This window comes from Hemitrygon akajei, chromosome 11 (assembly GCF_048418815.1).
Source record: "Hemitrygon akajei chromosome 11, sHemAka1.3, whole genome shotgun sequence".
Lineage (NCBI taxonomy): Eukaryota > Metazoa > Chordata > Chondrichthyes > Myliobatiformes > Dasyatidae > Hemitrygon > Hemitrygon akajei.
This window is the reverse complement of record NC_133134.1, coordinates 96,134,586-96,206,674: the sequence shown is the minus strand read 5'-3', so window position 1 is coordinate 96,206,674 and position 72,089 is coordinate 96,134,586. Positions and strand designations below refer to the sequence as shown.

Genomic DNA, 72,089 nt, shown 5'->3' with positions numbered 1-72,089 from the left:
ACAGGTAACTGGAGCGCCAATTTGTATGGCGAGGGGCTTTCCACAGAGTTGTCTTTAAAGCGGGACAATTTCGGCACCTTACTCTCATTTCTCTTCCCTTCCGAGCCCACGGATATCTGGGCAATCGTTCAGTGCAGACATCCCAGCAACAGCCACAATAGGTTTTATAACGGCCTGCATCCTAATCTATTTCCTTCTAAGTTAGTCTTTGCTGCTTCGAATTTCGTGCGCAATTTTGGAGCCAGATCAATGACATGATCACTTTAGGATAACGGTTCCCAACTTTTTATTTACCATGGACATCCACCATTAATCGATGGGTCCGTGGCCCCCAAGTGGGGAGACCCTGCCTTCGGGGAATATCGGTTCATGTGATATTATTCCGGGATAAACAAAGTGCAGCTTGCTCCATTTTTATCAGAGCCCGTCAAATCTTAAAAATACTCTCTTGATGTATATAAAACATCCCATGTTGACTTTTGGAACGAGGACAGAGGATTCACTTGGCTTCAGTGGCTCAGAGTTGTCCATCAATGAAGATCACTGAAACATTAATGGATGATAATTGCATTCCCGCCCCCTGCCTCCGCCAAGGACTTCAATATGCTACCGAATACCGCATGTTCTGACACAGTGACGTTAAAATGGCCTCCGTTGTTTGCAAAGGTCATCTCTGTTGTCTGACTCAGAGTCTCCCTCTGTTTATTTGTCTGCATCTCGGTTTATCAATCTGCCTATCCATCTCTCTCTCTCTCTCTCTCTCTCTCTCTCTCTCTCTCTCTCTCTCTCTCTCTCTCTCTCTCTCTCTCTCTCTCTCTCTCTCTCTCTCTCTCTCTCTCTCTCTCTCATTATCTATGTATATTTCTATCTCTCCTTCTCCATCGCTTTATCTTCCTCTCTATTGTTAATTGTTAAGATGTAAGCACAACAGACATACGGAATCCTAATATGTCAGTGATCGGACGCAGCATTTACACAGAGTCCGATTTATTTTCACAATAGATTTGGTCGAGGGTTGCCCTGCTAAAATCATGATGACTTTTTTGTTTCCCTTTCGCAGTTCTTAGCCCTCAGGACGTTTATACTCAAACGCCGTCGTCTCAGTTTCTTTCCATTGGACGTACTTTTGAGCTGCATTGCCTGTTTACTAAGTGCGAAGGTTAAATGAGATAAACCGCAGCACCAAGAACATTTACAGTACGTTTACTCAGTGACGGAGTACACACCTCCCGCTAGAAGATTATCGAGACAAGTTAACGGTGAAAGGACTATTTATTTCGTGATTGTTAATGGCATCCAGATGAATGATTAGCGGTGGTATTAATGTGCAGCCATAGCATTTATCATAAAAAAAAACCCGTCGTGTTAGGAAACGACTCCAAGATGGTAATTACAGGATAGCAATAGGTCGATTGTAATTATTTGCTCAACTTTAACCTTGTAACTGTAATTGCTTCGTCAGGGTTTCCGCTCAATCTTCTCTTAACACCAAAGCCGAGCAAAATTCATGAGGTGAAAACAGTCTAGCTGATCTGCTTAGAGAAGAAAGTGGCTGACGATCCCTAGCCAATACTCTGGGATGTTTCGGGACGTGCGTCGAGGGATGAGCAGATTGCGGAACAATCTACCGTGAGGGGACGCAAAGTTTTAGGAGTCAGATCGAAGTCCAGGTGGAGACTTGCCTCGAAGCAACGCGACTGGTAACTTCATCACTAACAGTGTCTTCGCTCGAAGAGGTAAGCCTGAGTGAGCGAGAATGGAGAACACAGTTAACTGAACACAAAATCATAAAACACTACAGCACAGAAACAGGTCTTTTGGCCTACTTGGTTCGTGCCGAACTGCTAATATGCCAAGTCTCATGGACCTGCACCCGGAGCATTGCCCTCCATACCCCTTCAAAGCATCCACCTACTCAAATTTCTCTTAAATTTTAAAATGAAACCGCGGTCCAGCAGTTCCGCTGGCAGCTCATTTCACACATCTCGCGACCGTCTAGGTGAAGATTTCACTCTTAAAAAAATAACCTTTCACCCTTAGCACATGGCCTCTTGTTATAGTCTCATCCAGATTCAATGGAAAATGCTTTAACGTCAATGTTTTGCTTAGAAATTGAACTTATTGGGGACTGGTCTCGAGATTTGATTACCAAATTGGGGGGGGGCAATGAATCGGGATAGAATTCCCTTATTTCCCTGGTTGCGAGGAAAACCAGAAAGGGAACCAGCAGAGATGGAGATCGAAAAATTTATAAAGGAACCAACTTCGGAGGCATCAGAGGATGCCAGAAAGTTGGAATTGTTGAGCATAGCGAGACGGTTAAATCTCTCGGCAGAGGGAAGAAAGGGAGAGAGAGAGGCAGTTTGAGCTGGAAAAAGAAAGGTTAAAGGCATCGAGGGGAGAGGACCAGGCAGCAGACCCAAACAAGGGTTTCAAGATTGGTCTAGAGATTAAGTTGGTACCCCCTTTTGAGGAGATGGATGTCGATAGGTACTTCCTCCATTTTGAGAAAGTTGCTATGAATCAGGACTGGCATAAGAGGAAATGAGCTGTTCTGGTACAGAGTGCACTTAGGGGGAAGGCTCAGCAAGCCTATTCGGCATTGTCTATGGAGTAGGCTAAAGATTATGATGAAGTAAAAAGGGCTATACTGAGGAGTTACAAGCTGTTTCCAGAGGCATACCGGCAGAAGTTCCGGAATTTGAGAAAGCCGTGGGACCTCACGTATCTAGAGTTTGCCCGTGAGATGCAAATGTATTGTGAGCGTTGGTGCGACTCGAAAGGGGTCACTGGAGATTATGACAAGCTGCTACAGCTAATGTTGATTGAGTAGTTCAAGGGTTGTGTCCCTGAAGGTATGCGGGCCTACCTAGATGAGAAGGAGGCAGAGATTCAGTCTGCGATTGCCATGTTAGCAGACGAGTATGCCTTAATCCACAAGACAAAATTTCCCACAAATTAGAGCTACCAGAGAGGTAGGGACAGTAGAGAAAGCCCGCCGGCTGTCAGAGAATAAGCCGGGGCCTACCGGAAAAGGCAAGGAGGAGGAAAAGCAGGCTGGCAAGAAGCTACCCAGCTTTACTTGTTATAATTGTGGGAAAGCTGATCACATAGCATCTAAGTGCTTTGCTCCGAAGAAGGAGTGAGGGGAAGGAAAGAGGACAACACCGACTGGTTGCATTCAGCCGGTCAGCAGACCGATGAGGAGGGCAAGGTTAGATAGAGCCCAAGAGGGGCGCGAGAAATTTATTTCGGAAGGGATGGTACCTGTGAAGGAAGGAGAAACCCCAGTTCCAGTGCAGATCTGGAGAGATACTCCGGCTGGTCAGTCATTGATCCGAAGGAAGGTGTTAGAATTCGGTGCTGAGAGCGAGACTGGGGAGGTAAATGTGATAAAAAGGTATCGGAAAAGGGACTGAGGCCGTACCTTTGCACACGATATTTCTGAAATGTGACCTGGTATCTGGACCAGTCGTAATAGGGGTGCGGTCTGAACTACCGATGGACGGTGTGGACGTCCTACTCGGTAATGATCTTGCAGGAGAGGATGTGCATTCAGCAGTGAAGCTGACGAGTAAAGCCTGTAAGTGCTGGGAACCCGCCCATAGATTCCAAGAATTATCCCGCCTGCGCAGTAACTCGCAGCATGTCCAGAAAGGCGGCTGAGACAGCAACCAGTTTAAATGAGTCCGGCGTTGAATTAGTTGAGACGTTTTTTCCAGCCTTGTTTCAGAAGGGGTTACCGGACGAGAAGAAAAAGTATAGTGGGGTTAAGGAAAGTAAAGGAGAGGAGATGGATTTACCATTAGCGAGGAAGGGATTAATAAAAGAGCAGAGACGTGATGAGGAGCTTGTGGCCCTGAAAGAGACTCCTCTCTCTGAAGCAAAGATTAACAAGGAACCAATGGGCTACGACCTGAAGGAGGGAGTGTTAATGAGAAAGTGGAGGTCGACCACGGGGCCACTAGATGAGGACTGGGCGGTGGTACACGAGGTGGTGGTTCCGAAGGTTTATCGGGATGAAATTTTGAACCTGGCCCATAAGATAGTCCTAGGTGAACATTTTGGAGTGAGGAAGGAGGTTATGGAGGCACAGAGCCAAGATGAGAATCAGATGCGGCAGCTAGAAGGTCCGGGATTGGACACTGGTGATTTATGTGGCTTGAAAGAGCTGGTTGTAGTTGAAGAATGTAAGGAGTGTGTTCTCGATAATATAAGGGTAATCCTAGATGAAAAGGCGTGCCGCTACCTTGAGGGAGTCTTCTGGGTTAGCAGACGGGGTTGCTTTAACCCGCAAGGTTGAGTTTACTACAGATGGGAGTTGCCCAGAGAGTAACTGGTGTTATGTAACCTCGTAACCAGGTAACTTACCAGCAAAGATAGCGGGATCAGCTGAGTCGGATGCTACTATTTTCAAACGTTTTATTCAAAAAGGGGCACAAACGTATGGTTAATACAAAACATTCAGATGATATACATCGTCAAAACTCAATCTAAAACAACGGTGTAATAATAATCAATCAGAAATAAGCTCTATAGTTGTCTAGGGGTTAATACTGAGTCCAATTGAAATATAAAGAGTCACTCAGAAGTTTGCAGGCTTTTCCCTTTTGGGAACCGCTGGGGTTTCACGTTGTGGAGAGAGAGAGATGGTTGAGAAAGGATAAACACTTGCCCGTTGTCTTTACAGAGCAAATCCTTGGAATCAGGGGAGCAGGCTTCCCCGTTGTTAGTTAAAAGCAGTCTTCCGTTGGTTCTAGCCACAGATTCAAAATTTGGAATCTGACGCACGTGGCTTCCTTCAAAATGCCTTCCCGCTCCCACGGGAATCGGTATCGTGCTTCCTTCGTGTCTCCTGGGTGCGTCTGAGGGTTTTCCTCCCCTCAGACCCTCCTTTATACTTCTTCACGGGATCGCAGGTGTCAATCAGGTTGCAGGTGATGCGATCTCTCTCTCAACCAGCCCACTTTGCCCGAGGGCTTTTCAGGTGGTCTCCATGAGACAATAGTCAATGTCGCCTTTATTCTGCTTCTCGGGAGAACGTGGTCTTCCGCACGTCTCTCTCTCTCTTGGGTCAGTTGATCCCCCCTTGACTAGGGCTCTTGCGATTCTCACAAAGGAGGGGGCCGAGGTCATAACACTGGGAGGATCAGGGGAACTTGGAATTTGAAAGGGGGACTGAAAGCCTGGGAGAGGCAGATGTCCCGTTTGCCTGTGTTCAGGTTGTGAAAGTACCTGTGGAGGCGCAGGGTACTGAAACTTGTGTTGAGACTCAGGAAAGGTCTGAGGTGCCTGACTTGGTTAAAGAGAAATGCAATTCTTTTGGGTCAGATTGATTTGGTTCAGTGAGAAAATGGTTAACCCTGGCACCGGTAGAAAGTGAGGATTCTCAGTCACTTGTGTTAACAGTTAGTGATGAGATGAAAGCTGGTGAGATGGATATTATTGAAGATATTGAGGGAAAAAAGTGTTACCGGACTTTTGAATAAAGAAAATTTAAAGTCGGGTTTAGTTCCAGGACTGTTGATCAAAGTGAAGGGACAGTTAACTAAACAATGGTTTGTTAACAAGGTGCCTGCTAGTCAATTATAGTTTGTTTTGAAATTTAGGGATATACGACTTGGTGATATTGTTCAAGTATGTGATTTGGAGAGGCAAAATTTGAAGTGTTATTTTGACCAAGAGGGATCACCTGCAGGTGTTAAACTGGAAAATAATGTACTCAAAGATCTTGAAGATAAAATTAATGACCTGCTTAAAATTAATGAGTGTTGTGGAAGTTCAGCAAATTGGCTTAGTTTGGAACACTTTGGTGATTCGCTGGCACCTGTGAAGGGGGTCTGTGAAGTCCTAATCTGGACTGGTGAGCCAGCTAACCACGTGAGAGTTAAGTGGAAAAGAGGCAAGGGTTGACCAAATGCCACTTTGAATAACAGGATCTGGTTTTGCGGGAAATTGTTTTTTTTTTAGATGAAGCTTGTGAAAGATAAAGACACTATCATAGTAGATTGACTGAATGTTAAGTTTAAAAGTAAAATAGAGATTAGTATTTGCACAAACTTCTGTAATGTACTACATTATAATCACACATGTATTGCTTCACACTTTGTAATATACACCTAAGCTAAAAATTACACCACTGTAGAAAAAGCGTTACTGGCACTTATCCTGGCGTTGCATCATTTTGTGGTCTACATTTGTTCGGCACAGGAACCATTGATAGTTTGTACTGATCACAACCCCTTGGTATTTTTGACTAACATGAAGAATAAAAATAGACGATTATTAAGTTGGAGTCTGTTGTTATAAGAATTCGATATTAAAGTACAACATGTAAAGAGGACTGACAATGTAATTGCAGATTGTTTGTCCAGGTGTTAATTTGAAATCATATCTGTGTTATTCTGTTGATTAATGACCACTTCTGTATTATATTAGATTCTGTAATGTGCCTTACTATTTAATTTTCACCCGGTGAAAATTCCTTGAAGGGTGGGAGTGTTATGTGTGCTGAACAAACCAGATGGAAATGGGGTCTAGAGCTACCCCCCTACCCCCCCCCCCCCCCCGGGAACTATGCTGCTAATGAGAGAGAGAGAGATGAAGAACAGAACTAGAGGCATCTGGCACAGATGAGAGAGAGAGAGAGAGAGAGAGAGAGAGAGAGAGAGAGAGAGAGAGAGAGAGAGAGAGAGAGAGAGAGAGAGAGAGAGAGAGAGAGAGAGAGAGAGAGAGAGATGGCTGATTTAGTATTATGGCTTCTTCACTGATGGAAAAGGTAAACAATATTTTGCTACGAGGACACTTCTTTGCTCGTTAACATTCTTGCTGAGGCAGCAGGGAGTGGACTAGTTTGATGGACATGGAGATATTAAGTTGATGGATGGCTGATACCCCGTCAGTGGGGATAAAAGACGGATCTGGGGAGACACCCTCAGACACACCAGTAGACACTGAAAGAGTGTTGTGCACCCACAGGAAGGTAGGGGCTTGGAGGACCGAATCAGGAGATCGGTCAGAAAGCTCACAGTGTGACGGCAGCGCCGGTGGGGGCTTGTGTGTGTGTCCACTCATGCCAGAGTGACGAGCCTACCACGGAAGAACGGTCTAGCCGAGAAAGGAGGGGTCATAACCGAATGACCACATCAGCACAACGGAACAAGAAGACAACGGAAGGTTTGCCTGCTGCAGCTGCTCATCTCTCGCTCACTCTCTATCTCTCTCCAACCTTGCAACACAACAACAGCGACCTCAGCACGAACTGAACTGAGCTCTATATTCTCCTATGACAATTCATTTACCCCTAGACTTTGATAGAGCTTGTTTTTTACTGTTGATTATTATTCTTAAACTTCTGTTTTTATTATTGCTAACCTGTTTTATATGTATATTTGCATTTTTATACTGTATTGTTTAGTTTACTAATAAACACCTTCAGTTACAGTACCAACAGACTCCAACGTATCCTTGCATTTCTGCTGGTCTGTTAACCCAGTTACGGGGTACATAACAGCAGATGTTGGTCTGTTCTATTCTAGTCTTTCTTTCTATATTTCTATCGCACATCTCACAATACTTAAGCATCCCGTTTTCTGAGAAGCGTTTCAAAGTATAATTTAGTTACGATGGAAAACATCAGTATTTGCTTGAAATTGCATTCCAAATCTAATTTATCACTTTCAAACCTGACATTTATTCGGGGTGACAGGATTACATTGAGTGTCAATATTCCTGCAGAGAGAGCAGTCAATTCAACCTTTTTGCTCACACCAGCGTGCAGGATCCAGCTGACCTTCTTTCTCCACTCTAACCTCAACTGATTTAGTCTTCCTTACGTTTTTACGTCCTCTGTGATCTAGCTTTCTCTTGGGTTCACTGCATAGAAGAAGGCCACTTGTCCATCCACGCCGCTTCTTTTCGTTATTATTCTTAATATTTCCCTGTGAGAGCGAATTCCTCATTCTAGTAGATCAAAAATAAGTAGTTCAATGTCCACTAGTGTATGCTATCTTCTAAACTCGCTTTCCCAGTCTAGAGTTTACACTGTTTTTCCAGAATGTATTCTTCTGGCGTAAAGTTCCCGTAATGACTATCTGGTCTGATGTTTTGTTTTCACAGAAATTTTGTAAAGGATTGTGTAATGTCACGTAACTTCAGCACAGACACTAAAGTTGACAGGCCGTCTTTTTATTGCTACCATTGAGGAGGAGATTCAGCAGTCTGAATATCACACAACATTTCAGGAACAGATTGTTCCTTCTGTTTTCAGATTTCTGAATGAACAACAAATCCATCAAACTACCTCAATATTTTTGCACGACTTATTTAATGTAATTCTTAGATCTACTTCTTATTGTAATATATAGTTTTTATTTTATATATTCCAATTTACAACTGCAGCAACTCAAAATATGGTAATGATATTAAACCTGCTTCTGATTCTGGGTTTAAAGACTCGGCCAATTCAGACTGTTAGCACGTTGCTTGAAATGACAAAGAGAGCTGTAAGGTGCGGAGGTGGAGGGGAACCCGCAACGAACAGCGGGGAAGGGAGAGAATGGACAAAGGGACGGAAGATGTATGAAACTACCATTATTAATAGCTTCAAGGTATTGGTATTCAATAGAAATGCGTTGGTGGTCACTTGCTCTGCTTACGAAGGCACAGAGTCAAAAGATTACACATTGAAAACATATTCAGCTAGAAAGACAAGAACCCCAGTTCGATTACAATCAGTCGACACGGTGCTTTAGATATTTGTCAGACTTATGTTAAGTTTGGGATTATTTACTTCATGTTCAAGTTCATTTACTGTCATTCAACCTTACACAAGTATGCAGCCAAAAGAGAAGTACATCCTCCGGGTCAAAATGCGTCACGATACAGTACATACAACTCACACTACTCATAAATAATCTTAACACAAATAAAATAACTTCGAGAAGATTGCTATTTTGTCAATCTACGCTTCATTATCAATTCCCAAAACGTTTCATGAAGTTGCTTCACTTCAGTTGAGGCTCGGTGTCGTGTTGCTGATGGGACAAGGGTATCCAGTCTGAAACAGAAAATTGAGGTATAGGGGAAATCGTAGCAGCTGAGCAGGTTTGTCCTAGTAGAACTAAGTTACGTGATGGGCGTAGGGACGCTGTTCGGACAGATCCGTTTGTCCCCTGATTCCCTTAATAGCCGCAGTTAATAAGAATATCGTTCTGCATCAGATTTTAAAGAAACAATAATTAAAACATTCTTTGCTATTTGCTCCAGAGAATTGTACATTTCCTCTTGCTTCTGACACAAATAATTCCATAACCTCACTCTTGAAATCTGGCTTTGTCTCCTCCTGTTCGAGTTTCCCTAACTATCGGTATCAGGGTCTTACTATTCCGCAACTAATATCTTGAAAATTAATTAAATAATTCGTTACTCTTCGAACTGCTGCGCTATTTTTAAAATGTTCAAGGACACCGGAAGGTGGTACAGAAAGTTCAAATCCAGATTAAATCCAGACTAAAGGCACATCCTCAGAATTAAGGGACGTCGACTTAGAATAGAGATAGGAGAAATGTCTTTAACCAGAGGTTAGTGAATCTGTGGAATTAATGGACCCGGAAGTCGTGGAGGCTAAGTTTTGAGTATATTCAAAGTGGAGTTTGACAGACTCTTGTTTGGCAAGTATGTCAAAGGTTACGGGAATGACAAAGGTTACAATGGCATTGAGAGGGATAGTAAAGCGGCAATTAGTCGGATGGCTTAATCTGATCCCATGTCATGTAGTCTTTTGGTTTATAGTATACAACGACACTGTATTCCATCTAACGTCAAAGACGTCTCGGCCAGTTGCGGGAGCAGAACTCCTCCAAATGCTCCGGGAGTTGTCCAAATAGTGATTTCTACAGCTTAAGATTCAACAGTCAACACTGTTTATTACCAATTTCTAGAACACTACTACTTAAATAGTATAAAATGTTTGTTACTCCGGATTCAACGCAGCATAAAAACACAATAGAGCATAAAGAAGACAAAACAAGCACAAAGCACAATAAATACAAAGTCAATCCTCATCAACCACAATGTATAATAAATTATTCAGCTGCAGCCTAAATTGAACCTCCAGGTGGAATCACCCTGAAACTGATCATTAATTAATGTAATACAGTTTTTTAAATCATATTGCAATATATTTAATGTTAACAAAGGGAAAAAAAACAAAATGATAACAATGAGCAAAACACACAAAATGTACAGACGACGTCTCGGTCGAAACGTCGTCTGTACTTTGTTTTCCATATGGATTATGTCTGGCCTATTGAGTTCCTCCAGGATTGCGTGCATTTTGCTTGGATTTCCATCATCTGCAGATTCTCTTTTGTTTGTGATAACGCTGAGGGAGGCTTTGTGATGAGATTTACACAACCTATGCAAACAGCCCATGTTCTTCACTTAAGGCTTAGAATATGCCATAATCGCTACATCAATGTTAGTCCAACAAATTATTCACATAATAAATGAGTCCGTGCAAATATTGTCAATCCGTAGCGTCAGGTCATGATTATTTCAAAGGATTTTACTGTGTCCCAAGGTTCGGTCTGTTTCGATCCAACGAACTAGAAACCAGCCGAATTCTGATCTGCGGGCAGAGAAGGATGCAACGGCTCATGAGAGGCGTGAAGAATCAGCGCTTGGGGCTACAGTATACAGTATAACAAACATTGGCAATTAAAGCTATCACAGCATGATCTGCAATTGTTCAACGGCATCTCGACTGCGCTGACCTTTCACTTCGAGACACCCGTTTCATAATTCCCTGTTGACTCCCTTCATACCCATTATACTTGGAGCCAATATCAAGTTTGTGCATCTACAGCGTCCGTACCTGAGCCGCACTGCCGTGTTCCTGACGCGTTGCCGATTCACGACTGTGCCCCTGTGTGTTGAAAGAACATGAAATGCAATAATTATCTGGGCAATTTATAATTGGCTACAGAAATGTCTTAGACGTCCCAAAATGACAATAATCTGTAGTATACCAGCAGTCGGTTTATGCTGATAGTTGCTAATTACTTCATATTCACCACTGCCTGTCACTGCGTCATGGCTTTCTAATTAATTTCCCAATATGACAATACCCCCCAACATGAGAATAGTTCCCAAATACACAAGCTACCTGATGCTGAAGTCATATACACCAATTAAAGCAAAATAGAGGGTTAGATGGGGCATGAATTCTTCAATGCATCTACGAGGAGATATTGAAAGATTTTGTGGCGAGTCCAACTGGCCCTAGGTTTGGGAACGTAAAAAATGATTTTAAGATAGTCATGACTAAGGATAAAAGTGTTGAGTATAAGAGTATGGATATCATGCTCCATCGATATAAAACTCTGGTCAGACCGCACGTGGAGTATTGAGTGCATTTCCCGTTGTCCCATTGTAGAAGATCTGTTGAGAGTGCGCAGAAGAGTTACACAAGGATGCTGGCATGGTCAGTGATATGAATTATAAGTAAACATTAAAAATACTTGACTTGTTGTTTAAAACAAATATTATGAAAAATGCATTACGAAAGACCAACAAATTCAAGACGATAAATGCAGAAAATGTCAAGACAAACCAGAATAAATCCAACATATCACAGGATCCTCCAGCAGTTAACTCATTCGGGTTTCTTACAATGAAATGGCAAACAGTATTCACCAAAAGCTTGCTCTAAAAGTACAAATTCATGAAAAATACTACGGTTTACAGGCCTTATCCAGTTTTGGAGCCAGTGTCCTGCCCATTATATTATGACAGATGCTTTATTACTGATAGGACAATCCATAATACCTGCCTGGATATAACATCAGGAAAAACAAGCAACAAAAACAACTTACTTAATACATACAATCTTTCGAACAACATAACGTACAAAATTCAGTAAGTGAGAACCCCCAATATATGCTAAATTCAAAGAAGAAATTGAAAGTCTGAAAGTCTTGAAAGGCGAATACACTGCTTTGATAGTAATATCTACAACTAGTATTAATTCAACGTCACTGCACAATGACATTAAAGATTAAGCATAATTTTACGTAGGCTCTCTGAATGCCAAAATACTGAACACCACATTGAGAAATAGACGTGCTTGAAAAGTGTACTCCACGCTAGCATATGCAATACTGTTAAGTAATGCAAGCCACTCAACTTCAATGAAAGCAGAACACAGAAAGATAAAGAAATTATCATCACAGAAAAAGAGGTTAATTCTTAAATACAGTTTGGGTCTAAATGGATCCTTTTGGAAATTTGACCGCAGAAAAGCACCCTAAATGTCATTTTTTTTAGCCGAAATTTGATGACTGTTCCGAGATTGACCCAAAATGCGCAATGTTGAAAATATTTCAAAATGTTATACTTTTGTACAGGTGCTACAAATTTGTGTACATTGAGGCTGTTCCGGGTCAAATTTGACCAGTATCTATTGAAATGGATTTTAGATCTCTGAACGTTAATTAAGGATTAATCACCCATTTATTAATGTCAGATGGGCTATTTATACATTCTAAATAGATCTGTGGTTCAAAATTTGATATATACACTTGTTATGCGGGGTTCTTGGGCGGGGTCAAAGTTGACCAAGACCATATGGTGAAGGTATAGAATCTGAACAATTTGCCTTGGGTTAACTAACTGAAGAGCAGGAACCTCCGTGGAAGACTTCTCACGAGCGGAGCAGACTAGACGTCGACAAAGAATCGTAGAATGCCTAGTTCGGAGTTGAAAATCGCTTCCCAGAAACAGAGGAGTTCTTTGTGGCATAAATGCAGAATATGCCAAGAGAAACCAGGGACATTCCAACTCTTTACAGGTTTCTGCAGCAGCTTAACTCAGTTTTACTACCTAACCAGGCGCAATCAATTTGCAAACATTATTCACCAAAATCCCGCTCTAGAAACAAAACTAATAAAAGAGACTATACCTTACTATAAATGCAAGCCTGATTCAGATTTAGAGTCTATAATATGACCAAAAACTGAAAATCTGGAGATGCAGGAAATCTGAGTAATACGCACAAAATGCTGATGCAGCATCTTGACTGTTTATTCTTTTCCACAGATGGTCCCCGGCCTGTTAAGTTACTCCATCATTTTATGTGTATTACTATATTATGTCTGATCCTTTATTACTGACAGGCCAACACATAATAACCGACTGGATGCAACACTACAGGGCAAATAAGCAAGAAAGACGTACTTAATAGATATAGCCATTCTATATGGGATGTATGCTGAAGTAAAGGATGAAAATGGAAGTCTATGGAACATCAACAGGGTATACTAAACACAACATTGATAATTAGGCCTGCTTGACTATGCCTGTGCCTCTAAATTTACTAGTTTGAGCAGAAAAAAAATTGTGATAAGATCGCAATAGTAAAGACATCCCAATTGTAACATTTAAAACTCGTTAATCACACAGTCACTGCACGATAGATTTAAACAATTAAGCCTACATATAAATAGTTATATAAATCCCCAGAAAGCGACTTTAGAATGGTAAGAAAGTTCCTAGCAATTGAGAAATGTGTGTGCCTAGCTACGTCTGTACCTCAGGTTTTACCAGTTTGTGCCAGGAAAAACAATAGAGCAACAATAATAGTGTAAGCAATATACCACTAATAGCAGGAAACACGTTTGCCAGGACTTCAGATCCTATCCCTCAGGGACTTCAGTTTAATTCGCCACACTCCCAGCCACAGCTAATTTCTGCGTCCTCTCTTCGAAACCCATTGGCTGCAATTAACAAACGGAGTCTCGAAAAAAGGAGGGCGGAAACTGTTAATTGTTATACGGATATGCCAGGGAAAAGTGAACCCTCACCTGATGTACACTCTTTAGGTTACAGATCCAAGTAAAAATGAAGATAACCAGGAAGACAAGGAGCCCAAGCAGGATCGCTCTTGGAAGACACCAGCCTAGAGAAAGAGAATTGTTGCTTGGTGAAATCATAGCTTCCAAGAACATTCCATTCTGGCTCTCATTTGGTTGTAGTGTGAATGATTCGAAACAGATAAACACCAATTATAAATAGCAAGAGAGAAAGAAAGAAATAAACCGAAATCCTCAACGGTGGTGCTGAATTCAAACTGTGCAGACAATTAATATACAGACCAGCGGTGTTATAACAGCTAAGGATACCATCAATAGATGTTGTTTTAATTACTTATATAGAATTGTTGAACGTTTTCATTTCTGTTGCATGTTGAGCCCTGACCAGCACACTACAGTAAATTCCTATTACATGTAAATGTATATGACGAATACATTTATCCCTTGATCCTTCTGCCATACTGGACGACTAGAGCCCCATAACAATGCCAAATAAAGACCACCTCTTCGAATGAAACAGCGCATAAAGCCGTACAGTCCTTCAGGCCATTTCCCCGCTTTCCTCACAATCATCCTTGCCCCTTCCAATGATTTCCTGCTTCACCATCACATCTTGGAAACGAAAAACGTTTCTCTCATCTTTGCTTTGTCTATTTCCTGAAAGCCGATCCAATCAGCACAGTGAGAATATCACAGACTTCATAGAGTTAAGAAGGGGGTTCACTTCTAGTTGCTCAAAGGGCTATTAGGGTTTGGTAGACAATGGCGGTTTTGCTGGAGATAAATCGATCCTTAGAAATGAATACGCACAAATTAATACTTGTTGTGACGTTCGTGACTAGCCAGTTATTCCAGCAGACATAACACCATAAATTATAGCAGCAGAAGCAGGCCATTTGGCCCATTAAGTCCGCTCTGCTTTTCCACCACAGATGAATACCATTGTTTTATGCGCAATACGTCGCCTCACCTTGATATGGTTGTCTGATGGGATGTGAGACGCTCATGGTCCTCGTCTTTCCCATACCCCCGAGTTGTGCGATGCAGGTACAGACTCCTCCGCTCCTCCAGGTTTCCACTGGGACCAGCACCTGACTTCTAACACTATAACTCCGGTCAGGATCAAGCGTGCCGTTATCGCTCAATCCTTCCATGATTTGTCCAGTTATGCTCCAGTAAATGTTAATCTGGGTGGAAGATAGCCCGCCGACCAGACACACCAGGGGAACCGACCCGTTCCTTTCAGACGGCGGGACAAATACCAACATGTTAGTCCGTTTGGTGGAGCTGTCTGGACAGAGAATGGGACATCGTTAACCGCAGCTTCACCAGGAATACGTAACTGAGTATAATACCATTGTCAAGTTATCTTACCTCCAACTAGAAGTGTGGGTGCTTTCGCAAGCAGCGAATAGCTATCCCTTTCAGCACAGTAGTAGGAACCCGAATCCTCCACACGGACGTCCCGGATTTCCAACACTGATGTGCGATCGCCAGAGCCTTTTTTGTAAGTCATCCTGCAACCGGTCTTTTGGCAGTCCGTGGCTTTGATCGCTACCGGGGGTTCGTCCGCACGCTGTTTGTACCAGAGGATACTGCTCACGACCTCCAATCGGTGCATGTGTTCACAGGATAGTTTAACCGTCTGACCGACATGTGCAGACACTGCAGCCAGACTCGAAGAAAAAGGCTTGGATTCTGCAACTGGAATTATAATCAGTTAGTTAAAATTATCTGCTACGGAATAGAAGGCAGTATAAATTGAACACATTGCCTGCAGTTTAAACATACGCTGCCATTTTCGGTTGTATTTATTGGCTAAGATGTCTCAAGAACATTAAGGGAAGACCAGAAGGCGAATCCCAGTTGACCTGGCCAAATTCGCAAGACTTAGACTTTATTCATTGACAGGGTGTGTAGAAGGCAAAATTAGTCTGTCTCTCTATCCATAGTTGACTTTAATTGAGCGGTTTGATTAACATTTCAGACAGGGCTCACCAAGCTTTCTACTCTGGATCTGGTGTTACGTACTCATAGAGAAGATCAGTGCGCCAGATATCTTTCACCAAAAGAAGATGAACAAGGAGTAACGAGAAAATTATTTAGAATTAATTTAAGTAGCGTTAAATCAGCATTAATGAAGTTCTAGCTTTATCATCCAGATTTATTTGATTCGCTGAATTTTACTTCCCCACTTGTAAGAGTCTTGTGGGTAACTTCCCGAGCATTGCCTTGTTTTTTCGAACCGAACAATGTTCCCACTGGGATGCAAAGCTTTCTAGGACGCATTTCTCCCAAAATGTCGGGCCGATCGTGTCTGGAAATTTCCAACGTTCACTCACTCACCACAAACACGAAATATCTGAACAGTAACGAATAAAGCTTCTATCAACATCTTGACTCGGACGGCTTGCACTGCGCTCAACTCCCAGGGGTCGGTGTGAGATCAGCTGCTGTTCCGTGCAAATTCTCAGCTGCCGTGGATTCTGCTCGGTGCCGAGATTCCGGGGCGTGGCCGCTGCCTTAATCTCGCGCCTCGTCCGGGTTACACCTAGTTGCCGAGTCTGTGCGTCACATGGTCAAATAGCTCTGGAACATTGTTCAGAAAGACTTCCAAGCAGAGTATGGAAACAGCATGGTTTCCAGGATACAAAGAGGTATATCGCTAGCAAAACTAGCTTTAACGTCCTATTGCTTAAATCCAGCAGAAGCTGGCGGTAAGCATAGCGTCTGTTTTCTACAGACTCTCTTGTAAATTTATTCCGTGCTCTACGGAAAGAACGGATTTAGAACAACAGTCATTGAATAAAGATAGATATACTGCCAGGGTAATTCACGACTTCAGAAGTAGCCTGCAGCAAGTGCATTTACATCCCTGCGCACTTGAAGTACTTCAATCATTAATACCGAGTTCGCCTTGTCGGTACTGCTCCTATAGTGACCAGCGAAGTGCATTCCATCGAAATCATGACCTGCACTAAGGTAAAATTGGATGTGCTGTAAACAATGTGTTACCCGCTCCTGGCTTTCCAGCATCTGATCTGCTCTTGCGTTTATAAATAAAATGGCGTTTATAATAAATAGTAATTTCCATAGTGTTGCTCCAATGCTGAATCTTTATAAGACATCGATCAGACACAACTTGGCCTATTGCGCGCAGCTTTGGGCCCCATAACTCAGAAAGAATGCGCTGTCATTGGAGACGGTCCAGGGAAGATTCACCAGAATGACCTTGAGAATGAAGGGGTTAATGTACGACGGGGATTTGATCGCTCTGGGCGTGCACTGGAAGGAATATCGAAGAATGATGTGTGCGTGCGGGGGGGGGGGGGGGGTGTAGTCCGTTATATAATTGAAATATATTAAATATTGAAAGGCCGAAATAGAGCGGAGGTGGAGATGATGTTTCCAGTTTTGGGAGGGTCTAAGTCCAGAGGGCACAGCCTCAGAACAGAGGGAGTTCCCTTTAGAATATTGACAAAGAGGAATTTATTTAGCCAGTGGGGTGGTGAATAACTACGATTCATTGCCACAGACGGCTGTGCAGCTCAAGGCATTGGGTATACATAAAGCGAAAGTCGATAAATTCTTGATTAGTAAGGGCTTCAAAGATTTTGTTGAAAAGGCAGGAAAATAGGAATGAGAAGGAAATAAATCCGTCATGATGGATTGGAAGAGCAAACTCAATAAGCTGTGTAGCCTAATTGTGCTACTGTGCCTTGTGGTTTATCGATTATACGGAATTCGTTAGAGTGACATGAAATTGTCAACGCTGGTTCTATTGGAGACTGTCAGAAATACGAGATTATATTCCTCCAGTTCTCATTATCTATCTATCTATCTATTTAGGTTAGAGTGTTGCTTACATTAGGATGCCTGAGTAAATAGGACGCAAAAGAGGGCAATGCATTTGAGGTTTATTTCCACAGCATTCTCGTTGTGGGTTGCAGTGCCTTCTGGTCTACCATTCAACATAAAGTCTAAAGAGCTGACCTTTCAGCCACAGCGTCCAAACTATGAAAACAGGAAATCCGCACAGAGACTTTACTTTGGTCATGTTTTGCATCGCAGGCATTAACTGTTGCAGCTTTTTTCCCCCCAGTATTTGAAGCGTAGAAAGTGAAGTAGATGTTTGGGTCAGTCGGTCAGTCGGTCTCCGATTTTCACGGTTGTAGTTTACTGGCAATCTCTGATCACAGCAAACCTTGCTCTCTTTAAATTAGGGGCTGATTCGTTTCCTTGTTACTGAACATAAAATCTCTTTCTAGAATCGAATTGGCTTTGGCATCACATGGCCCTTTCGCTCCATTACCAGCAGTTGTACTATGAACTGAAAATTAAATCTTTTTCATTCTTCGTCCCTTATCTTAAAGCCATTAGCCCTGATGAAGGGCCTCGGCCCGAAGCGTTCAATATTCATTCCACTCCAAAGAATCTTCCGAGGAAATTTCCCTTAAGTTCCGAGCTCTTTCAGTATTTTCTGCGGTACGCTGGATGTCTCTGATAAGGGCTCCTGTAAAACTTCTACAGCGCGGAAGATTAATTCGGCCCCCTTTCTCCCCCTTACGATTGTTATTGATTTTCCTAAACCCACTAACCCTCCTGCGTCATAGGTCGCTGACAGCTGACTGGCCCTGGCCCAATCTTTCAAATTGTCCAAAGATCTTCGAAGATCTTTGCTCTCCCAGGAATGTAGTCTTCGGAACTTGTGCTGGTATTTCTGTAGCTATGGAGTTTTACGGGATAAGGTTGCTAGCCCCATACCCAAGCCTCCTCCGTTGCAACCAGGCATGGCACCGTCCATGTAAAATTTCTTCTGGTGCTTCTGCTCTGCAGTAACTCGATTTCATCTCTCTCCCTCTCACCTAACGTCATCTATTTCTGTTTCTTTCCCACTCGTATGACCAACTATTTTAGTATTAAATCCGCTCCTACTGTTTACTATCTGGAAGGAATCCCGCATTCTTCCCAGTGTCAGAGTCTTAATTTATTCGCCGCTTCCACGTCTGATTTATTGGGGTTTAGCCTAATGAAATCTACCACTATTCCAGTTTTTTAGTCAGGCAACAGTATTATCCCTATCAGAAATACATGAGATTGAGGAAATGTTGGAACTCCGGAGCAACACACACGATGTTGGAGGAAATCATCAAATCAGGCAGCGTCTACGGAGATATCCTGATGAAGGGTCTCTGTCCGAAACATTGACTGTTCATTCTACTTCATAGATGCTGCCTCTTTGGCTGAATTCTTCCAGCAGTATGTTTGTGTTGTTCACGGGTTCCTCTTTGGCGTTTATTTTATTGTTATTCTGTATACTCTCTGAGTTCTTGAACGGCCCGAGTAAAACTGTTATTGTAGTACCTTTTCGCAAGTTTGTAATGTTGTGCATATCAGAACAAGAGGGCTTCCTACAAATGCATATAATTCTCCTGATCTTTAGTGAAACGTTTTCTTTTTGTGAATATTTGGAGGACTGGTGTACGTCAGTTTAATGGGGGAAGCATTCAAATGGAAACATTGTCAGCAATTCGTTCTTTTGCTCCATAGAATTTGATAATTACATCGCGGACCAACTCTCTCCGACTGCAACTCACCACGTCTACAATTCATTTGACGTTACTTTTGGCACGCTGCCTTTCATACACGCAGCTGGCACTTTATTATATGTACCTATTAGTGTGGTCATGAATTGTATGTTCGTGGTCTTCTATTGTTGTAGTCCATCCACTTCAACGTTTGACTTGTTATGCGTTAGAAGACTGCACGTCATAGTTGTAATGCATGGGTATTGGAGTTATTGTCATCTTCCTGTCAGCTTGAACCACTCTGGCCATTCTCCTCCGATTTATTCTATTAACGAGGCGTTTGTGCCAGGGAATTTCTGCTCACTCGATGATTTTATTTATTTTTCTTCCCTTTCTCTGTAAACTTTAGAGACTGTGGTGCATAAAAATCCCAAATGAACATTAGTTTCTGAGCTAGTCAAAATGCCCATTTCAGGGTCAAAGTCACTAAGGTCGCATTTCTTCCCCATTGTGATAGTGGTCTGAACAGCACTGAATCTGTTCTACCTACTTTTATGCATTGAGTTGCTATCACACGAATGGCCGATTAGATGTTTGCACCAACGAGAATGTGTACATAAATACCTAATAGAGTGACCACTGAGTGTAAGCCATCGTATTGATTCAAAAGTTTGGGAGGCAATTTTACGGTTGAATACAAGGCCAGCGAAACAACACCTGCAGTATTGTGTTCAGTTTTAGCTGCCTTCCTGTATGAAATATGCTATTGAACTCAGAAGAGTGCAGAAGAGATTTACAAGGATGCTGCTGGGACACGTAGGAATGAGTTACAGAGATACAATGGGCAGACCGTACCATAATGCGTGGGAGACTGAGAAGTGATCTTGCAAGACGATAAGGTATAGGAGGCATATAAGGTATATAGGCCATGTGGTCCATCGAGTCTACAGTGCCTTTTCATAATCGCTGATCTATTTTCTCTCTCAGCACAAATCTCCTGCTGTCTCGTATCCCTCCATGCCCTGACCTATCAAGAATCTACCAACTGCTTTAAATATGTGTAAAGACTTGGCCTCTCCACTCTATGGCTGACGAAATTTCTTTATTTCTCTATTCTACATTGACGCTGCTCTATTCTGAAGTTGTGTCTTCTGTTCCTGGACATTCCCACCATCGGTAACATCCTCTCCACATGCACTCTCTGGAGGCCTTTCAACATTAGATAGGTTTCAGTCTTCTCAATACCAGTGAATATAGGCCTGGAGCCTTTACATGCTCTTCGTATGAGAAGCTGCTTAATCCTGGACTAATTTTCGTGAGCTTCTTTTAAACCCTCTCCAGTAGCAGCACATGCTTTCTAAGAAAAGAGACCCAAAACTACTCAAAAGACCATGACTGAAGCCTCACCGGTGCATTGTTAAGGGTGAACCTTACATCCTTGCTTTCATGTTCTGGTCTTCTTGAAATGAATACTAACATCGCATTTTTCTTCTTCACCACCATCTCCACCTGAATGGTAACCTTTAGGGAATCCTACACAAGGGCTCGACGTCCATTTGCTCTTCAGAGTTTTTTTCAGTTTTATCTCCTTTGAGGAAATCGCCTACACTTATATTATTTTTAGACCAAACTGAATGACCATATACTTTCCGACACTGTATTCCATCTGCAACCTCTTTGTCCATCGATTAATCTTTCTAAGTCCTTCTGTAGCCTCTCTACTTTCTCAACGATACGTATCTCTACATTAACTTTCGTAACTTCCATAAACATTTCAAAAATTCATCAATTTCGTCATCTAAATCATTGCTACGTAACATAATGTGTGGGAAGTGTTCAAAATAAGGAACATTTGGAAAAAAGAAACGTGTTTTGGAGTCTTTGTACTTAATTTTTTGAAATGTTTTTGAACGCCTTGTAATGCCTCAAATTTGAAAGACAGAACAATTAACTTTTTTATGTTAATAGTTATATTTGATCAGTTGAGGGCGTGTTGTGCCCGACTCTACTTTGAGATGATGGATGGGGCACACGGTGCGTCGTGGTTAGCAAGACACTTCTACTGTTCGGGGACGTCATTTGTAAGAAATATGCACGGGCTCCACGTGGAGTGCGTGTATTTCTTCTTACAGTTCAAAGATGTGACGTTTATTTGGTTAATTGGTTACTGTATATCCCATGAATAGGTTAGAGTTAAGTTGCTTTCCTTACTTCAGAAGAATCTGGCACATCCATTTGAACTTCTGATCATGGGTCAACCATCTCATGCAGTTTGCATGGAGGGAAACATTTCATATTAACATCAGACTTGATATCAGTGCACAAACTTAGTATCACCAAGGACCAGTGGAGATGTAGCAAGCACGCCACATTTTTCGAATTGAAGGTCCCTGAAAAGGCCAGATTTCCTCCTCCCTACTGAACTCACCTGATGAACCAGCACTAAGTAACTCTACAGCACGAAAAAAAAAACCTTTGGGGATACACTTTATTCATTCTTCTTTACACAGGCATTGCAGTCAACTAACGAACACAATTTCATTTATCATGAACACTTATGCTATTTACCATAGCAGCATAAGCCAAACGCTATAGCTCTTCTGTTCAGATCATCGAACATAGCCTATAGAACAGAATAATCTCATTTGGCTCTTCTCATCTGCTCCGTGGGACTCGGGGGAATGGAAAACGGAGAACATGCATTTAAGGGGAACTGCAGTCGAGGATATAAAATGTACAGTCGGTGTTGACCAGAACACTTATGACAAATTTCCTGCCCTTCTTTTGCTGCAGCACCTTTGTGTGATTTGTTTGCTCATCGATTCTGTAGTCTGTGTCCTCATTTCCCCAGTGCAAAAATAGGAAATAAAAAACGTAGTGAGGTAGTGTTCATGTGTTCAATGTCCATTCCAAAATCGGATGGCAGAGGGAAAGCAACTGTTCCTGAACCGTTGAGTGCGTGTTTTAAGGCTTCTGTACCTCCTTCATGGTGGTAGTAATGAGAAGAGTCATGTCCTGGGTGGTGGGAGAACTTAATGATAGACGGCACTTTTCTGAGGCATTCCTCCTGGAAGATGTTCTGGATGCTACAGACTCAAGTGCCCATGATGGAGCTGGCTAATTTTACAACTCCCTGCAGCTTGCTTTGATGCCGTGCAGTAGCGCCACCTCCACCACTCCCACCGCCACTCCCCCCCCCCCATCCGATGCCAGGATAAATAGAAGCTTCTGTTGGTTATGAAGGCTTCCAGCTAGAAGTGGGTGCAGGCGGCGGCACAGATATGGAAAAGATGGTAACTGTCCTGCAGAGGAGGGTGGATGGAGGGGGTGAGTAAGACAAAGGCAGATGTATGTGAATTGGATCCTCTTGTGCACACCATGCTTGTCCACGCGGTTATTCGGCCCCTCCCACGGGAACAATTAGACCCTAATCCCCAGGTTACTGGCATGCGTCTCATGGCTTCTAGTGTTGAGAGGAGTTGGTGCATTGTCCCAGTCGTCCACATACATATGTTCACAACTGTGTCAACAAAGCAACCCGCATCAGCTAGCTCTCCAAACACCTCAGAAGGCCACATCCCTCCACGTTTCTCTGAACCCTTCCTGCCTCTACTGCCCTCTGCACCCTCTACGAACACGACACCTTCCCTGATTGCCATACCGCTGACCTCTACTGCCATCCCTGTCTCTATAATACCTTCGGCGCCTACTTCAATCTTGTCACTCTGTGTGCCTGTGTAAACGGTTCCGCAAGGCTATCATAGCAAGGATCTGGAATGAGCTCCTATTACTTATTAAATGCTCCCAACAGCTTGCGTCTTAACCAGCCTCTAACAAGCAAGTCTAGCTCTATCAAGCAAGTCTAACAAGCAGGCCTAGCTAGAAAGCCTGGTGAAACAATTTCTGCTGACAGGAGAAGGGGCAAAAACAAAGCGGATTGCTGGCACCTTAAGCCAGTCACTTCGCTCAGATGGTGTTCGTCAACTGCAGTTGGCAGCTTAACGTAGAGAAGGAAATCTCTGATTTCAAATCCCCTCTGCCTTGCAGGTATACCCACACATAGGGAAGGCTTTCGTAGTAAACTCCGTCAAACCTACTGAAGCTAGAGACCTTAAGGGAGTCTTACGTTGATTTCAACGCTGACTGACAACTCTTGCGATACCGCTAGTGTAATACAGGTTTGGTTTCTGTCATTCCTGTGGATTCTTCATTTGCGAGGATTGGGAGAGTCTGCTACATGGGCATGGCTTGCACTCCACACCGGAATGCTTCTGCTTGTGCATTGGTTTCCGTGTTGACTGAACAGCTAAGACGCAACATTTATGGTTGACCTCGACGAACGGAACCCCATATGTGTAAGCGGAAGGCACGGGGTAGGTGAGAATGTCTGGAGGTAATGAGGCTTGCTCTGTTAAACACTCACAAAGAAATCATAGCCTCCTCAGCCTAAACTCCTCAAATCACTATAGAGCATGTTGTGACTATTGGTAATCTTCCAGAGATCAGGGAGGCTGGAGACCTCGACAACAGGGCACTACCTAGACAAAGCTGTATACGATTTGTACTATAACCATAACAGAAGGTAGACAGCCCTTGGGGTAGGTAAAATGCGAACAGTTGTATTCATCCTGGTATGGCAGCCGTGGCTTACCGTAGATCAGAATAAATCTGTCGCATTCCAAAGGCAGAGGGTGATTTCGGAGGCGGCTCTGGGGCTCGAAGCACGGTGTTAGGACACGCGAATCAGCTAATAGGGGTGGTAGGTCGCCAAGAAAATTTGTTACTGAGAAGTTTTCTCTCCAGAGACCGAATTCCGTCTCTCTCTCTATCCCCCCCCTCTCTCTCTCTCTCTCTCTCTCTCTCTCTCTCTCTCTCTCTCTCTCTCCCTCTCTCTCTCTCTCTCTCTCTCTCTCTCTCTCTCTCTCTCTCTCTCTCTCTCTCCCCACTTGTTCACGCGCGTGCGTGTGTGTGTGTGTGTGTGTGTGTGTGTGTGTGTGTGTGTGTGTGTGTGTGTGTGTTTGTGAATTTCGTATATTCTCCCTGTGACCCCGAGATTTTCCTCCCGGTGTTTTGGTACCTCCTACATCGCAGTGACATGCTGAGGTCAGGAGGGGTTAATTGGCATAAATTGCTGCCGGAAAGTGAATAAAGGACTAGAAACGGTGGGGGGGGGGGACGAAAATATGGAAGAGCGTGATAAAAGATCGCGTGGACTGCACGTGCTGAGGCCTTCGAGGCTGTCCGCGCACAATTAAGGCGTGGACTTTGCGAGGGAGGCTAGAGCTAAGGGAAAGGCTTCAATCTGAGGCTAACTCCACCACCACGCCCACCAAATTCTCCCCACACAACCACTCAATCCCCGTTCCGATCTACTTCTCAGCCTTCAGTTGTGTGGTGATCACCGATGCAATCAAAGAAGCCGGGAGCCAGGCGTTCGTGCATTAGGGAGGCATGGAAGGAACAAATGAGGAAAGCGGACAGCAGGAGGCAGTAGCGGATGGGTACCGAGGTTTGCTGGCCGCACTCCTCAGAGGACGAGATATAGGAGGGAAGGAGATAGAAGGGAAAGGAGGTCAGCGCTCCATTCCAAGACTCTCAGTTCAGCCAACCCAGCAAGATGAAGTACATCCGGCGATACAGAACAGGAAACTGTGGCAACATCAACAGTTTCCAAAAAAAAAAAGAGCAAAGGGAATTGCGCATGCGTGAAGGAAGGGGCATGCGCAAACACTAGCATCTAAACTACAATTCCCAGCTATGATCGGAGCTGAAAGTGAAAGTGAATATGAGGTGGAATCAGATTATCTGGATAAATCAGACGAAGGTGAAGAGACAACCAAAGAAGGGCAACAGGAAGAGGTTGGAGGTGATATTAGAGACATAAAAAATCTTTGGTGCAAATAATGCATGATTTAAAAGCATTAAAAGCAATAAAAATATATTAAAATATGAAGATTATGTTTGATAAAATAATGAAAAGACAGGACAAAATGGACAGGAAAATTAAACACTTGGAAGAAACAACGGGAGACACCATTGATAGAGTGAATAAAATGGAAGATAATAGTTTTGCCTGGACGTCAGAAAGAAAACGCTTGTTGGAAAAAGTGGATGTCTTTGAAAATTTTAGCAGACGAAATAATATTAAGATTGTTGGACTTAAAGAAGGTACAGAGGGAGAGGATCCAATAATTTTTTTTTTCAAAAATGGATTCCGTAAATGTTGGAAATGGAAGAAGGAACCCAATTAATTGAAATTGAAAGGGCTCACAGAGCCTTAAGATCAAGACCTAAAGTTGATCAATACCCACGATCAATCTTGATAAAATACTTAAGATATCAAGATAAGGAAAAGATCCTGAAGGCGGCTGCCCAACGTGCCAGAAAGAGAAACGGGCCATTTGATGATAGAAGGGAAAATAGTTCTTTTCTATCCTGATATAAGTTATGACCTTTTGAAGAAAAAGAAGGAATTTAACCCAGCGAAAAAAGTTTTATGGGAAAAGGGTTATAAATTTATATTGCGCCACCCGGCACCCCTGATAATTTTTTTTGGTTGACGGAAAAATAAAATCTTTTACTGATTATCGGGATGCGGAAGAATTTGCACAAGAACTCCCAAATATTCGCTAATCACAGCCAAAGACATAAAAGTGAAACGCATTAAAGATGAAGACAGGGACAGTGAATGGAGTTGATGGATGTTTAAGGACAGAAGAATATTTAAATATATTCTTAATTATATGATACAGGGGAGAAAGGTAAAATTTTGAGAAATATTTATCGAATGTAGTAATATTATTTTTTCTTCTCTTGTATATACGTTTTTATGTTACATGGGAGCTGGGGGAACTTCGGATCGATTGCTACGGGATTCACGTGTGTAATCATGGCGATTGCCATGACCCGTACAACGGAGGGGGGTAATGTTGTGCTTTTTTTTATTCACAATTCACAACATTAGTAGGAAGGCATTTTGTTATTTTTTTCTTTATAATCTATTTTTCTTTAATCTTTCTTTCTTTGCCTGGACAATCGGGGGGGGGGGGGCGGTGGGGGAGACACATAGCAACACGGAGAATTTTAAAAAGATTCTCCAAGGTACTACGAAAGTTGAAAAGTTAGGTATTACTATAGACTGGAGTAACCCTGTTAAAAATAATGACTAATTTACTGAATTTTTAAAGTTTTAATGTTAATGGGCTTAATGGACCGATGAAAAGAAAAATAATTTTAACATACATTAAGAAAATGAAAATAGATATAGCTTTTAGCTGCATTCCATTTGAAAAAAATACTTATAATTTAAGAGATAAATATGAAATATTTCTGAAAATTTGGCGCCCTTATGTACAAAAGATAGGATTAAATATATAGGTGCTCCGAAGATAACATTATTGGTTATTTGGGGAAAGAAATAAATATATATACTAAAGCTATTATGAAATCCATGGAGCATGTGGGGATCTTCCGATATCCAAGCATTCTTTCTTTCTTTCTTTCTTTCTTTCTTTCTTTCTTTCTTTCTTTCTTTCTTTCTTTCTTTTGTTTTCTCTTTTTTTCCTCTTTCTACAGGGATATGTTAGGGGGAGGCGTTAAGGGGAGGCGGGAAGGGTTGATAATTATTTTTCCTTCTGTAACCATTTGAAAATTCAATAAAATATGTATATAAAAAAAAGATGAAATACTTGTGTGGGGTGGGGTGAGGAGTGGGTCCAGGTAGAATCCTTCGGCCCATCGACTCTCGGCTGACCCTCAACTACTCATTCATACGTTTCAAACCAAGGCGACTCCAGGTGATGGAGCCCAAGTTCTCGGATGCCCACTGCACGGGATTCATCCATGTGTTTCCGAATGGGCACAGAGACATCACACTCGAAACCTCACTGGACATCACTCACTATGAAAACATCACCGATACATCAGCCCTCCGAAATTCACCCAACCACCCAAAAACTCATCACCCCCATCGCCCCACTCAAACATGTCCCTTCCCATGCCCAGGAAATCGTCACTATCCCTCACCCCTCCAAAAGAGTCCACATCCCATCTCCTCTCAAGCCTCAACCCACCCCAATCCCAAACCTATCATCTACCAACTTGTACCACTCCCCTTGTCCTACCTTCTTATTTTATCAGGATGACCCTTCTTTCCCAGTCCTGGTGAAGAGTCTCCGCCCGAGAGGTCGACTGTTTATTCCCCTCCATAGATGTTGTCTGACCTGATGTGTTCCTCCACTATTTTGTGTGTGAAGTGGGTGTGCCTGTGTTCATTTTCCTACCGCCCAACCTGAGACACAATTCACACAAACACACACTGAGAGAACATAGAGCATTAGATACTACAGGAAGTGCCTCGGCAGTCCGTAATGTTGTGCCGAACGAACTAAATTCGTAATCAGATGGTCAATAGCCTCCTCCTTTCTGGCGACAAAATGATCGTTTACCCGAAACTCCCGCACATACGCATACTTTTCCAAACGTCTCATTAGTCCTGAATAAATATGATTCGACTAGCACCCCAGGCAGTGCACTCCAGGCACGACCACTCTCTATGTGAAAAATAAAGTTACTGCCTACGCTATCCATGCCACTCGTAATCTTACACATAACTATCCAATCTCCCCTGAGCGTCCACTGCTCCACAATAAACAAGCCAAGTTTATATTGCTGTCGTAATTAGCATGCCCTCTAATTCAGGCAACATTCTGGTAAACCTCTTCTAACCCCTCACCAATGCTTCCGCAGGCTTCCTATAATGAAGCAACTAGAACTGTATGCAATATTACAGAAGCAGCCTAACTAGAATTTAAAAAGCTGCAACATAACCTCTTGAATTTTGAACTCAGTGCCTTGACTAATAAAGGCGAAAATGCCATATGCCCTCTTAATTACCTTATTACTCGGTATCGCCACTTTTTGGGAGCTCAGGCCTGCCAAGTTTTAAATAAGGGAATGAGCGAAATCAGTGCAGTGTTGATGTAGGATTGTTCCGATTACCATGATGGGAACTAAATGAATGGCGTGCAAAACATAATAAAATGCTCGATATGTGGCAATAATAAACTAATTTTCCAATTCAACAGCATAACCACGCTAACTAGGCCTACCTGGCGAAGAGAAGAGTGTTGTGCAAACCAGGGAATTGAAAACAGCGACAGGCAGGAAGAAGGAGTGGAGAGCATTGTGAACCTAATGGTCTGCCATTAGGGAGATACGGTAGGTGTTAGCACAGCCTCTGAAACAGAGGGAAGAAATTGGGTTTGGCAGCGAACAGGAACAATTACGGTCATACAGTAGCTGAAGAGCAGTAAAAACCAAACACAAGAGAGCCAGAGAAACAGACAGAGATAGAGAGTGACAGACAGAGTCAGAGGGAGCGAGAACAGTGAGAGACACGCAAAGCGACAGAAAGACAGGGAAAGACAGAGACAGAGAGAGTGAGAAAGGGACAGCGAGAGGTGTAAAGGGAAACAGAGTGAGAACAGAAAGTGGAGGGAGAGAGATAAGCAACGACAGATTTGAGGGTGTGGGGAAGAAGGGGTTCAGCGAAAGAGGAACAGAGACGTGGGGCTGGGGAAATAGACCATAAGACCACAACACGTAACATCAGAATTAGGCCATTCGGCACATCGAGTCAGAGATGGCGCCTGCGTACAACGCTCCCTCGGTTGTCATCATTCAGATTGTCCAAGAAACTGCTTAATTTATTTGCTGTACGTCTGGATTTCAACTGGAATTTGTTTTTGGAACTATTAGACCCTGCGACTTACAGTTTCGAAATCGACTGAATGACCCACCGCTTTGCTGTCCCTGAGAAGATCCCGGGAAGCAAATTCGAACGCCGAAAAGAAATTTCGACGCTTGTCGCAAGACGATGTTCGACTACATTTCGCTGTTTAAAGCCTTTAGTACAGCCAATCAAAAAGCTAAGGAAGATTGAAACATCGAAACGAATGCGGAAGGCGAGCGAGTCTTCAGCGCCGACTGTCTCCCTTTGGATCACTGATGGAATCCTTCTGCTGCATCAGAAGGAGACTGAGTGGTCTACCGCTGTGTGGTGGCTCATTGTGCCCAGAGTGATGTCTCTCTCTTTCCATGATGTCTGATTAACAAATCCGTGGTATTCTGGTTCTAAATCTGGATTAAGTTTGTATTTGTAGTAAGTTATGATTTCTTTTATGAGTTTGTATTTCAAAGGAAGATTTTAATAAATGATATATATGCCACGATTGTGGCGGTGTGGGTAATCAGATTGAGTTAAGACGACAACACCATAAGACCATCAGACACATGCGGAAACATAATGCCATTTGGCCCAACGAGACCTCTTGGCCTAGCCCCCCCCCCCCGCCCATCATGGAAACATCCTTTCCACGTTTACACCGTATAGACCATTGAACATCATAAAGGTTTCAATTAGATCCTCCTTCATCCTTCTAAATGCCATCGAGCACAGGTCCAAAGCTATCAAACGTTTGTCGTATCAAACCCTTTCATTCCTCTAATCATCCCTGTGAACTGCCTCTGGACCCTCTCCAATGCCAGCATACCTTTTCTTAGATCATGAGCCCAAAACTGTTTGCAATACAAGGTGAGGCCTCACCAATGCCTTATAAAGCCTCAACATCACATCACTGCTCATATATTTATGTCCTCATTAAATGAATGTTAACATTGCCTTTGCCTTCCTTACTGCAGACTCAATCTGCATGTTAACTCTTAAGGTGTTCTGCTCAGTAACTCGCAAGTCCTTTTTCATCTCAGAATTTCGGATTTTATCCCCTTTCGAAAATAGCCTGCAAACTTATCTCCACAACTAAAGTGTACGACCATACATTTTCCATTCGTCATTCTCTTGTTCATTCTTTTAATCTGTCGAAGTCCTTCAGTAGCCTTCGTATTTTCACAATACTACCTGCCCCTCCACCAATCTTCCAATTTTCTGCAAACTTGACAACAAAGCGATCTATTCCATCAGCTAAATATACAGATTAAAAATAAGTGGTCCCAACAGTAAACTCTGTGGAACACCACCAGTCATTTGCAGCCATCTAGACAATGTTCCCTTTATTCCCACTCTCTGTCTCTTATCAATCAGCCAATGTTCTAAGCATGTTAGTAATTTTCCTGTAATACCATGGGTTCTTAACTTAATAAGCAGCCTCATATGTGGCATCTTGTCAAAGGACTTTTGAAAGCTCAAATATACAACATCCACTTCATCCACTTTAGCTATCCCACTTGTAATCTCCTCAAATAATTCAAATAGATTCGTCAGGTAATATTTTCCCTGAATGAAACCTTGCTGACTTTGTCTTATCTTGTCCCGTGTCACCATCTACTCCTTAACCTCTTCTTTACCAATTAACTCCAACATTTTTCCAACAACTGAGGCAAACTGGTCTATAATTGCCATTGTAATGCCTTTCTCCTTTCTTAGAGTCGGGTGACATTTGCAATTTTCCAGTCCTCTGGCACCATGCCAAAGTCCAATGATTTTTTTCAAAGATTATTGCTAACGCTACCTTTTCAAAATGCTAGAGTGCAGTTCATCTGGTCTGGATCACCTACGTACCCTTAGGTCTTTCAGTTTTATGAACACTTTCTCTCTTGTAATGGTAACTGTACTCACTTCGTTTATTTCACAAATTACAACAACTGGCACACTGCTGGGGACTTCCACAATGAGGACTGACGTAAAAAGCTTATGTAGTTCATTTACCATCTTCTTGTCCCCGTTATTATTTCTCCGGTCTTATTTTCTAGCGCTCCTCTATCCATTGACATCACTCTTTTTAGATTTTACAGACTTGAAAAAAGGTTTACTATCCACTGGTATTGTTTGCTAGTTTGATTCCATAGTTCCCCTTTCCTCTTCTATTGGTTCTTTTAGGGACTCGCAAGAAAATATCCCTGAGTGGTATATGGTGAAACATAAGTACATTGACAATAAGATTACTTTGAACTTTGAATCCGCCGGATAATAAGAAAGGATGGACTTCCCATGTACCTAGGGCTTGAAATCCAGCATTGTGGGGGGTGTCGTGCCAAGCGATGCAGGAAGGGAAAACTTTAACGTTGTTCGTAATCTGCTCTCATTTAACAACAGCAGCTCAACGCAAGGACAATTCCATGAAAATATATGTGTAATTCAGTCCTCAACAAATTGTTGTAGCGAACAGTGTTGGCAGTATTGGTTATCACTGTCCGAAATTCTATAGATTGTCGGATAGGTTCTGAAATATAGAGTGTAGCAGATATGGTAAAGCTAATTAAAATAGCCTTAATGGAGAACGAGAGAGAAAGATAAAGAGAAAAGCAAGAGAGTCCATGAGAGAGAGAGAGAGAGAGAGAGAGAGAGAGAGAGAGAGAGAGAGAGAGAGAGAGAGAGAGAGAGAGAGAGAGAGAGAGAGAGAGAGAGAGAGAGAGAGGACAGGATGGAGGATACCTGGAAGCCATCAATGAGATTAGAGAGCCGCAGTTGAATTGAGAATAGGAAGTTGTTGTTTACAAAACTGGAAGAATGCTTTGAAGATGTAATTAATAAATAGAAATGGGAAATATTATACAGGTGGTGTACTTGCAATTTCTGGGTGTCTTCGCTAAAGTTGCACAAAAATGTGTGTATACACATTTGTTTAAAACATTACAACATATATTCATTTGTCACATCTATAGCAAAACATATAATGAAATGTTTCCCTTGCGTCGAGGATATGCATGGAGCAGCCCATAAATCTCTATCCATACTATCCTTTATGCTTAGCAATCAGATACTTACAGATACTGATAGAAAGTAGAGAGAACCGTCGATGCACGATGGAGGTGTGCAACGTAACAACAGTTTTTAATAGGTATATTTAATATCAGAGAAATATATGCAATATACAAACTGGAATTTTTTTTTTCTTCGAAACATCTAAGAAAAGAGAGGAGTGCCCCAAAGAATGAATGGCAGTTAAATGTCAGAAACCCAAAGTCCCTCCCCCCCCCCACTCCAGCACCCACCAGCCACGCATAAGCATCAGCAAAGCAATGAGTCCCCCCTCACACCAACTTAAAAGCATCGGCAGCCCCATCAAGTGCAGCAAAGCATCCATGTGAAAGACTACTCGTTCACCGGGTAATTCGACATACCATAGGATCCCTCCCTCACTACTGAGGGAAACAGAGCTATCCCCATTTCACAGCGAGAGGGGATGCATAACAAAATAACTCGCTGATTTATGATGTTAAAAGTCCTTTGCATCGCTTTTACCGAGCTCTATGCCCAAACATCTCGGGCCTCTGGGCACACAGCCTAAGATGTCCCGACTCCCAAGACACACCGATCTCCTGCCCGGGCACCGACCTCAGATCGTCCCATCTCTGGAGCCAGGAAATATCAGAGCTCCAAAGGCGAGTGAGGCTCCTATGCCGCGCCCTTGGCGTGCCGAAGAACGGCCAGACGTGAAACCGCGAGAGTGAGGGCCATTCCCGCTAAGAACCGTAGTTAGCGCATTACCTCAGCTCAGGGTCCTCAAAAGAACCCTGAAAGGGAAAAATAGAGAGCCTAATGATAGAACAGAACTGTTTCCGAAGAAGCAAGCAATGAAGTTGCCGTCAGGCACCGTCGTCCTCCTAAGTTACGCCTAGAGAAGTGAAAGTATTAGATATCTTTCTTGTTATCACAAGACCAGAAGGACGTTAGTGGTATGCTAATAAGACAATAAGCTAGAAGAGGAGAGTAAGTCCATTTAGTCTATCGATTCCGCTCCGCCATTCCGTCATAGCTTGCTTCTGCATGCGCCCTTAACAATGAATTACATAAATTCTCAAACGTCTGGATAAAGATATTGCTCCTTAACTTTGTTATCAATGGACCCTTTATTCAGAGACCGTGGCCTCTGGTCCAGACTGAGTAACAGAAGGAGGCATCCTCTCTATGTGCACTCTATCTAGGTCTTTCAATATTCGATAGGTTTCATTGAGATATCCCCTCTGCATTCTTCTAAACTCCAGCGACAACGGCCCAAAAATCATCAAAGGCTCCTTATACCTTTTATTCCCAGGATTATGTTCGTGAAACTTCTCTGAACCGTCTTCACTGCTTAGATCTGGGACCCAAAACTGCTCACAATGCTCTAAGTGCGGCAATACCAGTACTTTATAAAGCCTCAGCATTACAGCCTTGCTTCTATATTTTAGTCCTCTCAAAATGTATGACAACAAATCATTTACCTTCCTGACCACCGACTCAACGTGCAAATAACATTTAGGGATTCCTACTAACGACTCCCAATTTTCATTGCAACTTAGATTGTTGAATATTCTTCACATTCAGAAAATATTCTATGCCTTTATTCTTTCTACCAAAGTATGTGTTCATATACAGCCCACGCTATATTCCAGCTGCAACTTATTTGTCCATTCTCCAGTTCTGTCTAAGTCCTTCTACAGACTCTGTGTTTCCTGCACTACCTTACATGCTCATCCACTTGTCTTCATATCGCCACAAAGCCATCAATCCATCAACCAAATCATTGACGTCAAGTTTCAAAAGAAACAATACCAACACCGACAGTGCGGAACATCACTTGTCTGTGGTAACTATTCTTCAATCCATGCAAGTATCTTTCCAGGGATACCATTATTTATCTTGTAAATATCTTGTAGATATATCTTGTATATCAGCTTCATGTGTGGCACCTTGTCAAAACCTTCTAAAATGCAAGAAAACAGCATCCACAAACTCTCCATTGTCTATATTGCCTCCAGTTATTTTCTCAGTAAAATCCAATAGGTTTGTCAGCCAAGATCTGCCCTTCAGGAGACCTTGCCCTGGTGTTGGCCTACTATATCATGTGGCTCCATGTACACCGAAGCTTCATCCTTAATCATGGACTCCAGCAACATCCCAACTACTATTGTCGAGCTAAGTGGCCTATAAATTCCTTCACACTCCCTTTCTTTAAAAAGCTCAGGTGACATTTACAGTGTTGCCGTCCTCCTGATTCATGAAAGAACATTACTAACGTTTCATAGAATTTCCAGCCTCTGTTCGAACCCAGGAGTGCACTTACAGAAGTTTCAGTTTCTCAAGAACCTTCTGCTTAGTATTATCAATACACTTCCTTCTGATACTCTCGAATTTCTAGCATATTGCAGATATCTTCCACAGTGAAGGCAAGTGTAAAATACATTAATTTCGTTTGACATTTCTTTATTCCCCCATTACTGCCTACCTACTATTATTTCCCAGAGTTCTGATATCCGCACTTACCTTCGATGTACTCTTTTATGTCATCGGCTAGCTTACTTTCATATTTGCTATCTTACCTTCATGTATTTAATATTCCATATGTAGGAATAAGGAGCCAGATTTAATAAGTATTTGGGGCCTACAATTCAATTGAAGGGCGTATCTGCCGAAGTGAGTGAGTTTCCATTTATTTTGTCTGAGCTGTTTTTCTTTTCCTGGGCGTTGAGTGGAGAGGCTTCAAGTTGGCTTAGACAAGTGCTCTGCAATTGTAACGTTTCATGCGTGTCGCAAGAGGACGGTGCGCAGATAGTTTGAGATTTCCGGTTGCGGCATTCGGAACGAGCAGCACCGGATATTAAGGGTAAACAAAGAGCTTTATAAATTTAAATCTGAAGAAGCAGTTAAACATTAACGGAAACATCAAAAATTTTGCAAAACTAACACCTAGCTTCACATGTTTTCCCTGCAGGACATTTGGACCACAAATTTTCACGTTGTCTAGCAACTTGGAACAGAGCGAGGACTTTGCTCCTGAGAGTCCTGCAACAATCATTTAGATCATGGCTGACTTTGGGGACGGAAATAATATGAAAAATAGTGTAGGGCAGGAAGAACTTACAGATACAGGTAGAGCCGAGCCGGAGCCGATTTACGTGAAAGGAAGATCGTTGTAGACTTTAGAACCAAGGTCTGGAGCGCGGCTTGTGAGATTTACACTGGGTGAGTGTAGGAACTAGCCGAAACAACGAGCAGCTCAAAGGAAAGTTTCAGAACAATGATGAAATCTGACAATGGAGAGATTCTATTGTCAGCCAAGAAGGACAGAACTAGAGAGAGGCAAACGACATGTAATTTAGAGCGCTCGCTTCAGAGTTTACACCACTTCTTCTTCTTCTTCGCTAATGGTATTAAAATAAAGCATGCGTGGAATGAGCCGGCACTAGTACGGCGGAGAAGGCAAATGGAAGGCCTGATCAGCGATGTTCGTTTATACGATATTATTATCTGACGTAAACTTCTTCACCTAAAACAATACCATTTTATTTCAAAAAAAAATACATTTAAAAATTCATCATGGGATTGTGAGGAGTCATTAGTGAAAAGGTATCGTTGAATGCACGGCTCCAATTTGTTAGTTTCAAACTTTATAGTAAGAATATTTACTTTGAATGTAGTTGAAATCTAAAGCGGCTAAGAGCCGATAAGAACCCATCACAAATATTCTGTAATATGGAATTATATAAAACATATATGGAGACAAACATCAGCATTATGTTTGACCAAATTATGGACTTGATCTTCTAAAATCCCTTTGATTTTATACTGTGTCAGTGCATAATATAACACAATTGGATTGTCGTTGGAATAGTTGACTGCTTGGTTGAGAAAATGAGGATTATAGTAAAACGTCCATTTTAAAACTCGTCTCTATAGACGGTAAGTCTATCGGCATTATTTCAGGCTGAAGAAAGGAAGCAGGACAATTTATATTGATTTTTAAATTGATAATTTCTGTGAAAATATAATTTTATTCATCTTTTTCTTTAGAGCAAAGGAAACTAAAATGATTTTGAAGTCGACAAAGAATTATCAATCTATGAAGGAGAAATTCTGGGAGAGTAAGATTAATACAAATAAATACTGTTGGTGAAATTGACAATCAACTTAAAAGAAGTGTAAAGTTCTTGAGGGGAAAAAATCCAGGGTAATTATGGATGTTGTAGATCTACTCGTTGTCATCTTGGAAAATGCGATAGGTATTCCCTCAGATGAAAATACGATAAATGTAAGGAAACAAAAGAAAAACAATATACTAGTACCAGTCGACCCAACATTTATGTCAAAGAAATTGCTAAAATGTGCTCATAAGTACGTGGTAATAGGGAAAATATAATGACTGGATTTGATGGAGTTATTCCAGATTCATCAGTGTGAAACATGATTGGCAACTCCACATTTAAAGGTTTTAAGTCACTGAAGAGATAAAAGCGAAGTATTCAACGTGTTTACTTTATGAAAACAGATGATATGGCGTTACAGGAAATTATTAAACATAATATGATATATGATCATGGATTGATGTTTTGTTAACGGAAATATAACATTTTAACAAAAGGTGAAACGTATATAAGCGAAGGTTCAAGGTACAAAGAAACTGAAATGCGCTGTGGAAAAATGTAACTTCAAGTACACCAGTCAACAATTGGTGAAGAAGTTATTTCTGATCAACGTCTGAAAGATTTTGATTTCAAATGGTACTCGTAGATAGTTTTAAACAAATCATTAAAAATTAATGTAGAAGTACAAGAGGCAAATGGGAAAGAAATAACCCGCTGCTTTTGTTGCAAGGAAATGATCACAGAGTTGAAGATAGGACTAAGGCAATGTCGGTGGTCTTTAGAATAATTGGATGTTAACTCGCAAGAGCACCAAAATGTTTTCTGGCTCTCATTGAGTTGATGTTGAGTTAATGATTCGATTGGATTTAAGTAACGAGATTCACGGCCATGCTTTAAAATTAGGGTCGACCATTCAGAACTAAGTTGAGAGGGAAATTCTTCATCCAAATCGTAATAAATCTCCAGATCTCTCTGCGTGTGTGGCACTGTCGCTTTAGTATTTGCTCATATTTACGACCGAGCTGGGACTTTTTTAGATTATAAATTAAAATTCTGGTCTGAGTTTCGTATGGGAGCGTAGCACTGAATTGCCAAGTTGTAGTTACTGAGGAAGTGCTTTGCAGCGTGACAAATAAAGTGCAAGGGCCACACGGTTGAGAGAAACAAAACAAGGTGACTTGACAACGCCTGTTTCCTGCCTACGGTGTAAGCAGCTTGCGCCACACAACGCTTTCCACGCGTGTTCGTTATGTATCACATAATGCCCTTTGAAGAAAGATGCACTTACTAACTTTTAACGTGTAAACAGGAAACCTGTAGCACGAATTAGTACAGTGCGGGGCTTTCCACAGACGTATTTTTAAACGCAAGACCTAATTTCGGCACCTGACAAGTATTTCGCTCTATTTCCGAGTCCACCAATATCTGAGAAATCTCATGGTGTACAATTGGCAGCGAACGGGAAAATGGACTTCTTATGGGTTTGCGTCCTGATCTATCTCCTTCCAGGTTAGTCATCATCTTTTCGAATTTGCGGCGCAATTCTGCCGTCAGATTATTTAAGTGAACCCTTTAGGATAGGTTTATCCAAGCTTTTTCTGTGTCATGGCACAGTACCATTGACCGATGAGTCAATGGACACCAGTGGGAAGCCCCTGTCATGGGGGAAAATCGTTCATCTGATATTTTCCTCCGATAAGCAAAGTTCACCTTGTTCCAACATTACCAGAGCTTCCCGGCAGACCTTAAAATGACTCGCTTGATGTCGATGAAACATCCCACGTTGCCTTATGGAGCAAGAATAGAGAAATCCCTCGGCCTCTTTGTTCAAGAATTAGGCAACAATGAAGATCACTGAAATATTTCTGGATTATTATTAGGTTCCCGTAACACCAAATCCCTCTCCAGCCCCGCCTCCCCAGGACTTTACTATGCTGCGGGATCTCACCTGTTCTACCACAGTGACTTTTAAATGTCCTCTGGCAGTTGCAAATGTCCCCCTTATTATTTGTCAGTCTCTGTGTCTCGCTCTATTTGTCTATCTGTCTGCCACTCTGTTTATCTCTATCACTCCCTCTGCCTGTCTATCTATGTACCACTATCTCTATCTCTCTTTCTTCATCTCTTTATCTTTTTCCCCATTCTGTTTGCTCCGTTTTAATCCTTACGATGAAAGTCTGAATTGACATTATGCATCCTAAGAAAAAATAACGATCGCACAGGGCATTTTACGCAGAGTCTGGTATTTTGTTTTTACAATAGATTTGACAGATCTGTCCCCTGATAACATTCTGGTGAATTTCTTTCTTTCGCAGTTGTTAGCCCTCTGGACGTTTACCACCAGACGCCGTCATCTCAGGTTCTTTCAGTTGGAAGTACACGGGCTGGTTACCAGGTGGGAAAGTTAATTGGTACAAATGGCAGCATCAAGAACATTTACAGTACGTTTACTCTGTGATGGAGTACACACCTCACGCTGGAAGGTTATCGGGACAAGTCAACGCTGAAAGTACTATTTACTCCCTGATTATTAATGATGTGCAGAAAAATGATTCGGGGTGGTATTACTGTTCAGCCAAGTCAATTATCGAAAAGCCCTTCGTGTTTGGTAACGGTTCCAAACTGTTGATTACAGGTTAGCAAAAGGTTATGTGTAAATCATTTGGTCGGAAGTTCCTGGTTTTACGCCTAAGTAATTGCATCCTTATTCCGATACCCCATTAGGGTCTCCGCGCATTTTTCTCTTAACACCGCCGATGACTGAAATTCGTGGAGGGAAAACGGTCCAGTTGATGTGCTTGGCGCAAAACGTGGACGTCGATGCCCATGTCATACTCTGGAGTGTTTCGGGGCGTTATATCGAGGGACGAGTGGATTCCGGAACAATAGACCGCGACGGGACACAAAGTTTCAGGAGTCAGATCGGAATCCCGGTGGAGACATGGCGCAGCGACGCCGTGTGCACTTGCGCACTTCGAGTCAACGCGACCGAAAACTTCATTGCTGACAGTGTTTTCCCTCGAAAAGGTAATTATGGTTAATGAGCGGCAATGTGAAACATTGGTATTTTAACGGTACAGTGCAGAAACCGGCGCTTTGGCTCACTTTGTCCGCGCTGAACTTTTCATCTGCCAATTCCCATGCACCCGCACCCGGAGGTTAGCCCTCTATACCTCAATCCATATACCTGTCCAAATTTCTCTTGAGTGTTTATATCGAACCTGCATCCACCATTTCCGGCTGGAGCTTATTCCACACTCTCATCACCATTTCAGTGAAAAATTTCCTTCTTAAACATTTAAACTTTTACCCTTAACCCATTACCTCGCGTAAAACGCTTATGATTAATGATTTACTTCACAAAGGAACTAAGTATATGACGATATGATCTGTTCTAGTATTATTATAGTTCTGCCGTATGTCTCATAATACTTCAATATCCCGGTTTTCAGTGTTGTAGCTCAATGTATAGGTCAGTCATAACGACAAATATTAGAATTTGCTTGACATTCTATTCCAATTTCAATTTATCACTTTCCGCCCTAACATTTATCCGGGGTAACAAGTTTACATGCTCTCTCAATATTCCTGCAGAGGGGCAGTCCATTTAAACTTTCTGCTCATACAATCTTTTATAATTCAGCTGACCCTCTTTCTCCATCCCTACTTCAACAACCCTATTTTTCCTGCTTTTTTTTTACTTCTCTGTGATCCAACTTTCTTTTGGGTTCACCAAGTAGAAAAAGGCCGTTCTGCCAATCTCTGCCACATTTTAGTTATAATAATATTTCCCTTTGAGACCCAATTCTAAGTTCTTGTCGCTCAAAATAATATATTGTTTTATTTTCTGAAATCAAATATTTTCGCAACTATTTTATGTTTTCTGCACATACGTGTCTAGCAAAGAAAACACATTTCATAACCTGAAGAACATAACCCGGTCTCATGCTTTAAGGTGACATGGAACTTTCTTCAGTCATTCTTCATGTTCCGATGGCCATAGACTCTTACTTATCGACCCTTTGTGGTGGCTTGTTCACCACATTATTCCAAACCGCTGGACTCATTTTCTACAATGTTAAGATTGTCAAACATTCCATACCTACTGATATCAACAGGCTCTGGTTTTGAGCTCCAGAATGAAACCTTTTCTTCTGTTTCCTGGATGTTTCCCTTCGACACAGGCAATCCTTACACTTGGCTTTGTTGTCACCGTACTTCTTCAGGACACTTACTTCGCAAAGTGTACGAGGCTTCCTTATCCTCCGCATCAAAACACAATGCTTTCTAATTTTCCGCCAGAAAAAAAAGAGGAAAAAGGAAACGATATTCCAATGGTCTGAAGGGCGCTGACAAGATGGACAGAACGTTGAATAGTAATCAAGGGAAATGAAACATAAATACTGTTCGGAAGAACGTAGGATACTGCACAGTGGAGGCCTTTTAACACACGATGTTGACTATTTAACCGATTCTAACCCTTCTATCTTACACAGCCCTCCATTTTTTCATCATCTATGTGCCCATCTAAGAGTGTTTTAACTGACCTTGATGTTTCTGCCTCTGACCGCGTTCCATGCACGGTTCACTCTGTGTGAAAAAGGTTGCCTCTGACATTTCCCAAATAACTTTAAGATTATACCGCCTCGATAGGTCGCAACTACTTCGCTCCTGCGTAAGCTCGAGTTTTTGCGATTAATATATGATTGGTATCTGACTGTGTACATATCGGTGGGCGATGATGACTTGTGTAATCACTGCATACACCACAACCTTCCATCGTTCCTTACACTGGGGTGATTTTATTCCGAAGGAATGTATCTTTCAGTGCGAAGTAGTCTCTAGCACTTCATAGCATCTTTCTGCCTTGGTATAGTATCCACTTGGTAATCACTGCCTCACGATCTTGCTCTCTTTTAGCGCCATAATTTAAGTTAATGTATCTTTACATCTTTTTTTTTATCGGAAGGGCATGGGAACCGGTATGGCAGAGATGAAGATGATCCTGCAGGTTTACATAGATGATAGATGTAACATGAGTGTAAGGTAGGACAAGTCAATGATTGGGTACACATGCAGACAGAGCAAATAGTTAAATTGTATCACAGATGCATAATTCAAAAGAACGAAGAATACACGGCTGAAGGTGCTGGATTAGAATGCGTGTAGCATTCAGGATTATGTGGACGAACTCATGGCGCAATTTTGGATTCGTCTTAATGATGTTGTGGGCATCACGGAGCGATGGCTGAAAGAAGGCCATAGTTAAGAACCTAACATCAAAGTATATACTATGCATCAGGCAGGAAAGTAGAGGCGGTGGTATGGATGGCTCTCATGGGAAGAGATGGAATTTCATCTTTAGAAAGAGGTGACATAGGGTCGGAGAATGTTGAAACTTTGTGGGTGGAGTTAAGAAACTGCATGCGTGGAAAAAAAAATTATGGGAATCATATTTTGGCCTCGAAATTGAGCTCAGGATGGGCGTTGAGATTTGCAACGGAGCTGCAAAAGGCATGCAATAATATATAATGTCAGAATTGTGATGAAGGTCTAAAATATGCAGAGGGATCGGGAAAATCAATCGGTGCCGGACCGCAAGAGAGAGAATTTCTTCAATGCCTGCGAGAGAGCTTTTTAGAACAGCTTGTGCTTTGAGCCTACGCTGGAAAATACTACTTTCGATTCGGTGTTGTGTAATGACTCAGATGTTATTATGGAGCTTAAGGTAAAGGAAACCTTTGGAGGCAATGACCATAATATTATTGAAATCTTACTGCAATTTGAGACGGAGAAGTATAGGCATGTCATATTTATCACCATTGTAATGGAATAAAGGGAATTAAAGAGCAAAAAGAACAAAAATTATAGGCCAGTTAGCCTCATCCCATTTGTTGGGCAAGCATTGGAGTCTATTATTAAGGATGACTTGTCGGGATGCTGAAAGACTAATGGGAAAATAAGTCAATGTCAGCATGGCTCCTGTCAAGGGAAATCTTTCGTCACAAATCTGTTAGAGTTCTGCAAGGAATTAACAAGCTGGGCAGACAAAGGAGAGGGAACAGGATGGAATCTTATGGCTTTACTTGAAAGATGCGGCATGGATAGAGGATTTGCTCACAGGCAGGAGACAGCGAGTGGGAATAAAGGAGGTATTTTTGGTTGGCTGCCTATGAATATTGTTGTTCCTGGGGGAACAGTATTGGGATCGCTACTTTTCTTATTTTTGACAATGATTTGGATAATAGGATTTATGGCTTTGTGGCAAAGTTTCGGATGATACGAAGCTAGGTGGAGGGTAGATAGTGCTGAGGAGGACATGCCAAAACAACAGAACTAAGACAAATTGGGAGAGCGGGCAAAAAAGTGACAGATGGAATACAGTTTTGGGAAATATATGATAATGCATTTTGGTAAAATGAATGATACGGTGGTCTTATCTAAATGGGGAGAAATTTCAAATATCAGAGGTGCAGAGGGGCCAAGACTCCCAGAAGGTTGATTTACAGATTTACATGGTAAAGGTCTAAGGTAAAGAAGGCAAACACAATGTTGCACACTTTTCAAGGAAAATAGAATATAAAAGCAAACAGATAATGTTCAGGCTCTATGAGAGACTATTCAGGCCTCACTTAAAGTATAGTTCACAGTTTAAGGCCGCAACTCACAGAAATGATGGGTTGTCTTTGGAGAGAGTCCACAGAAGGTTCGTGATGATGAATCCAGGAACGAAGCGGTTAAGTTATGAGGAGGGTTTGGCAACGTTTGACCTGTACTTACTGGAAATTAGAAGAATGCGGCGGGATCTAATTAAAACCTACCGTATGTTGAAAGGGCTAAATAGGGTCGATGTGGAGAGGATATATCCTATGGTGGGACTATCCAGAACTAGAGGACACAGCCTCAAAATTCAGAGCAGATCTTTTAGAACAGAGGGGAAAAGGTTTAATTTTATCCAGAGAGTAGTGATTCGGTAGAATGGCTCTGCCACATTCTGCATTGGAGGCTGAGTCTGTGGATATACTTACGCCGCAAATTGATAGTTTCCTGATCGGACAGGTCATCAAAGGTTACAGCGAGGAGCCAGGTGTATGGAGTTAAGTGAGATCCGGGATCAGCCATAATGGAATGGCCGAGCAGACTCGCTGGGCTGCGTGACCTAATCCTGCTCCTGCGTCTTATGGTCTTATGGTACGTTATAGGTTTTAATGTTGCACGACCGGTTAGTGATTTTGAAGCTGATTCTGATTCTAATTATCCACCCGATTTTTTCTCCTTCTCCTTCCCTCTTTTGATTCGTAGACGGATATCCAGAACTTTCAGAAATATATATAAATCATTTGTATAGTATTTATAACTCATATGATATCTCCTACCGTGCGTACTATCATTATGAATATATCGTTAAAATCGGAAATTATGGTATAGATATGTTAGAACATTTAAAAATGAACGTTTCTTTTCTCTTACAGATCCCCCTTCCCTCAATGTTTGCCTTTTACTCTATTCTGTCGGCTTCCCTGTGGCGATTATAGTTCTGTTCACGGTTATATTCGCCGTGGGACGCCGCTGCAGGAACCGGCAGTCAGGTACCTAATTCGTTCTAACTCCCCATGACATTTTTGTTCTTGCTTTCTATTTCTGTGTTCGTTCAGTGCCATACTTTAAGACAACGTTTATCTTAAATCTTTGCATTTCAGGCAAGAAGAGCGGTCGGATGAACTTCGCAGAAGTGAGAACTCGGGCGGCAGGAAATGATGTACGAATACTTTATTTTTGTTTTGGTTTACTTAGAAAATTGAATAGCATAGTGCAGCACAACAGCTGGCACTTATTCGCATAATGTTTCTCCGAGGTAATAGAGATGATGTTTATATACCTATTAAACCAATTGGTTCCCCGTACATTCCACCATTCTCTGAACGTCCCCGTGCCTGTCTAAGCTTATTTCAAGGGGCTTCAAAAGGTTACAAATGGGACATTGCAAACCTTTTCTTGCACATCGACATGCTGGGATAGCAATTACAAGGGCTGTTTCGCATGAAACATGCTTTTCAGCGCAGCTCGTTAATGCTGGCTATGATGCATCATTAGAATAATTCCCTTTGCCTGTATTTGGCCAAATGACTTTCTAAGCTCTTTCTATCCATGTACCTGTCCAAATGACTTCTGAATGTTGTAATTGTACTTGCCTCCACAAGGTCATCTGGCAATTCTTGCTATGCAGGATACCTCTCAGCTTCCACCGGTTCAGAGAAAGCATTATTCAGTCAATCAGTGTTAACAAAAGCCCTTCAGTCACTGTTATATTCCTATGAATTTATTATGCACTCTTTCCACTGAATCAAATAATTCCTATGGCGCGGCAGCCAAAAATGCACTAATATTACCGCTGTGTGATCACCGTCTTGTATTCAACTCTTTTCACCATATATCTCCCGAATTCGGCATGTCATCCAAGAATCTGACAAACTTTTATAGATGCAAGCGGGAGAATATTCTGACAGGTTGCATCAGGAGTGGTCTGGAAACATCAATTCCCTTGAACAGAGAAGTCGAGAAAAAAACTGTATCCATTACAGTTAGGGCCCTCGCCACCATTTAACAGATCAGACGGAGCGCTTTCGCAGGAAAGGAGCATCCATCATTAAGGACCTCGATCAACCAGGCCGTACATTCTTCTTGCTGCTGTCATTAGAAGGAGGCACAGGAGTTTCAGGTCCCACACCCCAAGGTTCATGAACAGTTATTACGCTTCAACATTAGCCTCCTGAATCACAACACTGAACAGATCCAGAACTTATGGACTCACTTTCCAGAACACGACAAGTCAATATACCAACAACATTTATTTATCTATCTGTTTATTTATTTATTTTTCTTTAGGTATGGTAGAATTTGTTGTATTTCGCTCATTTTGTGTGCAGTTATAGATTGTTTCCATCGTATTTCTTATATTTACTGTGAACTGTTGGATGAAAATGAATCTCAGGGTCGTGTAATGTGACATACTAAATAACTTTAGCGTGAAAATTTCATTTGGAACACTCTTGTCAGCATTGATACTTTGATAATTTTGGTTTGTGATCCCATGTCTCTTTATTTTACAACACATTCCGGGCCGTGTCGTTTACTCTGCAAATCCTGCCGTGCTTTAATTTTTCCAGAAATGGAAATGGAAGCGTTCAAGATACAATCATTGCGGACACTAACCAGCGACAAAGCCTCCTTTATATAAAAAAAACTCCCTTCTTGAAAGTGGTATGTGGCTGCTAAAACAAAAACATCACACTATTATAAATGCCCATTCCCAGGTATTTGATCCAGTCAGACATTCTAATTTGACCCTGTCTCCTATGTTTATTTCCCACAACACTGTAGTACTTCAGCCAACTTTTTATAAAGCTCTTACATTGTAAATTCATGCTGGTATGAATGTATGTTGCACCTTTTATTCAATATCTGCATAATCGTTGGATGTTGTCAGCTTTCGTTGCTGTCGCACAACAGATTATAGCTAATTCCTAATGTATATAATTGTAGATGGCGAATGGAATTGAGCCTTGATCATTTCAAAATGCATCACTTCACATTTTTTTATTTATACTTCACCTGCCATTCCTCTGCCCACTTTCCCATTTGTTCTCGATCTTATCGTAGCCCTAGGTAAACTTTTTCACTCGCTGCGACACTACCAATTTTAACGTCATTCGTATATTTACTATATTTTTCGGATTTTTGTGCCGCCTACGTTCTCATCCAAATCACTTATATGAGAAACAGAAATAGATCCAGCACTGAACCCCGCTGCACACCACTTGTCACAGTCTCCAGTGTAACTAACAGTCCTTTCTAAATCCTTCCACCAAGCGTATTTCCTAATCCTTTGCATTTTGGACTCTTTATGATTTCACCTTCCAAAATGGCCCACCATACAATAATTACTGAACATTTTTTCACGAATCGAATGCCGAAGGTAGTTGCCGAAATCATTTGTCGAGTATTTAAGGATCAATTGTGCTGCCATTTGCTCAGATATTCAATTATTGCAACTGCTGCTTTTTTGCACGACCTAGATTGCAATTCTAGCCAATAAGAATCAGAAGCAGGTTTAATATTACAGCAGGCTTATGTCTTGAAACTAGTTGTTTTGCGTCAGCAGTAAAATTCAATGCTTTAAAAAAGTATATTACAATTAATATACATTTGGGAGTTGTTCAAAAAAGAACGCAGAAATGATGAAGTAGCTATGATTGTCTATTCAGAATTGTGATCCCAGTTCAGTTGAACCTGTTCCTAAAAGATTGAGTGTGTGTCGTTGGGCTGCTGTACCTCCTCCTTGATTGCTCCAGGTCATGTTCCAGGTGATGGGGTCATAAATGGTGACAACTTGAAGGCATCCCTTTAATGTTCTGGCCTCATCTTTGCAGTTATTTCTGTATTTAATATGACCGTGTCTACTCTTTGCTCCGTTACCCTCATGCGACCGACAAAATCCATTCTACAATCCATTCTACAATCCATTCATCAGTTATATGCTTACTTGCATTTTACACTGATTCACAGGGAGATCCAGATCGTTGTGCCCCTCGCAGATCCCCAGTCTCTGATCCTGTTCCCCAGTTAATTCGTTTTTATATTCTTTACCGGAATGGTCAATATTGTATTTACCCGCGCCACAATGCATTTGTCAGTTATTTATCCAATTTCTTAAACTACCTTTAAAAGCATTGACCTCGTTATGGTCTCCACAGAGCATATTTTTGTAGCGGTCCCCGTGTTCTAAGGAAGTCATGTAGTTGTATCCAGGTCATTTATATTAACTGAAACAAGTTGAAGTTTCAACACCAGTCCCCGGGGCACTATGTCTGTGTTATCATTTTTAACAACAACCAGAGTGTGTCTATTTCCTAGTATCCATAACTTAATTCACTCTTATCTAAAACACCATGACCATCATCCCCAACGAATACCAGGAGGTCCCTTTAGATCACATATGAAAATGAATTTCTTTAGTCAGATTGTGGAGGTTATTGATTCGTAAGGGTGAAAGGTAAAGTGGAGAAGGCAGAACAATATGGTATGTGGGACAATAAATTAGCCAATATGGACTGGCGTAGAATACTTAAACGGGTCGAAAGGTTTAATTCTGCTCCTATGTTCTAAGTCGATTCTGAGGATTCTTTGTGAAATCGTTTCATCACTTAAGCGAATCAGGATTTAGTAGGACCATAGAAAAAAAGTTGATGGTACGCACAGTCTCTTTCTGTCCCTTGACGTTCTAATGCCCTCCGTTTTCCTCGCAGACTACCTACGCTACTGTGGCTTTTAATGATGACACGAGAGCGAGGGGGCAAAGGGAAGAGAGGATATCGCTACCCCGATATTCTGTGCAGTAGAAGGTCTGCATTCGACAATGGTTGTCACAGACAGTTCCAACCAAGCGGTGCTAATTTCCTGCGGTCTTCTGGGAGCCATGCCCAAGTAGCTGGCCATTCTCTACAGATGAAATGTATTTCTTTACTCATATCCGCGGAATTAAGTTAGATAAACAATGGTAAGCGATTTCTAACGTGCCAAATTGAGAAACTATCAGCCCTTCTGAATATGCCAGCAACCAAGAGCATCAACTCGTGACATCTTTGAAACAATTTCCCCAAAAGATTTGCAAACCACGTTCCAAGAGGAATATCCAATCCCATTTTGCAGACATGTGTTGCTATGGCTTGATGTTTTATATCCTCATTTAACACTTCTGGTTTATGGAGTTTTGGTTTTCTTAAAAGTATACATTCAATTTCACTTTGTATCTATGTATGGAAATTCGACTTTATCAAATTAAAGATGGTTAAGACTACACCAGTTACAAAGTAAGTTAAATCAGATTGGACAACTGGAGCGTTGTATATTTTCGATTAGTGGCAGGAAATGAATCTGAAGCCTCACCCACAAGCACATGCACAGCAGCGGTGACGATTCAATGGTGAGTGATGATCCTGGTAAGAGACCGCATATTAATAAGCCAAAGGGGGCCTAAAAAACAGATAAATTAGAAACAAAGCACAGCAGGCAACAAAGTATACTTTAACTAGGCAGAGTGAAAACTAGGAGCTAGTTTGTTGAGTGAACAAGGGCATTGAATAAGAACTGGGGTTAAATAGGCAGCGGGTGAGGAGTCTGGAAAGACCTGCAGGTGAATGCAATTAGCTGGATGGAGACTGGAAGGTGCCTGCATGTTTGACAATTGCATGCTAGATCCAGCTGCAATCCTCTCAGGTCAAAGATGTGCGGGAAGGAATCTGACAAATGATTCAAGTGTCAGGTCTGCACCTGATTACGTCCAACGTTCACCGGTACTTAATGTCCTGTAAACGTTCTTTCCCAGTCCAAAGTTTGCGCTGTTTATTGAATATGCATTCTTTTAGCGTAAAATGCCCGTAAAGAAGATATGAACAGATGGGTGTTTTCAGTGAAATTTTGTAAAGGATTGTATAAAGCCGCATAACTTCAATCGACAAGTACAATTAAAGCTGACATGCTACCATCAAGAGTTGCCCAAGAAGCTGAAGAGACACACAACTTTCAATTAAAAGCTTCTTCTCCTCTGCCATCCTGTATGGACAAGAATCCCATAACACTACCTCAGTATTTTCCTTCTGTTTGCACTACCGATTTAATTCAATTTTACATAATGTACGATTTTATTGTAATTTATAGATTTTATTATTATGCATTCGAATTTAATGCAACAAGTTTCAAGACATATGTCAGTGATATTATGAGTTTAAGTCAAGGCCACCTCAAGTCCTCCCACGTTGGTTGAATTAACGAAGAGAACTATGAGCTGGGGTTTGGTGGGGAGCCCAAAACGGAGAACAGGGAAGGATGCGTGAGTGGTAAGGCGGAGAATGGTCGAAGGGTCAGAGAGTGTTTGAAACAGTCACAATTAATGGATTCACGGCATTGGTCTTCAAATAAAATATTTTGGTGTGAACTTACTGTGCTTAAAAAAGCACAACATACTACTTACCCAATGAAAACACATCAGGCAAGAAGCAGAAGAAACTCAGTTTGATTGTTGTCAGTAGGCACAGTGTTGCAGATCTAAAAATAGCTTCAAAACTTATGATTTAGCTGAAGCATAAATTGAATTTAATCTTATTGAAAACCGTAGGCATGTATACGGTCAAACGAATAGGCGTTCGTCCCAGCCAAGGTGCAAGACACAGTACATATAATTCATAAAAAAGGTTGGAGAAAGTCAGTGGGCCAAGTAGCATTTTGTCTGTATTGCTCTAATTTCCAACTTCTACAGATCTTCTCCCGTTTGTGACAATACATATAATTTACACACAACATAAAATAATATCACTACACATATAATACCTAAAAGTGAAATAACTTCCATTAGATTAACAGTTAATCAATCTTCACTTCATTAACGATTCCAAAAATAACTGGCGATATTGTTTCCCTTCAGCAAAAGCTCGGTGTGGTGCTGCTGGGACGTGGGTATCGTTCATGCACCAGAAGATGGTGTCAGGAACGGGGCCGGATGGACCCAAACGCAGGACGCAGACACTGAAGTACTAGGGGGAGGACAGGATGGGGATGCCAGGGCATTTAAGGGTAGAGCTGGGGTTCAGGTAGATAAAGTGTCAGGCAGGCAGGGCGGAGCGGGCTACCGGAGTTCAAGCAGGCAGAGCGGAGCGGGCTCCCGGAGTTCAGGCAGGCAGAGCGGAGCGGGCTCCCGGGGTTCAGGCAGGCAGAGCGGATCGGGCTCCCAGTGTTCGTGTTCAGGTAGACAGGCTCCGGGTGTTTAGGCAGGCAGGCAGACAGGTCCCCGGGGTTCAGGCAGGCAGGCAGGTAGACAGGTCCCCGGGGTTCAGGAAGGCTGACAGCCAGGTCCCCGGGGTTCAGGCAGGCAGAGCGGAGCGGGCTCCCGGGGTTCAGGCAGGCAGAGCGGATCGGGCTCCCAGAGTTCGTGTTCAGGTAGACAGGCTCCGGGTGTTCAGGCAGGCAGGCAGACAGGTCCCCGGGGTTCAGGCCGGCAGACAGACAGGTCCACGGGGTTCAGGCAGGCAGGCCGACAGGTCCCCGGGTTCAGACAGGCAGGCAGGCAGGTCTAGATGGCTAGATAGGCTGGCGGAGAGCCCCCCCCCCCCCCACCCCTGTGCGGGCCGCATATATTCCGGGTAGGGCCGCCTCCCAGGTGGAAACACCGGAGGCCAAGGCACGACGGGAACCCCTAGGCGGATGCGGGGCACAATCCCAGGGTTCTGGCGGAAGAGGAGGACGGGGCAGAACCTCCACCGAGCAGCGGCAGACCGGCCGGGCCTGCCCGACGGAGGCAAGGGATAAGAACGGGCATATGTCCAGGGTGACCAACACAACAGCCATGATAACAGGAAAATCGGGAAAGACCGGCAGACAGCGTGACCGCGCGAACAACACAAAAGAGCGGAGAAGCGGGACCAGTGCATGGGAAGAAAGGTGGGGGAGAGGACCAACCTTGCAGAACTGGTACGGGGCAGAGAAGCATGATAAGGAGTAGATCTGAGCCCGGGCAGGATAACAGAATGCAGAGAAGAGTTCGGTGCCGTCGGAGAACAGGGAACAGAACAAAACGACCACCCGCCTGTTCCCGGTCCCAAGGCCCCTTATAATCACTTGCATAGTCACAGGTGTGCCTCCTTGAGCCAGGAGGGTCCTAACTAGTTCACGGGTGACGGGAGGGGCAATTACAGGACCCGGAGTCCGGAGCCCTCGGACCGGACCGGACCCTGACAGATGGAGGTATGGGAATATCCATAGATATATCCATAGATAAATCCATAGTTCTCTCCAGGCAGAAGGAAGTTACATAATGGGCATGAGAAGGGCATGCGGACCTATCTTCTGTCCCCTGCATCTCTCAATATCTTCGCTGTATTTCCTCAAAGGCCAAAAATATCCTGGTCAGATGCGGCGGCAGCACTTCTCTAAATGCTTCGGGTCTTATCCAGTTGCTTCGGCTCTCTAGAATCAAGATTCAAGACTGTTTATTGTCATTCTTCCATATAAGAATATAGAAATGGAAAAATATATATATTTATTCCGGGTCGGACACAGCATGAGCAACAGAATGAGAACACAATGGAAAAAAAACACAAAACGAAACGCTATAAAGTTAAATCCAATCCTATAAAACACAATATAAAGCAAATCATTGTGCGGCGCACTAAGTTGTAACCCTTCGTGGAATGACATCGAAATTAAACATTGATTAATACAACACCAGTTTATTATCATATTGCAATATATTTAATTTGGACGAAGAAAAAAAATGATAACACTTAGGGAATCTTTAAGGTGAGACTTACACAAACTATGCAAGAAGCCTCTGGTCTTCACTAAAGGCTTAGAAAATGCTTGAATCGCAGCATAAATATTATTCCAACGTTTTAATCAGAGAATAAATGAGCCCGTAGAAATCTCGTCAATCCTAGAGTGTTACAAGATGATTTGCTGAGAGGGTTTTAGTGTGAGCACTGGTTCGGTCCAAATCTTCGGAATCCACCAAGATAGAAGCCAACCAGATTCTCATCTGTAGGCAGAAGAGAATGCAATGAGCTCGAGAGAGGCGTAAACGATCGGCACTCGGAACTGGAATGTACACTAAACACCGGTAATTTAAGATAGCACACATCATGATCTACCATTGTTTAACAGGCTCACGGCTGTGCCGACGTTCCTCTGCGAGTCACTACTTAAATATCTTCACAGCAGATTAGTAAAATGTGGCTACCGTTTCATAAGTACATGCTGACCCTGTTCCTACCCATCATTCCTTTGTACCCAATCCTAAACATCAAGCTTATGAAACTTTTATTGGGGTTCAATCAGCGGGTCCTAAGCCCCACTGCCGTGTCCTTGACGATGGGTCCCTTTGTTGTGAAACAACATGCATTCGAAGTATTATTTGGTCTGGCCAATTTATAATTAGCTTCAGAAATATCGTAAATGTTAGCAATCACAAATATGACAGTAGTTCCCAACATGCCAGCAGTCTCTATAGGCTAATAGTTTCTCATTATTTCATGTTCACCAAAGGCTATCAGATGCGTGGTGACTTTCCAATACTGAAAGCCACAATACAAACACAACCAGAACAGTCCGAAAGCTCCTAGAATCTGAGAAAGTATTGCACTCCTTCAAGCCAAATGCTTCAGATGTTACCAGTCTGAGCTGAGAAAAAGTAAATGTCGTAGTAATGCAGGCTCAATAGTAAAAATATTATTATAATTATCAGTATGTGTTGTGTCGTATGATGTGAGCGATCATGATGTGTAATCATAATTGTTTTTGACAAATTCTACAAAATTGGTTTATCATTATCTTCTCCTGGGCAATGTCTTTAGAAGATAGTTGAACCCAACCATTAAAAAATGCTCTTAAGATTGTCTACCTGGCGCTGGCGGTCGCCTGACCAGGGTTTCTACTATACACCAGCGGCTCCTATTTCAATCCAATAACTGCTTTCATGGCTGCACGGAGAGGTAAGGAGTTGCTACACCTAGCCCAAAGGTGAACCGCTGGTTAGTGACTCTTTGGCAGATGGGCATCTCCATCCCTCCATCCAAAGTAAATATATAGCAATGGCAATAGACACTTTTTGCATACCTATATGAAAGTATTTATTCGGCGTAATACCTAGGCCTCAAACCGAGCCGAAAAATATGAACTGAAATGCCATATTTTATAAAACATCGTGTACACTTGAGCAACACATACAAACTGCTGGTGGTTCGACTGTGCTTCTTCCTATAGATGCTGCCTGGTCTGCTGCGTTCCACCAGCATTTTGTGTGTGTTGCTTGCATTTCCAGCATCTGCAGATTCCCTTGTGTGCACTTGGACGTACTTAGATGAATACTACTTAGGACAGAAGGATAAAGACGAATTACAGACATTAAAAAAATACCCAAGAGTCTGATAAAACATTTAAAGATATATTTTCATCAAACGGGATTCAGCACTCGATTCCAGCAAATGCAATTGCGATAAGAAGTATACAGCACTAACCTTCAATGGAAGTATAAACCAGAAAAATGAAGAAATTGTCACTACAGAAGAACGGTTAACCAAAGCGTCGAACACTTGGCTTAGAGTGGAAGACTTCTTCCCAGAAAGAGAGGGATTCCTTCTAGCAATTCAAACCAGCTGAGTAACAGTAAAATATTTTAAAAATACAGAATAAAATGCTAACAAATTCTTCCGATCAATGCAGAAAATACCAGGAGAAAATAGAAACATTCCGGGACATTATAGAATTCTGCAGCAGTTTATCTCAATCTGATTACTTACAGAGGCACAATCAAATGGGGAAAAAAAAACATAACTCAACATCATCTCAAGTTTTAGCAGCTTGAAAAAAAAATTACAAGAACAATACTATTAGGAACATGCACAGAGACGCCTCTGAATGAAATACGTTTTCTGGGGCTTGATACATCCCTGCCCGCGATTCCCATCTTCTGGAATTTCAGCCCAATTCGTCCACTCCCCGCCAGTTCGCTTTCCTAGGACATCCCTTCAAACTCATTAGCTGCATTGATCAAACAGAGTCTCCAAATATAGACTGCCATAACCGTTAATAGTTATTGTATGTGAATATGTCTGGGAAAGGTGTACCCTCACCTGATCTACGCTTTTTAGAGATTCAAATACAAAAGGAGGATAACCACGAAGAGAAAGATTCTAAGGAAGATCGTTGTGGGAAGACACCAGCGTAGAAAAAGAGAATTGCTGTTGGTGAAATCAATGCTTCTAACAATATTTTGCTCTTCCTTTGATTTGTTAATAATTTAATGATCTAATAAGATCAACTTTAATTCTAAACAGGAAGTAAAATAACATTAAACTGAACTCATCAAGCGTTATGATAGATTCGTATAGCATAGGGTTCTACCATGCACACCTGTGATATTTTAACAGCAAAGGATACCATCAGTGGATATTAATTTTATTCATTTATAGATAATTCTTTATTTGTTTAATTGTTAAATGTTCTTGACCTCTGTTGTATGCCATGCCCTGACCAGCACACCACAGAAAATTCCTTCTACATGTATATGTATATGTCGAATAAATTTGACCGTTCATCCTTAAGCCACAATGTATGATTAGAAACCCCTGGCAAAGTCAAGTGAAGATTGATTCAAAGAATGAAATAGCACGAGGCCATACGCATGAGGCCGTTTCTCCGCTCTGCGTCGCAGTCAACTTGTCCCCTCCTATCTTTTCCCCGGTTCAGCTTCCCAACTTGGAAGCCCAACTCCTTTTTTCCCTTGTGGCTGTGTCAACTTCATGGAAGACTCTCCCAACAGCACTGTGAGAACATCACGGACACCAGAGAGTTGCGAAGGAGGCCGAACCTCAGCTCCTCAAAGGGCTATTAGCGTTGGGAAGCCAATGAAGATCTTGCTGGAGAGAAGCAGATCCTTAAAAATGAATAAATACAAGTTGATACTGACTGAGACATTAGTGAACCAACTAATATTCTAGCAAACCCAAGACCATAAGTTGCAGGTGAAGAATTAGGTCTTACGGCCTTCGTGTCTGCTCCGCCTTCAACCACTGATGAGTATCAACTTTCTTTGTGTAAAACGTCGCGTCACCCTGATCTGATTCAACGGTGCGATGGAGCACACTCCGAATATTCGTCTTTCCCGCACCCCTGAGTTGTGCGATGCAGTACAGGCTCCACTGCTTCCTTTGATTTCTTGTTGGACCAGCACTGTTTCAGATTATAGCACTGTAGCTCTAGTCTGGGCCAAGCGTGTCGGGATCGCTCTGTCCTTCAGTGATCTGTAAATGACAATCTAGTTGAAAGTATAGCCGCGGACCAGACACACCAGAGGAACTGACCATTTCTTCTCAGACGATAAGACAGATACCAAGATGTAGGTCAAATTGGTGGAGCTACCTGGGCAGAGATTGGGATACGGTTAATCCCATCTTCACCTGAAGTATGTGTTTGAGTATAATCCAACTGTCGAGTTCACATACCTCCAACAAGGAGTGTGGGTCCTTTCACAAACGTGGAACAGCTATCTGTTCCAATAGAGTGGTTGGGACCCGTGTCCTCCACCCGGACCTTCCGGCTCTCTGGAGTTTTTTTTAAATAGTTCTACAGCCGGTCTGTTGGTAGACCGAGGATTGGATCGCTACCAAGAGCTAGTCACACACGGTTTGCACCACAAAATTTGGCTCGCCACTTCCAATTTGTGCGTGAGCTTATAGTTCAGTTCTGACCGACATCTGCAGCTATTGCTTCGGGACTCACAGGAATAAAAGGCTTGTGCTCAGCAACTGGGAACAGTTCATGAAAGTTATCTACTGCGGTTCGAACTAGTTAGGAATTAAGCATATTGCTTGCAAATTAAAATGCGCTGACATTTTCTGTTTTATTTATTGGCAAATGGAGGTCTACAACATCTAAAAGAGGACCAGAAGGCGTGTTGCAATTCTGAAACTTTATAAGCCCTTGGTCGGCCAGCACTTGGACTGAGTTGGACTGTGTTGCTTTGAGCCCTTTATCTAAGAAAGGATGAGCTGACGTTGGAGACCATCCAGAGGAGATTTACCAGAATGATATTGGAATTGAAAATATAGTACAAAAAATATTAGAATAACGTATGCAAAGCGATTGATGGCTCTGGACTTGTACTTTCCGGAGTTTTGAAGAATGGGGGAGAGGATCTCATTGAAAGCTATCTAATACTGAACGATCCAGAAAGAGTGGAGATGAAGATTATATTTTCAATTATGCGAGAGTCTAGGACCAAGGGGAGCCATCTCAGAATAGAATAAAGTCTCTTTAGAACAGACATTAGGGGGAATTTCTTTAGCCAGAGGGTAGAAAATTTGTGGAAACATTGCCTCCGTGGCTGTGGATAATGTTATTTGGTATATTTAAAGCGGAGGCTTATAGGTTTCTTGATTAGTAAGGGCATTAAAGATGGAATGTCGGGGCAGATACGATGGGCTGATAGCCTATTTCTACCCCGATATCCTATGTTTACAGGATTGTGCGGAATTCGTTTGACTGATATTAAATATCAACGTAGATCTTCTTGGAGATGTTCAGTACGCCGAGATTATTCTCATCTTGTGTTAAATTTCCAATTATTTATCTCGGTTGGAGAGTCGTTTACATTACGATGTCCGGGTAAACAGGAGATAACAGAAGGCATCATATATGAGGTTAAATTCCAGAAATATGCTCGTCGTGGTTTGCAGTGGCTTATAGTATGTCATTTAACATGAAGTCGAATGGGCTGACATTTGTGCTGCGTCTAAGCTACGAAAAGAGGAAACCCACACAGAGCCTCCAGTTGGGTCACGTTTTACATCTCAGGCCTTAACTGTTATTGCACCTGTTTACCAGTATTTGAAGCGTCTGCATATGCGATAGATGCATTGTGAATGAGTCTGTCTGCCAGCTTCACGGTCGCAGTTCAATGGTTATCGCTGACAACAGCATGCGCTGTCCCTTGTATCAGCGGCTGATTCATTTCCCTGTTAGAGAAAGTAATCTCTCCCTCTCGCACCGAGTCGGCTAAGGCACAACATGGCTATTGCAGTGCAACGTCAGTAGTTCTGCTGTGAATTGAAAATTAAATCTACTTTAATCTTCGTCCCTCTTCTCAAAGTCGCGTCGCCAGAAAAATTAACTACTTATTCCTGCCCAAAGTATTAGCCTGAGTTATGAGTTCTTGCAGCATTCTTGTGTGTATTCTGACAGTTGACTTCCACTAATAAGCTGTCCTCCAAAATAGCTACAGTGTGGAAGATTTATTCGACCTTGTGTTTCTTTTTTCTCTACTGGTGTTTCTTCCTCTTTTTCTTAGGTCTATCTCCCTTACTGCGTATTAAGTTGGTGACAGCATCTTTCCAGAATCCTCTGTCCTGGACCGGCCTTTCAAGTTGCCCTCATCTTCTAAATTCCTTGCATTCCCGAGGATGAGGGCTTTGGAACTCCATCGCGCCCATCACGCCCATCGGTATCTACTTCCGTTTCTTTCCATTAGATATAACCACCTATTTTCGTATCGTTCGCATCTGTTCTCCAGCTCAGTTTTTGCATTCTTCCCACTTAGTGTGTTAAAAGTTTCCCGATCTCTACTTTGGATTTATTAGTGATTATGCTTTTGATCACTTCGCCTACCCCAGTCTTGCAGTCAGTTACAAATTTCACACTTATGGGAAGCACACTAAATGCAGTAGATCCTGGAAATCGAGAATACCAAACAGACAATGCTGCAGAAACACATTAATTCATGCAGCGTTTGTCGAGATATCCCTATGAAAGGTCTGGTCCCGAAACATTGACTGTTACTGCCCTGCACAGATATTGCTTGATTTACTGTATTCCTCCAGAACTTTCTTTGGGGGTTAAAGATGTTTGCTTTCTTTTTGTTCGTTTTTTTTTATTATACGGAATCATCTGTGAGTTCCATACCGCCCTAGTATAATTCGTATTATCGTGGCCAGTGCTATCATGTTTGCTGTTTTGTGCTGGTGCAGCAGGCTGAGTGCAGCAGAAACCTACAGAATCAACAAACTCATTCGTAAGGCCAGTGATGTTGTGGGAGTGGAACTGGACTCTCTGATGGTGGTGTCTAAAAAGAGAATACTGTCTAAGTTGCATGCCATCTTGGACAATGTCTGCCATCCACTCCATAATGTACTGGTTAGGCACAGGAGTACATTCAGCCAGAGACTCATTCCACCGAGATGCAACACTGAGCGTCATAGGAAGTCATTCCTGCCTGTGGCCATCGAACTTTACAACTCCTCGCTTGGAGGGTGAGACACCCTGAACCAATAGGCTGGTCCTGGGCTTATTTCCGCTTGGCATAATTTACGTATTATTATTTAATTATTTATGGCTTTGTATTGCTATATTTCTACACTATTCTTGGTTGGTGCGACTGTAACGAAACCCAATTTCCCTCGGGATCAATAAAGTATGTCTGTCTGTCTGTCTGTATTATGGTGCCTTTTCCGAAGTCTATAACATTTTGCAGATCAAAACAAGAGAGCTTCATGAAATACATATAACTTGCCCGATCTTTAGTAAACGGTATTTTTTTTTTTTTTTTAAATCTTTTTATTGATTTTAAGAACATAACATAAGTAAAATATAAGTACAAAAAACATTTGAGAGTACACAATAGATTCATTAATAATCAATTATATATTACCAATATAAAAAGTCTCCCAAACTTATAATATTAATATGAAGGATTTAAGACAAAAAGCACAAAAAACCCCCAAAAAAAAGAAGAAAAAAAAACAATATAAAAAAAAACTAACATGGGCAATTGTATAATGTTAAGTACACACAGTAGTGCCAATGACTCCGAACCTCCATTTATACAATTCAGGATGGTAACTATAAGGTTCAGGATCAGACCATTTAACTCACATGAAAATGTTGAATAAATGGTCTCCAAGTTTCCTCAAATTTAACTGAGGAGTTAAAGACCACACTTCTAATTTTTTCTAAACTCAAACAGGAAATGGTTTGAGAGAGCCACTGAAATACAGTTGGAGGATTAATTTCTTTCCAGTTCAATAAAATAGATCTTCTAGCCAATAGTGTAGCAAATGCAATCATTCGTTGAGAAGAAGCAGATAAACAGATATTATCTATCATAGGTAGACCAAAAATTGCAGTAAAAGGATGTGGTTGAAGATTAATATTTAAAACTCTTGAAATGATATTAAAAATATCCTTCCAATAGCTTTGTAAGCAAGGACAAGACCAAAACATATGAGTCAATGTAGCAATATCAGAATGACATCTATCACAGGTTGGATTAACATAAGAATAAAATCGAGCAATTTTATTTTTAGACATATGGGCTCTGTGTACAACCTTGAATTGTATTAGAGCATGTTTAGCACAAATAGAGGATGAGTTTACCAATAATAAAATTTTTTCCCATTGCTCAGTAGATATAGGGCAATGCAATTCTTCCTGCCATTCCTTCTTAATTTTTTCGGATATATCCGGCTGTATCTTCATAATCATATTGTAAATGATAGCTACTAAACCCTTTTGATAAGGATTGAGAGTTAGAATTCTCTCTGTAATGTCCAGTGGACATTCTTTCGAAAAAGACTTTAATTCATTATATAAAAAATTTCTAATTTGTAAGTATCTAAAAAAATGGGTTTTAGGTAAATTGTATTTGTTAGATAACTGTTCAAAGGACATAATGTTATCATCCAAATACAGGTCACGAAAACATTTTATACCTTTTGTTTTCCATAGGAAAAAAGCCTGATCTATAGATGATGGTCGAAAGAAGTAATTAGATATTATAGGACTTGACAGTATAAACTTATTCAAGCCAAAAGATTTACGAAATTGAAACCAGATTCTTAATGTATACTTAACTATGGGATTAGTTATCTGTTTATTAATTTTGAGTAACGAAAAAGGAAGTGAAGATCCTAAAATTGAGATCAATGAGAAATCTTGCACAGATTTACATTCTAAATTTACCCATTGTGGGCCAGCTACTGTAGTCAATTCTTGCGTCCAAAATATCAAATACCGTATATTAACTGCCCAGTAGTAAAATCTTAGGTTTGGTAAAGCCAAGCCGCCTTCTTTCTTTGAATTCTGTAAATATTTTTTACCTAATCTAGGATTTTTGTTCTGCCACAAATAGGAAGATATTTTAGAATCAACCGTATCAAAAAAAGATTTAGGAATAAAAATTGGTAATGCTTGAAATAAATATAGAAATTTAGGTAATATCATCATCTTAATGGCATTAATTCTGCCTACCAAAGACAAAGAAAGTGGGGACCATCTATTAGCAAGTTGCTTAATTTGATCTATTAAGGGGAAAAAATTAGTTTTAAACAAATCTTTATGTTTTTTAGTAATTTTAATACCTAAATAGGTAAAATAATCTGTAACGATTCTATATGGTACATGATTATAAATTGGAATATACATATTTAATGGAAAAAGTTCACTCTTATTAAAATTCAATTTATAACCAGAAAAATTACTAAATTGAGCAAGTAAAGAAGAAATAGCAGGAATAGATTTTTCAGGATCAGATATATATAATAATAAATCGTCCGCATATAATGATACCTTATACATCGTCTCTCCACGGGTAATGCCTAAAATATTGGGTGATTCACGAATAGCTATAGCCAAAGGTTCTAAAGCAATATCAAATAATAAAGGGCTCAAAGGACAACCTTGTCTTGTACCGCGAAATAATTGAAAGAAAGGGGATTTTTGATTATTGGTAAAAACCGAAGCTAAAGGTTTATGATACATTAACTTAATCCATGATATAAATTTTGATCCAAAATTAAAATGTTGCAATGTATTGAATAAATATGACCATTCGACTCTATCAAATGCTTTTTCGGCATCCAAAGAGATAATACATTCAGGGATTTTAGATGTAGAGGTATAAGCAATGTTAATTAATTTTCTAATGTTAAAAGATGAATAGCGATTTTTAATAAATCCGGTCTGATCCTCAGAAATAATCCGAGGTAATATATTTTCTAATCTAATAGCTAAAATTTTACTAAAAATCTTAAAATCCGTATTCAGCAAAGATATAGGACGATAGGATGCACATTCAGTCGGGTCTTTATCTTTTTTAAGAATTAAAGAAATAGAAGCTTCATAAAAAGATTGTGGTAGTTTACCTATACTTAATGCATCTTTAAAAATTTTACAAAGCCAAGGAGTAAGTATAGAAGAAAAGGATTTAAAAAATTCTACGGAAAAACCATCTGGACCTGATGCTTTACCCGAGTTCATTGAAAAAATAGCCTTTTCTATTTCAGACTCGGTAATAGGTGTATCCAAAAATACGTTATCTTCAACAGTTACTTTTGGAATATTCAATTTCCCTAAAAATTCATTCATAATAGAAGAGTCCTTAGTACATTCTGATTGATATAAGGAATTATAAAAATCTTGGAAGGCTTTATTTATCTCTTTATGGTCAATCGTCAAAGTACCATCTTGTTTACGAATCCTAGTAATTTGTCGCTTATCTGAAGCAATTTTCAATTGATTAGCTAGTAGTTTACCTGACTTATCTCCATATGTATAAAATTGAGCCTTCGATTTAATTAACTGACTTTCAATCGAGGAGGTTAATAGTAAACTATGTTCCATTTGGAGTTCCACTCTTTCTTTATAAAGTTCTTTACTAGGAGTTGATGAGTAGATCTTATCAATTGCCTTAATTTTATCAACTAATGTTAATATTTTAGAATTAGTTCGTTTCCTAACTCCAGCAGAATATGAAATAATCTGTCCACGAATATATGCCTTAAAAGTATCCCATAAAATTCCACTAGAGATCTCTGCTGTAGAATTTATTGAGAAAAACAAATCAATTTGCTGTTTAATAAAGCTAATAAAGTCAGAGTCCTGCAAAAGAACAGGATTAAGCCTCCAACTTTTCGTACTAGTATATGAATCCGTCACCTTAATAGATAACTTCAAAGGTGCATGATCAGATATGGTAATTGAGTCATATTTACAATCCATGACATCTGTGAGTAAATGCTGATCAATGAAAAAGTAATCAATTCTTGAATAACTATGATAGACATGGGAAAAGTATGAGAACTCTTTGTCATTAGGGTGTAAAAAACGCCAAACCTCACAAATAGCTGAATCAACCATAAAGGAATTAATAAGAGAAGCCGATTTATTCGGCAAAATTTGAATGGGCTTGGACCTATCCATCACAGGGTTTAAGCAACAATTAAAATCTCCGCCCATTATCAATCTATATTGATTCAGATTGGGAAAGGATGTAAATAGACATTTAAAAAACTCAGGACAGTCAGTATTTGGAGCATAAACATTAACTAGAAGAACTTTTTGATTACAAAGTAAACCAGTAATAAGCAAAAATCTACCGTGCGGATCTGAAATTGTTTCATGATGTATAAAAGCAGTAGATGAGTCTATAAAAATAGACACACCTCTCACTTTAGCTTGTACATTTGAGTGGTACTGTTGGCCCTTCCAGAACCTAAACAAGCGCTGACTATCCATCTTCCTTACATGAGTCTCTTGTATAAAGATAACGTTAGCATTCATTCTATGGAATACATTGAATACTTTTTTCCGTTTGATCGGATGATTTAAACCATTAGTATTCCAAGAAACGAAATTAATAGTCTTAACCATCATGACAGTATATATTATAGTTAATACATAAGTTCGAAAGAAAAGTGAACTCATGAACCCGGAAGAAGGAAGCAAGCTCAAAAGGAAACCGGAAGTCATAGCACTGCAGCCATTTTTGTAGTTTCATATACGCCCAAAAAATAAAACTAAGCAAAAAGCAAGCAAAAAACAAAAAAAGAAAGAAAAATCCCCCTCCCACCACCCTTGAAACCCCAAGAAAAAAGCCAAAAAAGGCAAGCGAGCAAGCTAATACTAAAACTACCCCCATGTCTCAAGACGGCAACTCGAACGTAATAGAGTTAAGAAAATACACACAACCCACATTATAAAAAGGGTAATACTACAAAAGTTAAGATATAAAATTAGTGTTATAAATGTATAAACAAAAAAGTTAAAAGAAAAGAATTAAAACAATAAATAAAAGTTTCAAACTTTCAAATACATCAAAACAGTTATGACGCTCCAAACACTGGAGTCAGTCGGGAAGAAGAAACGCCATTTTTTTTTCTCTCAATTTTAATATTCAGATGTTAAAAGTATAAAGGAAAGCGTATATCGTTTTTTATTTTAAAAAAAAAGAAGAACAAAAGAGAAACCCTAATCGGTCATTTTCAACGCAAATAGATTAATAATATGAAAAACTATAAAATCGGCATAAACCTAGCAGGGAAAAAAAGCTTTAATCGTATATAAAAAGTATATGCAAGCCATATAAAAAAAAAGGACCCATATATCAAACCATAATAGATCCAAATTTATAGGCTAAATTACACTGATCAGCCCAATAGAATGTCATTGATCCAGGAAACCTTGAGCATCCGCAGGCGATTTAAACAGCCGAACAGTTCCATCATCCAGGGCGACTCTCAGATGTGCTGGGAATAACAGCGCTTGCTTGTAGCCTTTCTGGTGAAAATTCGACATAACCGATCTGAAAGCCAGCCTAGCCCGTAATACTTCTGGGCTATAGTCTTCCAAGATACGAAACTTGAAATTTTGATGGATAATCATACCTTTTTTACGAGCCATACGGATCAAGCGATCTTTGATATGAGGATAGTGAATCGTCAAAATTATGTGCCGCGGTTTCGAACTTGAACTTGCATAAAATCTTGTTACCCGATGTGCTCGATCGATTATTGGGGGGGAATCCAGGACCTCTTTGCCCAGGACATCCACTAGAAATTTAGAGAAGAAAACGGTAAGATCACCGCTTTCAAATCCTTCCGGGATCCCAATTAACCGGAGATTTTGCCTTCGAGAGCGATTTTCCAAATCCGTAATTTTGACTTTATAACGATCCATCTGTTGAGAAGTCGATGTTTGCTCTTCTTGTATCTTTTCAATCATACGATCTTTCTTACGAGCGGCTTCTTCAAGAGCCAAAATGCTTGCCTGTTGTTTTTGTGATTCCAGTGAAAGTTCCAAAAACTTTTCTTCGAGTGATTTCAAACGATCGTCATACTTCGAAAGCCTTAGGAATAATTTTTCCTGCATCTCTTCAAATTTATTTTCCACAATCTTCGCAACTGCTTCTAAAGGTACCAAATCTTTCGACTGTTTCGGTTCTTTTGCTTTAGACATTTCAGCAAGTTGAGAATAATTCAAATAGTTTAAAAAGAAGAATTCAGTATATTTAAACCCCTTTAGAATAAGTTTAAGGGGTGTTTATAGGCTAAAAAACGTAAAAGTTTTGGAGCAAAGCCTAAGTGCGGTTTACTCCATGAGCGCCATCTTGAGACCCAGTAAACGGTATTTTATGCTAATTCGGAGGGTGATGTGGGTCGGCTAAGTGGGAGAGGTCGTGGAGTGGGAACATTATTATCAATTTATTCTTTTGCTCCATACAAACTGAAACCCTGTACACATATGTACAAATGACGCCTATGTCAGGATGCTGTTCATCGTTAATAGCTCAGTATTTATTACAATTCTGATTGATAAGTTACACAACCTAGGCCTCTATACCTCCCTCTGAAGTTGGATCCTCGACTTCCTAACCAGAAGATTATAATCTGTGCGGATTGGTGATAATATCTCCTCCGCGCTGACGATTAACACCAGTGCACTTCAGGGGTGTGTGCTTAGCTCACTGCTCTACTCTCTCCATTCCCATGACAGTTTGGCTACGCATAGCTCAAATAACATCTATAAATTCGCTGATGATGCAAACATTGTTGATAGAATGTCTGATGGCAACGAGAGGCGTACAGGAGTGAGATATACCAGCTAGTGGAGTGGTGATGCAGCAACAACCTTGCACTCGACTTCAATAAGACGAAAGTGCTGATTGTGGGTTTCAGAAAGGGTAAGACAAGGGAACGCATTCCAATCCTCATAGAGGGATCAAAAGTGAAATATTATGCAGTTTTAAGTCCTGGGTGTCAAGATCACTGAGGAACATACCTAGTCCCATAATGTCGATGCAGTTATAATGAAGGCAAGACACCGACTGTACTTCATTCGAAGTTTAAAGAGAATGGGTATGCCAACAAAAACACTCAAACACGTCTATAGATGTCGTGGTTACTTGAAATGACCAGGAGACGCAGACAATTCTTCGAGAAGTTTAAACCTTTATTTGCAAACAAAGGCTGAGGCAATCAATGAACTTGACACCGAAAGCCCACCGAGCTCCGGAGTACAACATTCTTTAGAGTAATTCCTTATCTCAGTTACATTTTCAGTTTTATCAGCATACCCAATCAATGTTTAATTGCATATCATCTATACATTAACTAATCAATCGCTCTTGCCTAGCTCTCGGTGCGCCAGCATTATTTCTCTCCAGTTCGCATTGGGGCCCCATTCCTGGCCAAGGTTATTTTTTCAGACAACCTCCCTCACATTACATTTCCTGCTCGTACCATCCTGTCCGCCACCGTTATCTCTTACTAAACAAAGGCTGAGTATCATACATGGAGTACATTTCAGCTAATTAGTGCTGCTAGCTAAACAGGTGTTCTGTAATTGCCACAGTATGCAGCTAAGAGAGTACAAAGTATCTAGTTCAAACAATACATAGCAAAATGTGTCTAGTAAAATAATACATAGTAATATTCAGTACCTAGGAGTGATTACATAGTATAGTAAATTGCTAGTACATAGTGATTATATTTCAGGTATATATAATGATTATGTCAGGTATATTTCTCAATATAATCCCCCCTTTCAGACCCACAGGGTCTGACACAGAAAGAGAACACTCAGAGGCCGTGCACCAAAGCCAAAATAAAGTCCAGCATTTTAATCCCAAATTTGGGTGAACTACAATTTCCGTACTCGGAGCTCAAAATGATCTTTCTCTGTTACCCTAGGCTGCTGAGCCAAAAACCTGTCCCTCCGTAGCTGAGACAGGAAAAAAAGACTCAGAAACCTCTGCAGACTAGTGTCCACATCATTAACACCCTCCAGTCCATCTGATGTATCGCGCAGACTGTAACAGTACATCATCGTTTTTTTTCCTTGTCTGGGGTCAGATTCAACAATTTCCAGGAGCATCAGGAATTGTTTTGCTGTCGCACGCTCTATCAAAGTCTTGAGACATGGAAGAAAACAGCACAGAATAAATGCACAACTTATCAGCACAATACCTGCAGTCATTGCCATTTTGGTCAGCCACGCACCCCATTCCCCTAGTTTGCTTTCTAACCAGTCAAACCACCGATGCCCAAATCCTGCATTCTGTTTGACCTCCTTCCGCAGATTTTTTAATTTATTCATTGCTCTGGTGAAAGACCCTTCTGGGCTAGTATTGTTCGGTATGAAAGTGCAGCATTGTTCTCCAAACATTACACACACACACCCTTTTTCTGCCGAAAGCCAGTCCAGTACCTGTCTGTTTTGCCACGCCATCCTGCTAGCTGCATCCAGCTGTTGCCCTAAGGCCTCCAGCGCATCATCGGTGTAGTTGATGAACCTCTGTTGATTGTAGTATATATAATTTATCAATTCAAAATTTTTGCTTACCCCTATCACAGGTACGATAGCTTCCCAGCCTGCAGCAATCTCATTCCGTGCCTTGAGTTCGTCAGGTATACCTCTCGGCTGTCCTATACTGTCAATCCGGATTGTCGGGTCAGGTTCATATTTTCTCTTCCGCCGCAGCTGTGTCCGCTGCTCAAGGAAGTTAGCATTGGACTGTACTTCAGGGGACATTATAACTTCCTGAAGCAGCATGACACGCGTACATGTTCCTGCCCAATTGAGGGGGAGCATAGATCTCAGACCTCCTTCCTGTCCACACAGCCACCAAGTGTCTGCTAATGGGATAGCCTGAGAGTCCAATGCACCCTCAGGAGGAGGGGAACCCGTTAAGTGTCTTTTACCTGGGGTTACATCCTACTTCTGAGTGCAGTTGCCTCGGAAGTGGCCAACCGGGTGAGTGCCCAGCCGCATGAAACATTCATAACTCAGATGGGCCTGCATTATAAGCTGTTGCAGTGTAGGTGTCTGGCTTCTTTTATTTATAGCCCATGGTCTGCTGTAATTGCATTCAGAGGCAAGCTTGCTTTGATCAAACTGCGAGGAAGCCTGATATAGCATACACCAATAGGGACACATTGGTGCATTGTTCATACAGTTTCGATAGCAGGAATCTGTTTTAACGCAAATCCTCATGAAACAAGCCCTAACCGGACCTGGACACCGTCGTTCGCATTGTTCCCTGTGCTCTCTTCGCCACCGCGTGTAGGTGGAGGAGTTATAAGGCATGGGAACTACATGCTGAGCAGGGCTTGCCCTTGAGCACAGGTAGCAATTCTGTCTTCCCATCGTGCTTGCTGTATACATTGCCCATTGATACCATGTGTTCTCTTGTCGTGGCAAAACGGTGCGTGTGCTACTTCTCTTACTGCGTGCTCCCGAGTTTCCCAGGGTTACATTATTCCCATGCCATATCCTCCATGTTGATGGTTTCCAAATCTGCGCTATAGTAGGCGGGTGTGTTATCCTGTGGGGCAAAACTGATTGTACCCAAACCATCCCCACTATCTGAAGGAGTACTACTATCCCCAATTTCATTCTCAGAGTCATCAGAATTACCAAAGACTTCCCTTACCACCTGGTCGAATTCCTGTGTTGCAGTGTCGGTTTCTTGTTCCTCCTAGCTGGCCTCTGCAATCTGTTCCTCCTCGCCACTTACCTCGGGTTCCGCCTCTGACTGTACCTGCGGAACTGCCTTAGTGCAGTGGTTGAGATGATACCAAGTGGAACGTCCTTCCACTTGAACCGCAGTGGGTGATGCCTTGATTACCGTGAAAGGCCCTTCCCTTCTTGGTTCGTTCCACTTCCTTCGAAACGCTCGCACGTAGACCTGATCTCCCGGTCGGATTGGTCCTTCCCCTTGGACGGTCTCCGGCTCTTTCTGTTTTTCCTGTGTATAGATAGACTGATGTATCATAGTTAGTTGCCGCATGAATTGTGTTAGTTCAAGTTCCAATTGCTCTAAACTGGGTCCCTTATATGGTCGTCTCCATTGGGGCACTGGCATAGGCCTTCCAGTTAGCATTTCATGTGGTGTCAAGCATGTTACCCGATTAGTCTGCATACGGTAACTCATTAGTGCTAACGGTAATGCATCAACCCAATTCAGTCTAGTCTCTGCACAAGTTTTGTTCAGCTTGGCCTTCAGAGAGCCATTGATGCTTTCCACCATACCCTGTGATTGTGGGTGGTACACACATCCAAACCTCTGCTTTATTTTTAGTACCAGCAATACCAACTTAACTGCCTTTTGGATGAAGGCCGAACCGTTGTCCGAGCTAATCTCCGTAGGTATTCCAAATCTTGGGATCACTTCATTTGTCAGGAACTTTACAACTGCTCCTGCCCCTTGATCCTTCGAGAGCACTGCCTCTACCTACCTGCTGAACCTGTCAATTACCACCAGAATGTATCTTTTCCCTCTTACCGTCTTTATCATATCTACGTAGTCGATCACCAGATGTCGAAATGGTCCTTCAGGCACGGGTATGTGACCTGTTGGGGTTGCAATCTCCCTTCGAACATTATTCTGTGCACAAACCTCGCATTGTGCTAAAACATAGTCTACCGAAGCCTGTAGGTAAGGTGACCAGAAACCATCCTTATTTTATTTTCCTTATTACTTCCCCCCTTGAACAATGGTCCACTCCATGTGCTTCTGAGATTAGGATAGTCAACAAAGGAGTAGGTGCTACCCACAAACCATCCTCCGTGCTCCACAGGCCTTCTGCGTTCTGCTTGGCCCCCCTTTGCCTCCACATTGTCTGTTCTGCCAACGTTGCCCTACCTTGCATTTCAACCAGGTCCTCTATCATGGGTTCCGGCTCTAGGCTTACCTGGGGTGCAATAACAGCCGATGTACACCCAGACGCTTTCCTGGCCGTTTCGTCTGCAGCTTGATTTCCTTTTGTTCCCTTTCTTATGAGCCTGGCATTTCACTATAGCCAGTGCTTGGGGTTTCAAAAGTGCTTTTAATAAGTCTGAAATTTGCTGACAATGCTGTATGGGGTCTCCATTACTTTTCCTGAAGCCTCTCTGTTTCCACACTGCCCCAAACAGATGACATACCCCATGGGTATACACCGAATAAGTGTAAATGTCTACCTTCTCACCTTCCATCATCTCACATGCTGCTGTCAAAGCCTTGAGTTATTCTAATTGGGCGGAGCACGGTTGTGGACAAGCTTCCACTCTGATGGTCTTGAAGCTTGACTGGTCCTGCTGTACTACTGAGAATCCTGCATGATTTCCATCATAATCCCTATAGCAAGAACGATCTACAAACAAAACCTTTTTATCCGAATCCTCTAGTGGCACTGACCGTAAATCTGCTCTCAGCTTGGCAAATGTCATCGTTTTCCCTACACAAACATGGGGTTCTCCTTCGCAGCTCAAAGGGACATAATCAGCTCCGTTGCTGGTGGTACATCTTTGTATGGTTACATCCGGAAACGTCAACAGCATCTGATACGCTGCTATCCTGGCTGGTGTTAGCACAAATTTTCCTCTATCCAGCAATTCTGCTACCTTGTAGTGTGTGTACAGAATCACAGGATAACCCATAGTTACAGATGATGCCTTCTCATACGCATAGTACAGTGCTGCCAATCCCTGATAACAAGGTGGATACCCCTGGGCCACCTCGTCCAGCTTTACACTGTAGTACGCTATTGGCTGCTTCGCTTTCCCTATACCTGTCTCTTGTGTCAGCACTGCTGCGGCATAGCCTTCCCGTCGATTAGATGCATACAGATGGAAAGCCTTTTCATAGTCAGGCAATGCTAACGCCGGGGTTGTCTGCAGTTCTTGTTTAATAGTGTTGAAGGCTATCTCCTCCTCCTCATTCCACTGCAGGCTAGTTCTCAAATTGGTTAGGCCTGCTTCCTTCATTATCTTCCTCAGTGGTGTTACAATCTCAGCATATTCTCCAATCCAGTCTGAGCTATATCCTGTCATTCCCAGAAACGTCAACATCTGCCCTACTGTTTGGGGCTTTGGAGCCTTCGTTATCGCCTCAATCTGACTCGGCGCTATTGCCTTCACGCCTTTAGATACCATCCTTCCTAAGTATTCCACCTGTTGCTTGCAAAATTGCAGCTTTTTCTTAGATACTTTATGTCCTCCATACGCCAGTTTCACTAAAAGTATCATGGTATCCTGTTCACACTGCTCCTCACTTTCAGAGCAAATCAATAAATCATCCACATACTGTATTAGTGTACTTCCCAGCGGAATGCCATCCAAATCTGCCTTCAATACTTTGTTAAAAACATGTGGTGAATGCTTAAATCCTTGTGGCATTCCAGTGTAGGTGTACTGGTTGCCTCTGTATGTAAATGCAAATACTGACACTGTTCGGCCAAGAGAATGCTGAAGAAAGCCGAGCACAAATCAATTACTGAAAAGTAGCTCGCTTCTGGCGGGTTATTAGTCAGCAGTGTGTGTGGATTCGGGACCACTGCTGCCAAATCCTCCACTACCTCATTCACTGCTCGTAAGTCATGCACCAGTCTCCACTTAGACTTGTCCGCTTTTGGGACAGGCAACAGCAGAGTATTACAGGGGCTGTCTACTCTCTTAAGTACTCCTGCCTCTAACAGTCCCTGTATCGTCGGCGCTATACCTTCCTCTGCTTCCGGTCTTAAGGGATATTGTGGTCTCCTAGGTGGAACTGCTCCTTTCTTTAACCTTAGCTCCACCGGACTGGCTATTTTTATTTTCCTTACGTCGGTGTCATGTTGCGACCACAGAATAGATGGCAACTTGTCCAATATTTTATCTTTCTGCTGGCCCTCTGCCTTCCCCAACAACGGCATGTGTGGCTGAGGAGTTACTTCAACTTCCTTCATAATTCCTGCCACATCTACGTTTACCCCTACCTTAATGTAGTTGTTGTCTCCGGATATCCATACCTCAGGCATAACCTTTCTCCAAACCGTTACTGTGCTTACCTGCTTTACTAAGGGTCCTAGGTCTTTAGACTGGTATCCCTCATTTACCAGCAGGGTTATGTGGGGTACAGCTTCCGGTATCCTGCACCATTCCTTCAAAAAGGTATTCCACCTGACTTGCAGGGCTGCCCCCTGCTTCCCAATTGCTATGGCTTCCCCTTTCAGGTATTGTCGAATATCTGTCCGCATGTTCCATCTCCTCTTTACCTCCTTATTCTGAGTCTCACAGAAAATTACAGTACAATGTAACTCAGATTTAGGCGCTACAGCCTCAGGTAATATGGCCTGCACGCCCTGTTTCCACTTTTCCCAGGTATCCCAGATCTGATCTCCTGTGTCCCCTATCCAAAAAACATTGGTTCTCTTATTTTCTCGCACTATTAATTGAGCCCCTGCTCTTTCCACACTTAACCCATTTCTGGTACATTCTAATTTTAATTCCAGTTTCAATAGAGCATCTATGCCTAACAAATTAATCGGAGTTCCTTTAGATACTAGTACTGGTAAAACAATTCCTTTATTTCCCATTCTCAAATGCACTGGAGCCGTGCACTGTGTCAACTGTGTTTTCCCCGAGAACCCTACCGTCTTAATAAACTTTCCTGACATGGGAAGGTGAAGGGCATACTGTGGCTGTACGCAAGTGTACGTGGCTCCAGTATCTATCATCATCGGTGTCAGTTGCCCTTCTAACATAACCTGAACCATAGGTTCATACTCTGCCTCCCTCGTTATCATTGGGTAATGTCCCTTCCCACTCGAGTTCTCGGGGCACCCCTAATACCTTGCATAGGGGTTTACAGGTCCGCTCGGACCCCCAGGAGCCGGCATGTGGCTAGATTGTGGCTCCTTTGCCATCGGCTCCTGCTGATACGAGACGGGCCATGGTTTAAATGGGCAGTCTCTCTTCATTTGTCCAGTCTGGCTGCATCCCCAACACAATCTTTCTGCCTCTCTTTCCCCCTGTCTCCTCTCTAATTCTCTTTGCCCATAACTCCTCTGCCCCCCCTCCTTGAGACTTCCAGTCCTGTCTGGGCTTTTGCTTAACTCTAGTCTGTCCCTAATAGGGCATCTGTGGAAATGCTCCTCCGAAGACATTCATTATTGGCATGGGGTTTTCCGGCCCTTGACTGACAGAATGACCG

At 41.8% G+C, this 72,089-nt stretch overlaps 1 long non-coding RNA gene across 1 annotated transcript; it reads left to right on the top strand.

The window, feature by feature from the left end:
- The first annotated feature begins 43,732 nt into the window (after positions 1-43,732).
- LOC140735136 (uncharacterized) lies at positions 43,733-47,753 on the top strand. The gene is made up of 3 exons (XR_012100703.1): positions 43,733-43,851; positions 43,963-44,021; positions 47,569-47,753. It is a non-coding gene; the product is annotated as an uncharacterized lncRNA (long non-coding RNA).
- The last annotated feature ends 24,336 nt before the right edge of the window (positions 47,754-72,089 follow it).